General features: G+C 24.2%; 2 protein-coding genes across 2 annotated transcripts; both read left to right on the top strand.

The window, feature by feature from the left end:
- The first annotated feature begins 3,016 nt into the window (after nucleotides 1-3,016).
- On the top strand, nucleotides 3,017-13,505 carry LOC145835836 (protein Wnt-5a-like). The gene is made up of 7 exons (XM_082943569.1): nucleotides 3,017-3,139; nucleotides 5,141-5,379; nucleotides 7,891-8,030; nucleotides 9,841-9,993; nucleotides 12,191-12,322; nucleotides 12,573-12,790; nucleotides 13,022-13,505. Exons 1-7 carry the CDS (start codon nucleotides 3,060-3,062, stop codon nucleotides 13,128-13,130), a joined length of 1,071 nt encoding a protein of 356 aa, XP_082799695.1. The 5' UTR covers nucleotides 3,017-3,059; the 3' UTR covers nucleotides 13,131-13,505.
- Nucleotides 13,506-25,387: 11,882 nt separating this feature from the next.
- Nucleotides 25,388-68,064, top strand: LOC145836899 (protein Wnt-5-like). Its single transcript, XM_082944672.1, has 10 exons — nucleotides 25,388-25,405; nucleotides 27,637-27,847; nucleotides 29,080-29,090; nucleotides 29,849-30,001; nucleotides 45,113-45,292; nucleotides 47,289-47,441; nucleotides 67,131-67,266; nucleotides 67,428-67,443; nucleotides 67,538-67,729; nucleotides 67,959-68,064. The coding sequence occupies exons 1-10, from the start codon at nucleotides 25,388-25,390 to the stop codon at nucleotides 68,062-68,064; spliced, it is 1,176 nt and encodes a 391-aa protein (XP_082800798.1).
- Nucleotides 68,065-72,089: the final 4,025 nt, after the last annotated feature.

The raw sequence follows: 72,089 nt of genomic DNA, 5'->3' as shown, positions 1-72,089 counted from the left end.
TTACTTTGCGGAGTAGTTTACACAAGGTTTTGCAAAATAATTTTTATTTGGGTTTTCCAAAACTGTTTTAATAAATTTTAAAGAAGTTAAGTTAAGAGAAAGTAAAATGTTAGTCAACAGCCAAAAACATTAAAAAAAATCTAAATTACTTTTTACAAACGAAGTTAAAAAAAATCAACATACTTTTCAAGCATTTTGGCTTTAAAGCTTTTGAATTTTTTTTTAAGATTTTTGAACAGCAACTTCTTAAAATTAATTAACATCAATCCGAGTTTTAAAATCTGATTTATACAGTTAAACACATTATTAAACCATTTTGAAATATAAGTAGTGTTTTTAACGCTTGCTATAACAAACACATGTACTAATTTTTGATTGTTTTTCATTGTACTTGAAACTAGCATTACGTTATTTAATGTTCATATTAGCGTTACTGATTTTTTATTAATGTTGTTCAAATATGAAATAAAGTATCAAAAAAATAATTTCCAATGTTTTAACCACTTGGTAAAACTTATTTTGTGTTGTTTTTGCTAATACCAAGTTTGCTTTAAGGAAATGATCAAAGTGTTGTTCTTTTATGTACGAAAGAAATACTTGTAATTCTATAAATTAATTTTTAATAAAATAACAATAGATTAAATTCTTAGAAAAGTAATAATTGATAGTAGTTGATATTTTATAAACATACCGGCTTTTTTAGTCGTGACATTTCTACTTTAATTTTTAATTGTATCCGAGCTAAAAACAGTCAAAAAGCTTGTATTGGTCACAAAACACAAATGTAATAGTATTAATTTTATTTTTATTCTAGAAGTTAATAGTAACTGTAACAAGTTTAAACTAGTTTGACAAATTTTTCTAAAAAGTTCTTGCTGTTTATTTGTTTAATTGAAATCTCTAGGATGATGTTGACACTAATTGTTTAGTTTCCTTAAAGTATTTATTTATTCAAGCCTCTGAGAAAATTTACTCATAAAACTTTTGTGGTAATTCAAAACTTTGTTTGTTTATTTAGTTCTTGAATAAAGCAAAAAAAAAAAGGTTGCTTTAAAACATTTATAAAGTATACGAATTTTCATTTATTATTTTTAAGTAGATAGTATATGCGAAAGTTATGAAAGGAAATATTATATATTTTACTGTTTATTGTTTTTTACTAACATTATAAAACTAATCAAAGATTATTTTTTTTTAAGTTTCCTTATACGCTTATTTTTCTATAATGCGTTTTAGTAAACTTTTTTAAGAAAATATTTACACTTCAAAAAAAATTGAAAACAAACTTACATAACCTTCAAATTAAGTAAATGACATGTAATTAATTAAAACTTTTGGTTGACTGTAATTAAAGTTTGTTTAGAAAAGTAAATTAATATTTTATTAATCATTAGCTTGAATAAAAAATTAATATCACATTACATCACTCAAAAATAACATTAATCAAGTTATAAGGTAAAACTTAGTTTTCAGGTTTTGTTAATTAAAAAAAAACTTTAATTGTTATACAAAATTTAGTTTTCTGGTTTATACCGAACTTTATTAACCTTAAAAGAATAAGAAAACAAAATTGTAAAATCTTGTAGTGAATTTAATTTAAATAAACATTTATAAACCCTTTAATTTCACCGGAAATAATAAAATTAAAATGATAAAAACATCTTAGATTTAAATTATGTGCTATATCAAATATAAGTCAGACGAAATTAAAATTTAATAAAAGTTCATAGAGGTCAGTGTAAGTTCTGTTTGAGGTCAATTAGTCGAATAATTTGTGAATATTCTGCTTTAGAGTTATTTCAAGTAGATTAGGAGAAAGCAAAGTTTTTATTTTCAAGTTTCATTATCTTTCTCACCTTTGCCATACTTGAGTAAATTGCCACGAGTTTTTATTTAAATCGGTATGTTTCAGAGTTTTTTTTACTAATGAGTTTCATTGTAGTTTTAAATACTAATTAACTTTTTTTTTTGAATATTCTTACTTGTTTAAAGTTTTTGTAAAATATGAATAGCTAATAGTATTAAATTTTAATATTTAGAGATTTTCGGCTTTTTGTTTAGTAGGTGTTTTTGTTAAGCAAGTGAGCTTTAAAGTTATAAAACACATAGTTGTAGTTAGTGCTTAAACTATCTAGTTATTTAAATTTATAACAATGAAACATTAGACATTTTTTAGTTTCAAATATTCACTTTACAATGATTTGTGTATTTTACTTGTGTATAGATTTATTTTACACATTTTTCTAACAAACTTCACTCAATTAGTCAAAATAATAAGAAATACTTTTAAGTCGGTGGGTAGTATAGCTACAAGTAGGTTAAATAACCACAAGTATCTAAGAGGAAACTTCTCTTAAGCTTCAATAGTTTATAAAACACATCTGATTTTCCTATTCGATCAAAGGTTTTTTGACCGGAAGACAGTAAAAAGGCAAGCTCTAGCATTTTTGTTGTTTTGCACTATATATATATATATATATATATATATATATATATTTGTGTAGTAATATGCCGCAACTTCAAATAACAAAGATAATTAGAAAGTGATTTGCCTTCATTCGCACTGCAAACGATGTGTTTATACAGGTGCGAGTTTTTGTTTACCGCCAGCACAAGTCATACCAAGTTTACTCGAAGAAAAGCAGAAGAGAGATTTGCATTAAAAAGGCTTGTTGGCCACCCAACGGCGCTAGAGAGCTTAAACAAAGGTTCGACATCGGCTTTGAAAAATGAAACATTTTTAAAAGGTTCAGAAGGAAAATTGTTTTCTTACAGTCGTTAGATGAAACGCGAAAGAAGAAGTTTATTATATTTTGTACTTCCTTTGAACTAAATCGTTTTTTTTTCAAAGCTTTGAAGATTAGCGAGTTTGTTAGTAAGGAGAACAGCATTTGCTACTTTTGATATAGATTTGTGCAAAATGAGCTTTAAAGTTGTTTATCTGAACTTTGATCGATTTTATCGAGATTTAAAAGACGATAAACTTTACATTAAGTTTAAGTTCACTTTATTTTTCAGAACCATTAAATCTATTTATTGCCAGCTTAAATTGAAAAATAATGTTTCAAAGAGTTTTTACGAAGTTGTCCGTCCTTTTGCTTCTTCTGACGACAGTAACAAACGCAGAAGGATATTGGTGGTTAGTTGTAATTAATTTTATTTAGTTTGAGGAAAAATAAATTATAGATGGATTAAATAATAAAAAAATTATTAGTCATCGATCATGACTTATCAAAATATAGGCATGGCTATTTTCTTCAAATTTTATACAATAATTTTATTTTCTCATCAAAATGATCTAGTTTTATTCAATACTATTTTTCTTAGTCTTTTAATCTACGCAAAAGATAGTAAACAGATCATTCAAAGTCATTTTCGCGTGTCAACTTACTTGAATAAAAATGCGTATATATAAGAAATATGGAACAAAAGCTTTTGTCGGTTAAAAATAGTTTAGTTTGAAGATAATAGTTTAATAAAAAATTCCAATTACAAGTTTTATATTACTTCTAAGACAATTAGAAAGAGAAGTGACCCTTAAAAAGCAAGTTGTAGTTAGAATTATATAAGTAGTTATTTTTTATTCATTAAAGGACAGCTTTTTTTCAAATACTTTGTTTAAAAATCTACCACAAGTATTTCACCTAGAACTGTTCTTATTTTTAAACGTGTTAAAAAGTTTTTTTCTTCAAAACTTAAATCTTTGAAATTATTTTTTATTTAGCAGAACTTTTATAAGTTTTTTAGACACCAAAAAACAACTATAGAACAAGAATGAAATATTCTTACTGCTAATGTTAAACAGAGTATTTTCATTACATAAACTTTCTATGTTTTCTATGAGACCTGTTGTTTTTACTAGTTGATAGTAATAAAATAGTTTTCAGTTTATTTTTTAAATAACTAACAACATACAAATTTTAACAGCTTAGTTGGTTTGTTTGTATACCTTTTGTTCAAAATTTAAAATCTATAAAAGCTTAGAGATAAATTTCAAGCAAATATTTATATTCTATTGCAGAACAGATTTTTTGCTTCGTAGTATCAAAAGTAATAATTAAATTATGTTTTATTTTATTCAAGTTTACCGGTGTGAACTTAAATAAGTGTTTGAAGCTATGCTAATTAATTTTTACTGGCCAATATTTTAGATAAAAAGCTATTTAAAAGTATAGCAAAAAAAAGTTGTTAAAAACTCATTTTGATTTTACGAAAAGCTATGAAACGTTAAGAGTTGTTTTTGATAGTCATACTGTTGATGTATTTGAAATATATACAGTGGTAAAGTTTATGTGCAATAATTACTTTATAGGTTGGAAAATTTTATAGCGTTTTTTTACCAGACAAAGTGCATACGGTTATTAAAAATTTTATTAATAAATATATTGTTTCAGTAATGAAAATAAACTTTTGAAATATAACGTTATCTTTATACAAAAACTTTGTACAAAGTAACAAAGAATACTCTTGAGTTACCACAAAACACCATTGTTCGCAAGATATTACTTTTATATACAATAAATTTATCTTGTTTACATAGAAAGACAAAAGAATTTATGGTAAAAACCTCACTTTATGTTTAATATTTGTTTGTACAGGAGCTATTTTTTTAAAAAACAAAAAGCAGTCGACTGCGACAATTATAAAAAAAAACTTGTTTAGACATACATTTTATTGTCAACTTGTTTACCTAATTTTAAGTCTTCAGCAATAGTTTTTCAACTTAAGAAATATTACTCAACTTAAAAGGCATTTGAAAAAGTTTATGTAGAAATAGTATTTGCTCACTCGTTGGCGGTATCACACCATTGAAAAATTCTGACTAAAAGAGGCTCACAAGTTAATTAAAAACAAAGCTCACTTAAAAGACTCTAGCTTACTGTTTCTTATTTTTTGATACCTACTCTACGTATATTGAAAGCTATTAGAACTGTTTAAAGGACTGTTAATATTAAGTGTGCTTTTTCTACTGTTGTTAAATACTTTTATTCTACAGTTAGTAATTCTTAAATAAAAAAATAACTTGTCTTTAGTGTACTCATCGTAATTTAAACAGATTTAGTTTCATAGCTTTTCGAGGTATAAAGTACCAAGGTACTAAGCATGCACTAAAGCTACTTTAAATTAAAATTGTTTACAGGTCTCTAGCGTCGTCTTCTTTAAAAGAGGCGGCTCTCCAGCAGATCCCTGATTGCAAGCAGCTGTCTTCACTGACGAGAAACCAGCAAGCTCTTTGTATGAAGTACGGAAGCATGATGAAATTTGTGAGCGAAGGAGCCAGCATGGCCATCGAAGAGTGTCAGGACAAGTTCAAGAACAACAGGTGGAACTGTTCCACTTCGAAGGAAGGATCCATATTTGGAGGCATCGTCAAAACTGGTGAGTACTTTTTTGAATTAATTAAAGACTATTTAATTCATTTTTTTTTAACTTGAACAGCCTTTTAACTCCATGTTGCACTCATTTTAGTTAAGTTTTTTTTACGATAGGCTAATTTTTATATAATAAATTTGTTATAGTCAACAAAACAATAACGTATAAACAAGTTTTATATTTTGCTACTTTTTTATGTAAGAAACCCGCTTATATTTAATTAAATATTTAAATTCACATTATCTATGGTTTTGTTGTTCTTAAGTTAAATAGAAGTATACACTACGTTTTAATTTTATGTTTATTGTCCGAACACAGATAATATATGTAAATATTTATATTGTAAAACACTTTCTTGGTCAAAACTTTTCTTTTTATACACAAAAGCGTCACGTAGCACTAAAGAACACTGCGAACAAAAACAAACATAGTGTATAAATTGTTATACACATATATAAGTATGCTAAAAATTAACAAAACGCAGTTTGCATTTATAAAAACCAAAATGAAAACAAAAACATTGTTTAGCTGATTAGAAATGATAGAACTTTACTAAAGTGTAAATATTTACAAAAATGTGTCAGAGATTAATACCAATTTTGTCATTTATATCCTTCTCTGTAGAGAAAACTGACAAACGTTCTAGCTAGAAGTTCATTCTGGCAGACTTGTCAAAACATAACAAAACAAAATTTGATAAATCATATTTCAGAGGTTTTGGCGAAAACTTAATTTAATTTGATATCCTCTAATTTTTAAAATCTAGTAAAAAATGGTATTGATAAGATAGAAATAATTTTTTTTTGTATGTCTTGCACACTTTAAAAAGTTTTTATAAGCCCATACAGTTACGCAATTAATCGTAAAAAAACACTAAGAAAAAATAATCGCTAAAAAAACATTAAACTGTCTTTTCAGCAAATGTTTTTACAACAAGTTCAAAAAGGAATTTGGTTTTTTCGCGAACTTGAAACCAAAAATCTCTTGATTGATTTGCTATTTGAGCCACTTTCTTTTCAGTGAGAAAACAAATTTAACCGTAATTTGAACATCAAAAGCATGTAGAGGGTCTCATTTCCAAAACAGTCATGCAAAAACGTCAATTGTTGTTTTAAAATTTCTCCCTCGGGCATGCTAAAGAATTGAAAATAGTCGATGTTTAACTAAAAACAATGTAATTGCGCTCCTAAATTGTTTAATGTGATACATTCTTATGTGAAAAATATTCATGTAAAATTTAAAGTTATGGTTTACATAGAAAAACTTAAAAAAAAACTGAAAAAGAATAATGAGAAAACTTTTATAAAATGCGAATTTTTAAATGTAATGTTTATAATGAGATTACAAAATATGTTTAATGTAAACTAAAATTTAAAATGATTAAGACTACTTAGTTTGTATTTTTTTAAAGAATACGTTATTTTTTTAATGTTTTATTAAAAAAAATTATATCAATTGATTTCAAAGGTTATATGGTCTTAACTATTTTTGCTATTTTCAGACTATGTTCCTTATTTGTATTTCACTCAAATTACTGATTGAAAATCTTGTTCAAATTCGAAAACATTAGAGGTCAAGCAAATTTAATTGTATTAACATAAATAATTGCACTGAAACAAGATAATTTTTTGTTTACAAAACAACTGCAGCAAGATGTGATGTCATAATAAGATTTCAGAAAACCAGTCAAGCATGCAATATTTTGCTAATACCTTCTAGTTCAAACTCAAGTCAAAAGTATTAACATAAAGTGTCAATAAATGTAAATAAAAATATTTAGAAAAAGATTACAAGTTGTTATAAAAATTACTTTTCTTATAAAACAATTCTTATAAAAAGCTTTTATATCTAGTTTCATACAAGCTATCAATAAGTTTATAAAATTGTGTTAACTTAAGTTAAGCAACCTTTTTTACTTTTATTACAAACAAAAATGGGTTTTTTACCATACAAAATTTCAACAATTATCTAACAAAGTGTTTTTTAAATTAGATTAAAGAAATGGTCGCCTTATTTTAAATCAAATAAATTTTCGTTTTGTGACAACATTAAGTTGCATTAGTTTAAATCAAAATAATTTCTGTACTATATTTTCACCAAGGTGATATAAAAGTAGTTTTGTTGTCAAAAAAGCGGTTGATTAATGTTGTTAAGAAGCCAAATAAGTTGTTTAAGTAAAATTTCATACAAACTCGAAACAAAAAGTGACAAGTTTCTGTAAAACAAATTAAGTCAAGGTTTTTTTAAGTATTGATATATCATTGGTTAAAAAGAGTTCGTTTAACCGTTCTTAGCAAACAAGTCAAACATTATAAATACTTTTAAAGAATTTCTGAGGAGTATGTGTTTTTAAATATTTTTCCAAACTGAAAAAAAGACTTAGAAAGTTTACTATGTTTTTATTATTATCATACTATTATTTTTACTTCAAATTTTAATTTAGTTAAAAAAAAAGTTGCATGTTAGAAAAACAAAATGCAAAAAAAAAATATTTAAATTTTATAATTTTGATTTCAGGATCAAGAGAAACGGCATTTATTTCGGCAATTTCGGCAGCAGGTGTCGTTGTTGCGGTTGGGAAGGCATGTAAGCGTGATGACGTCACAATGTGTGGATGCGGTGACGACATAAGACCAAATAACCTCAACGCAAGATGGGTGAGTAAAAATTTATTTCACTCGATCTTTATAAACATCTGAGAAATAGGTTAAAGTTCTGTATATTTATATATACAAATTATATTGAAATAAGATAAAGTTTTAAGTAAATGTTTTAGGGGATGAATTAGGTAATTAAAATTAACAAAAAGTATTTCAATCAAATTAGATGTAACAAAATATCCAAACTTGTTTTTATTTTCTTAATTTTTTTTTTAATTCTAAAGTTAAAATTAGATTATATAGACTTGGTAGAACCAATATTATTCTTGAGTAATAAACGTATTCTTAATAAACTAGCAATTTCAAAAAGAAAGACAGTTTATAAGGTGTCAAAAAGGTTGAGTAAACTTTTACTAGTGTCTAAATTGAGAAAGATTTCTTGGTAACTTTAAATTTAGCCATACCATTTGCTATGACTTAAACTAGTGTGTTAAAAAAATATTTCTAATTTGAAGAAAACTAGTTAGTTTACACACCGCATAAGACAAATTAAGTAGAAACTAACAGCAAAAATGTTATTACTGCATGAGCAGAAAGTCTCTGTTGAAGTTTTGTATTGGAATGTTTGTCAGTTAGAGCTGCATACAAATAATTTATAAAACCACTAGTTTTGCCAGAATTCCGATTTCTAATTTAACCCAAGATGAATAGGAAATACAAAAAGCAAAAAAAAAATCTAAATTTAATATAATTTATGTTAGAAACTGGATTTTTAATGTAATTAAATTAAACTCACACCAATATGAAGTATAATTGATTTGAATTTTAGTGTCTTTGTTTAAAATTTTTAACAAACTTCTAGTTTAAAAAATAATGTCTAAATAAAAATAATGTCATAAAACTTCTTAAAACAATTAATAAATCCACAGTTAAAAATAATAAAAAATAGAAAAAAAATTAATCAACTTTTAATAAAAATATTTTTGATTAAAAGTGCTGCGTTTTAATTATAAAAAAACAACACTTATTAAAAAGTGCTAAAAATCATAATTATATTATTATTGTTCTTAGCAATGGAGATTACGCTATAACCAACGAAAATTTTGTGCCTTTTTAAAACTTTAAGTTATAAACTGTAAATATTTCTTTTTATTTAGTTGTCACTCCAAAACAAAATTTTGTAAGATAAAACTATATTTTATCGGAAAAAAATTTAGGAAATAGACAATAATTCTATTTATTTCAAGTATCTGGTAATCTTGCAACTTTAATAAAATTAAAAAGCTTTAAAGTTTGTTAAATATGGGTGTGAAAAAGCTCTTCTAATGTTTAACTTAACAGAGATTTATTGGTAATCTTACATTTATCCATACCACCTGCGAAGAGTAAAACCCTTAATCAAAACTAAAGTTATTATAATCATTTTGTAAATTTGCAAAAACAAATTAGTTTATAATTACAGTAAAGTAGAAACGAAGAGTAATACTGTTATTATTGCATTTGCATAAAGCCTCTGTTGAACTTTTATTTTTAATACAAAATATTTATGTTGGAATGTTTATCGCTTAATACTGCAAACGTTCAATTTATAAAACCACTAATTAACCAGATTTCCGATCTTTAACTAAATGCAATGTAAATGGAACAATTTTAGAATGAAAAGCTGTTGGCTAACTAGTTGTTTAACTAGTTAGAAAGTTTTGATTTAATTGTAAATAAGTTAAACAATGATTAAAAAGTACTAGAGATTTATATTAAACATTTTTTAAAGACAAAATTTTGAAATCTCACAAAGTTTAATGAATTTTAAACTTTACTAAAATTTTTTTTTACCTACTATTATAAACAAATAAAAACTATTCACCAGCAATGGGGAGGATGCGGAGATAACACGGAGTTCGCATACGGGTTCGCACGCGAGTTCGTTGATGCCAAGGAAAGAGATAATGTGAGGGCAAGGAGTAGAAGGGAACGAGCGAGAAAACATATGAATTTGCATAACAACGAAGCTGGAAGATTGGTTAGTTGTGACGTCATAATAAATAACTACGTCATAATATTACTTGATATCTCATAATGTTGTTTTTTACTTTACAGTGTTACTTAGTAGGTCATAAGATCATAGGTCAATAACTAAAAACTTGATTAATAGTTTATCTTTATTTGTATGGAGCATATGAATCTACTTGTACAAATCGTAGTTTCAAAAAAAAAAACGATAAATTTTTATACATAACTTGGAACATCTTATATTTATTCTCATTGTAAAATAGATTAAGTTAGTAATTTGAGTTTTTAGTTCACTTATATCTTTTAAAGTATCTCTACAAACAATGGAATGCTTATAAGTTTGAGTTTTAACACCTTTTACGGTAGCAAGACTAAAACATATGAATATTGTGTCTCAATGTTTTGCTTTTCAGTGTTTCATTAAAGAAAAACAAAGTATTTGTAGAGAAAATAAATATAGAATATGAGTTCAAATATTTAAAGATTTAGAAATGTTTATAGAAGCTAGAAAGAGTTGATCTATCCTTTAATGCACTTGTGTAAGTTTAATCCTAAAACACTCAAAAGTTGTCCGGTAGTAAATTTAATTGAACTATTTCTGACAACAAAGTGGCAATAAGACTGTTTGCATCGTAAAAAAATATTAAAAAAGTTTTTGTTTCTTACCGCTAATGATAATCTACAAGTTTAAGCACCTAAAAGTAGTATGTGTAATTTAAAAATAAAAATTTTTTAAAGTTCTTTTTAAACTTTAAAGCCTTTTTAAATGTCATTAGCTTAGATGGTTGACTTAACTTGTATAATAAAAAAATGTTTGTTTAAGCTTTATGGATTTTACATTAAACAGCCTAATACTATTTGAAAGTTTTCATAAGGCTTTATATAGAATTTCGGATGCTGAAAGCTTTGAATTGGTTTTTACATCTATTAACACTTGAAATAACTCCCAAATTTATTACATTCATAGTGTCAAGTTATTTAACTGTTGCCTTTGAAGTAGTTTTAATTTCAACAATGCAAAATTTAATCTCACAAATTAAAACTTTTCTAGGTTAAATTAAATCTCGTTTAAACTCGCAACCAGTGACTATAGAATATATTCTAATTGGTTTTATTGATCTAACGATTTGAAAACACATCGAAATATGTTTATAAGTTACTCATAAAAACTTTAGCTACTCAAAATTATTTGTGTTAAATACAATTTGTAGTTAATTTTTTTAAAGCATTATAATTGTTTAGGTATATTTCCAAAGGTTAAAAAACCTGTCAATGAAAGTGTTTTTTGTTTACTCGGCTCAATAGGTTTTTAGGTATTAAGATACAATTAAAACAAGTTTGTATCACGTTCGACAAACTTGTTTTACTTGCTTTTATAGTTTAAAAGCCAACAAAAGAAACAGAAACTTTAATATTTTATAAGTGAAAGTTTTAGCCGAACTGAAATTTACAATGAAGTTACAATAACTAAAGACAACAGTAACATAACATTAAATATACTGGAACTTTGTTTACATTTAAGATATCTAAAGCTTAATAATTTTTCTTTTGATTTTAATCTAAACAGTTTAATTTATTGAAACCCATTAAATTTTTTTTTAAAGCACATAGAAAGTTGTTTAATAAGAAATTAAAGATTAGGTTATTAAAAGTTTTTAGGTGCAATAAACATAACATAACTTAATATTTTGGTATTGATTTCTTTTAAAGTAGAATTTATTCACTTAAATGTAAATGTTATCCGATGTATATAACAAGAGTTTATTTGTTTAGGTGCCTTTCATAAATTTATATGTAATTAGGCTTGAAAATTAGGAATAATTTTATTGAACAAACTTAAGTTTTTATGTGTTAAAATTCTCATTATTTTGGAAACATATATTTACATTTTAAATAAATAATTAAGACTTATAAGTTATAACTTAATGAGTTTTTTAATTAAGAAAATAAAAATCTTATCTTATGATTGACAGCTCGAAGAGTTATTAATTAATAAAAACATCGTTTGAAACTGCAAAAAAACTACTGTTATAAAAATCAAAAAAACTATACAGCTATAAAAAAACGTTGACATAATATAAAAATTAAGAAAGTATAATGCTTTTCAATTTTTACAACACTTGTGTTACTATTGTAGTTTGACACCTAACTAAATTAAATATTTCTAAGTAAATAAAAGTATTATTCATCTTAATGTACATTCACAGTTAGCAATAACATCAACGCAATTAACTTGCAAATGTCACGGAACTTCAGGATCTTGTAATCTGAAGACTTGTTGGAATGAGATGCCAAATTTTAATAAGATCGGACAAATCATCAAAAATCAATATTCACAGGTATTTTATATTTTGTTGCTGTTTTGTAGTTTAGTTTTATGATTTTTCAAAAGTATAAATTAAACTAAACATACGTTTATTGGAAGCTTTACTAAAATGGTATCTTAAAACTATTTAAAAATATACTATTGTTTATATAGCTTTGTTTTTTATAAAAAAAATATTGATAATAGTAATCTGTTGTAATTCTAAATGTAAAGTTCATAACTTGCATTCTCTTTGTTGTGACAAAATTACTCAATTTATCTAGGCGTCCGAAGTCCAATACTTAAAAAGAGGGAACCAGCTCAGACCGAGAGACCCAGATGATAAAATGGACAGCAAGCGTCTAGTGTTTCTCGAATCGAGTCCTGACTATTGCGTGGGCAGCGAAAAGATGGAAATTCTTGGCACTAGCGGGCGCCATTGTAACAAGGATTCCAAAGGCAGCGATTCGTGTGCTGTTATGTGTTGCGGAAGAAAATACACGTTAGTGATAAATTACTTCTAAAAAAAAAGTAAATAACATAAAATTAAATAATTTATAAATCTTTTAATTAATGAGCTTATAGTTTATAATTTTGTTTTGAAAGTTCATTCAAATGTTATTAACGTCAATTCAAAAACTTAAAGCTGCACAAAACTATTTTGAACCAATTTATAAACACTTAATTAACTTGGAAAACAGAATATTTTGACTTAAGTTATTTATATTTTTAGGAGCACAACACGGATAGTAAGAAGGGAATGTAACTGCAAATTCAAGTGGTGTTGCCAGGTTGAATGTCAGACCTGCGTCGAAACCATCACCACTTCTATATGCGATTGAAGAATAAGAAATTGCGATTGTGAGGGCGAAATTGCGCGGGCGTGATTTTGCAGTGGTTTCGTTGTTGGGATTTTCCCGAAAACAGAGCTCATTAGACTGCCTATCAGTTTGTTGTCAGAACTTTTAATTTTATGATTGTTTTTCTGTGTGAAAAAGTATGAATACTTAAGAAAGCAAAATTAAAGTTTTATTATTTAAAAATAGTAAAAAAAAGATTTTGTTATAAACTTTAGTTTTTGGATAATCTAAGTTTTTGAAGCAATTATTTGTTTTTTCAAACTATTTAAGTTTTTAGAAAAGAAAGTTAAAGTTTAATAAACATTGTTAAAATGATTGTTTATAATCTAGAAAAGAAAGTATTGAGTTATTTTTCAAGAAAGCTACAGAATAAAAGTAATAAAATTAATATTATAACTTATATAACCTCTTTTGTACTTTTTGTTTGACTTGTTGTAAAAGTTGATTGTGCCTTTTACTTTTCTTTATTTTTACTTAAATCATTTGTTTTAAGTTTTACAGTTCAAGTTGAAAGTTTTAGCTATTTTCACATACATTTTACATGACCTTTTATTAGCTTGTGACCTTCTTATTTTAACGCTAATTAAAGTTAACTTTTTGCCAAAATGTAAAAAGAATAAATCAAATAAATTTTTATGCAAATATGTTTTAAATTAAAAAATTTCAATTTCTTTATCTTCAACTTATTATCTTTGACGATTACAGCCTTTAATACCTTTATTTAGTTTAAAAATTAATTTAATTAACTTTATTCTAAAAAATGCTTTCACTAACGAAAACTTATATAATAAAATGAACCAGTTTTTTAGTTTTAAAACTTTAGTATCAGTCAAGTTAATATATAAGTTAATGTTAACTAATTTCTAAAATAAAGAATAAACAGAGCTAAATTTTACGTGGCTTAAGTTAATTTTATCAAAGAATTCAAATGTCCTGTACACGTTTTTTGATTATAAGTTTTTTAGAAAGATAACTAAAGAAAAAATACAAATTCGATGATATTTAAATTGGATCTGTAGTAGGGTATACATCCAATAAACTTTGATTATGTTTATCTTCCAAATAAAAATATTGTTAAGAAAACATTTTGCAAAATTTGCAAAAAAGGTTTGCAAAAAAGTTTTCTTAAAAAATAAAAAATATACCCCTTAAAAATAAACAAATTGTTTAATTTAAAAAGTTATGTACATTAATTTTTATGAATATACAGGATATATAAAAAGGAGTTGACTTTTTTAAGTTGTAAACTATTTTAAAACTACTATAAAAAACTTCTAAGTCAGTCAGTTTTCTCTTTAACTAATCGTAAAGTTTTATTAGCAATATTTTTATTTTTAACTACGTTTTGTTTGATTTACATTAAATCTTTAAAGTTAGTTACAATTCTTTTGCTGAAAATTATTTCTATTTTTTTTAATCATAAAAAATTAATTCTTTAAAAATTTAAGACTGATCCGAAATAGTTTGGTTTTGGTTAAGGATTTTTAGTTTTAGAACTATCAAAAAAACTTTGTACGTTTCTGAGAACTTGTTAAATATTTAATGAGCTTAATAACGCAGGACAAAAAAAAAGTATTTTTGATTAAAAAATACATAGTAAGTATATTTTTTAAGAAAGTAACATTTGAGGTTATAATAACTTTGCATAATTGTTTCTAAATTATCTTTATGGATAAGTGTAACAACGTTTCATTATCAATCTTAAACTCTTCTAAAGTGTGATAAAATAATTTATTATAATTTGTCAATGGACCGTCCGTAAATGTATGTTTAATAAGTGGAACTTTACTGTATAATACGTTGGTAATTTATTTCTCGTGAAAAGTAAAGACTATTAATTTAAAAAAGATTCAATAGAAATCATCTGCTAAAATTTTTACCTTAAATATTTGTGTTAGGAGTGTTTATTTTTATATTTTAAACGTACATATAATTGTTGAAAAGATTAAAACTAAAAAAAAAACTTACTATTAGTATTTTTTACTAAGTTAAAAGTGATATAAATAATAAATTATAATTTAACTTGAAAATTAACGTTATTTTTTTAGTTTTTGTCATGTATTTGTTGTTGTATTTTATATTAGACATATCTAATCTGTTTTATTCAAAAATGAAAGTTCTAAGTTTATAAAAATGAAAATTTTAAATTAGTGAAAAATACATTAACCACGTTAAAATTTGTTACTATATATGAAAAAGCAATTACTCAAAAAACAATATTTATTAGACCATTCATCATGAGAAATTATTACTGCGGTTAAAGTAACAAAAGATTAAATTTATTTTGTATCTCAAACTAAAATCTACATTGTGTATATAGACATATTTTCAACAATAATACTTAAGTTTATTAGAATATTGTAAACAAAACATGCATAATACCCTATCACTTCTTAATATCTGGATTCAATTTATTTTTTGATTTTTATATATTTTTTAAAAGTTGTAAGAAAAAAACTAAAACAATTTTAATAAAAAGATTCATTGATGGTGTTTATGTTAATAATAAAGATATTTTTGATTCTTTTGCACAACTAAAGTTTAAAAAAATGTTGAAGTTCTTTATTATAGATTATTTAAAATTTAAACTGAAAGAAATTACGGTTTTTGTACAAATTTAATTAAGTTTAAAGCATATGTAAAAGATGATACTAATAGTGATAATTGTAATTTAAATGCTTAATATTGTTTTATTTTTTTTTCTTTTTAAAGTAAAACCAGTTTTATCTTAGTTTGTTTTAAACAACACAAAAAAAAAAATATCTTACATTTTTAATCATGATAAAAAATCACTAATAATAACTAATATAGTAAACTAACCTCATTACATGTTAAATTGTTATTTTCGTGTTTTCCAATACAACAGCTTTTAGTTTATAATAGTTTTATGTCTATCTTGTAACCATCAAGTTTAAACAAATGACTTTTTTACCTTATTTTCTAAGTTTGGTATAAATAAAACCTACTCTATCTCTTTTACAAAACTTCCAAGGTTGTTAGATAAACTATATATTTCAAACATGTCATAAAGTGTAATTTATCTTAAACTACTTTTGTAGGAATACGTATAAAAATTGATTGTCGCATTTTACCACATTTGTTTTTAAAAACATTGTGTTTTAAATATTTCTTTTCAAATACTTTATTGATAATCATAACAGTTCATTGAAAGCAGATTATATTAATAAATCAAGTTACGAAAACTTTTGCAATTTCGATATATGAATAGTATAAACATAAATTATAACTAAATTATTCACGACCTACTTGTGCTTTATAGTGTGTGGTTATTCAAAAAGTTTAAATTAAAGTTAAATCTCAAAATATTTTTTACTTTTGTTCTATAAGTTCAACTTTTGTATAAAAAATTGAATAAAATTTAAATACCATGAAGTATCATTTAAACAATTACTATAATAAAAGCAAATCAAGTCTTAAAAGTGCCTCAATTAAAATAAAAATAACAACAATATTTTTAAACTGTTTAAAATAGCTGTAATTGTATTTTTTTTTGAAAATCGCATAATCTTGTATGTGCTTTAAGAATAGATAAAAAATAATTTTCCATAGAGGTTGTTTACATAATTCTGAAGTAGGATATAATATTTCTTTGCTTACCTAAATAAGCAATGAGTAATATTTACAGTGTTAATTACTTTTAGTAGCTCACAAAAAAAAAAAAACGCAAAAATATACAACCAAAGCTTGGTAAGTAGATAAAATGACTTTAAAAATATTTTTTAATTCAAACTCCTAATAAAATATTTCTTGTAATTTTTAAGCTAACCTTCTACAAGCTTAAAAATAGTTACTTAAGTTTTGTCTACTACTACTATAATAAAAGTAAAACTTTGAAAATTTTATACTTAACGAAGTCTGTTTTACTTACAAAATTAGTTTTTTACAAAAAACTTATAAAATCTCGACTTTAAAAACATTTCAATTACCCGATAGTGTTTACCTAGCTAAGGTGAATATGACGGTTTAATGAAATTGATGCGATGTTAACGATAATTGATGAATTCATAAACAAGATTGATTACCAACCACCTACTAAATATTCAAATACGTAAACATTAATACTTCACACCCTAGCATTTTAAATATAAATGAAAGTTTTAACAAAATTATTTCCTTTTGAGTCATATACTTGACTTTACTTTTTGTCGAATGATTCCCCGTTTTTAAATAAGATATATTATATTTTAAGCAAAGGTGTAAAGCTATCTTTAAAAATATATATTTTAATTTTTTTGAAATGTAATATCTGTTACAAAGTTTTGTTATCTTTATACATTGATTGATTTTAGCACAACTTATACACATTAACCTTGAAAAACATTGAAAAAACTGTGAATAAGCTAACAAAGTACTTAAAGTAATGTAAATTAATAATAAATTTCCTCTTATCAAAAACGTCATTTAATAACACTTTTTTGCAATTTTCAAAAGGTTTTAGTTATTTTTTCAATCTTACAGCTCTTTATTTAGAAGAAATGCCTAGCATAAAAAACAAATGCTTGTATATCTTTTTATTTTAGAAAAACCAAAACAATTTAAAAAATAAGTACAAAATATTCCATAACCTGCAACAGTAAATAAAACTATTAGGTAATTCAAAAAACATTAGTTTTAGATTCACGAAAGTTTTATGTTACGCTTTTGCATAACAGTATTCTTTTATTTAAGAACTAATATATACTTTTATTGCTTTTATCGGATATTATAAAAATATATGCTCGAAATATAGTTCTTTTTAATTGCGGTAAGTCAAAAATAATAGTTGGTTTACTTTATTTTTACTATACAAAAATTGTGTTTATTAAAATCAAAAACTTTGTGTTCGCAATAAACTGACATAAAACGATTTTATCAACTCTTACTTAAGTATCTATGCTAAGTTATTTCTGATATTTAATCGTTACAGCTAAAGATAATTTTTCATATGTTTTCATATAATAATAGTATCATAAGAAGCAAAAACAATTAGCGGATGATAATTCTACCTTAAAAAAAATGATATACTTTGTTATTTCTAAAACAAGTTTAAGGATTTTCGGAACTAGTTTCTAACATAATTAAAAATACACAAAATGATAACATCCAGTTTTCATATCAGTCACTATAAGAAATCATGTAAATAGTATTTATTATGTACAATTATATTATTTTAAAAGCGTTGCAACAAAAAACTTTAAATTTTCTCTTTTTATTTACTGTAAATCAAAAAACACTTTAAAATTTTTTTTTCAATCATAAAATTAGCCACTTCAAAATTTTTGAAAAATCAGTTTTCATATACATTTGAAATATATTAATTTTAAGTTTTTTGAAACAATTTTTTTTTAATTCTTAGTATGACTAATTTAAGACTAAGCATTTTTTTTCTGATAAACCATTTTTAAAGGTACATTTACCTAGGTGAAAAAGTATCAAAAACTAATCTTTGTGAAATTTTTCGTTAAAACGATTACAAAGTCTGTCACCAAGCTTTGTTTATGTAGCTTCTTAAACAAATTAATCATTTTAAGCAATTTTTTTAATCCTGATTAAAACACTTTAAAGTTTAATCCTATTTTACGCTAGTTTCTTTTACAAAAGGGTTTTAAAACTTAGATCAAAAAAGTTTTAATTTTAATAAGGTTTTTGTCTCGTTTTTTTGTTGATTAGTGTCATTGTATTGTAAGTTAAAAGTCAATAGTAGAGTAAAGATATTGTTTTAGAAGTCCATTATGTTATAACGTTAAAATATAATTTTAGATTATTTTATTTAAGTAGCATATATTACTAAACAATTTATACTTTTAATTCACGACTACATTAAAAAAAATAAATTCAAAAGTATTTTAATAAATTTATCATGTTAAGAAATTTATTTATTTAATTTATTTAACTAATAAATGATCATACTTTTGAGTTTACAAAAAGAATTAAATAATAAAAGAAAAATAAATCAACTTTAAAACAATATAATACATACTATTAGCGTTACATAACACTTTAAAATCATTTTTATATCAAAGTACAATTGCAATAATAAATAGGAAAAGCAATACAAAAAAAATCGAATATTTATTTAGATTATAAGTTAGTTATGTAGTGTAGTTACGACTAATTAAAGTATGGAGTAGAAAATTATTAAAATGAAAACTTAAAAACTAACAGTTTTAAGATGTTTTTCAATGAAATTTGATATTTGCATTGTAACAATTTGTTAAAAATATTTTGACATTTATTTTTTATTTCGGTCTAGTAAGCAGGAAACTGGGTATACATTATAATTGTACCCAACCCGAAAATTTGAAATATTTAGAAAAAACCATCAGTAATCGATATTGTGAAAATTGATGTTAAAAAGTAATCTTTAGATGAAATTAAAGAAGTATATAAACTTATAGAATTATTTTTTTTTATATTGAGCGTATCTTTAAAAACATGTTATACCTGGAAAACAATTTATTAGTTATTTTACCATATAAACTTTTAACTAATAATGTTTTTAAGTTTACAAAAATAAAATATTCACAAAACATTCTTTTATTTTGAATTGATATTTTATACTTTCCGTACGCCACACTTTCTTCAAGGGGGTCCACCTTTTTGTAATAAGGTGCGAAAACATTAGAACTAGCGTGCTGAGAAAACGTGAAACTTTTTACTTCGGCTCTCATCAATTAGTTTTTAGTTTATATTTGGAATGCTAAACTTTGTTTGATGACAAAACGAGCTGTTACACCTAAAATTCTGTTTTTAAACATCTTTAAAACTATTTTTAGCGGAAAAACGGTTCAAGTTGCCGTAATTTAATACTTTACTTCATTGTCCTTTTTATCAACTAGTGTAGGTTTTATTAGCAAGTATTTTAGGAACTTTAACTAATTGCTTTCTGGTTTTACGCAATAATTATCAAAATTTTTAGAACGCCACTCAGATCCAAATGATTAATTTACAGAAATGATCGTAAATCAAAACTTTGTTTTAAATATAACACCCAAAAACGTTTAAATTTTTTCTCTTATTTACTACTTAAAATTTTAAAACTTAAAGTTCATTATACATACGTAGCAGATATACGTAAATCTCAAACTAAACATTAAACTCTCACCTATTTTAGGTGTATCTCTAATATCACTTATTTTAATCACTTTTTTGTAGAGTTTGAAATTCTAACAGATGAAATTTTTCAAATTCACTTTAGATTTGAGTGAAAACACTCTAAAATGTGTCAACAAGCCACAATCTTTTCGAAGTTATTATTTTTTAAGGTGTGAAAGCTTGTCAAAATATTTATAAAAAGTAACAAGAAATTACTTAAAAGGTTAAAATTTTTGACTAAAACAGTTTAATATGAAAACACGGGTTAAAAGTTTGTAATCAACACAATATTGTGACGATTTTTAATACTTTGATTTTTAAAATTTATTCTAACTGTCTAGTTCCCTTCCTAAACAAGCAAATAGGGCAGACAAAACATCGTAGCACTCTTTTTTAATACTTCGAATATTCCTTTTGATTTTTGTAAAAATGTAAAATTAATTTTCCAAATACGTATTTAGAAAGCTGTTTAGTTTTTAGTTACTTCAATTTTTTTTGAGTGAAAATTATCTTAACTGCATAGGAATAAATAAGATTAAATTTTGAACACTTAAACTGACCAAAAAAAGCAACAAAAAGCTGATGCTAGTTTTATTACATATTATAAAATTATAAAACCGATTGCTAAGTATGCTGCCTACTTTTTTTTAAGCTATAGTAATTTTTATAAAATACAAAAATAAATCTTATTATTGGTTTTCAATATAAAAATGGTCTTTTAAAAAGAAATAATTTGTGGATTCATACAGAAATTTACCAAAAATAAATTTAAATTATTAAAATTTTACCAAATACTCAATTAATCTATTCAAGTTAAACATGTTATAATTAATTAACCTGTTAAGAAAATTAAAGGTTTGTTAATTTTCAATTGTCGTAAAATATTTCAAAATCTTACTTTATGCTTTGATTTTAAAACAATCTTCTTATTAACTAGATAATTTAAATAATTTTTTTGAAAATGTTATGTTAAATTATTTTCTCAGCAACAATTTCTAATTTTTACATATGTATAATTTTCAAACTTTTCACAAAAACAATGTAAATGAGAAATAAAAAACGCTCTGTTTGATATATTTATTTATCCCTGTTAATATTAAAAGTTACTAAAAGACTTGTTAATTGTTTGTTGGTTAAAATTTTATTTAATGTACTAAATATTTGTGTTAAAATTATAAATATAAAGTTTTATAAAAAACTATCTATTTAACAGTTTTCTAAATGTATTTGCTTTTTAAAACTTTAAGTATTATAATTATATACAAACATTTTTAAGTTTTAATTTTTTCAGTACTTTACCAACCAAGCTTTTAAGTGTAAACAAAACTAATGCTTGTTCAACTAAATATACAGTTTTTATTCTAAATAGCTACTACACTGTTAATGAATTGAAACTTTTACGATTTTTATTTTAAAGTCATTAGGAAAAAGTTTATCCAAAACGCCTAACTACACCTTACTGTATTTTCTTTTTAACTATCGACTATCAACAAATAAAACTATTTTGACTCACAACATGACCTCTAATGTTTACAATAAGAAAAAATTATTCGCACCTGGCTTTTTAAGTAGGGTAGGTTTTAAGATGAATGATTTTTTATACTTAAAATTCTGGTTGTTTAAGTTTCTTATTACATCTAAAACCAAATGTAAAAAGTTTTGTTTTAGAAAACATTGCTTTTCTCACTACTTCGGGCAACATTTTTAAACTATTAAAGATGAAGCAATATATTATCACTCAGCTGTGTACAAATCTATATGTACAATTTAAATAGCTTAAAAAGTTTCATAGTATAAGAGGCTTTATAATTTTTAGTATGTTTTAACTGTTATCATGGTACGATATAAAATCACTAGCAAATTCTATTTTGTAAGACATATAACTTTTAACTTTTAATGTTTGAATAATATGTTTTGATTGTTTTAAATGGTGTGAAAATGTCAGTTAAACTTTAAAGCATTGTCTACATAATGTTTATTTTACTCCAGCGTCAAAAACTATATAAACTTTATATTCACTTTCTACTCATTTTACAAACTGATAGAAGTTTAATAAGTTTAGACAAAGCCATACCAGTCATTTTAAAACGCATTATTGCTTTTTCTTATGGATATAGAATAACCATAAGGTAAAAAGTGCAAACAATTAAAGCAAGTTTTAAGGATATTAAAGCGGTTTTAATGTCTACTTTCCTGTCAAAACGTTTTAAGTCAATAAATAAAACTTTTTAATCAAAAAATTGTTTCTATTGCAAATGTTTTGGTTTAATGAATTTAGATTGGTTGCGCTCACCATAGAATGAAAAAAATACTAATGATGTTTTTTTAAGTAGATCTGTTTCTAAAATTTAAACAACTTAAATAAAAAGTTATTCTGTACATGTCTGTAACGAATATTAATGATTTAATTTTATACTTTCAAAGGCTTTAATTAGGAAAAAAAATTAATAACATTTATATGCAAGTTCAAAAAGTTACAAAAAAACTAAACTAATTATAACTTTAAAAGGCAGTTGAAATTTTAAAAGTTTTTCAATGTATTATCATAGCGTTGTATAAAACCAACTAAATAAGCTAAAAAGTTATTAGAAAGTTTAAATTAGTTTCAAATAAACTCAACGTTTGTCTTACTGGAAATTACTTTGAGCAAATGCGGTTTATATATTTTAAACGATCAACGGTCTAACTATCTTAAGTGGAAAATAGTTATCAAAAAGTTAAACAAATTATAACTGGTACAATAAATTTTGTAGCAACCATACCTTTTATTTCTTTAACTGAATTGCTTCTTATTTTCTCTTGAAAGAACTATTTGGACCGAAATTTTATTCATTAAACCGTTAAAATTAGTTGTCGCACTTTTAATTTTTGGTAAGTGATTGATTTTCATGGTTATCAGTTTTTAAAATGCATATGTAATTATTTGTTACAAAACCGATAATTTTATTATTTGGTAAGTAGCATCTGTAAATAGTGGTATACTGTTATTTAGCTAATTTTGCAATTTGTTTGTTTTTTACATCAATCTTAATAAAAATAAAGTCAAACACATGTCTTTTGAGTTATTGCTGAAAAACCTTTATTTAAAAAACTGTCTTGTTCTCTAGAAAACTAATACTACTTAGTTGTATATATTTTGTTTTTAGTTGTATTTTGACATTTATGATTTACTATACTATACTGTATAGTGAAATTTTTTAATTTTGATTAAGTTAAAAGACATTTTTTGTTGGCGCTTATCAACATAAGTTATGATACAAATTTTTAATACTGCATTTTATTTGTTTAGTTTTGTTTTTACTTTGAACACAATGTTTTATTCATTTTTTATTGCAAACATAAACATTTTTAAATTAAAAACTTGTTTAGAAGTTTACCTATTTGGAACAACTACAAAACTATATATAAGAATAACCGTTTCTAAAATATAAAGTATTACAAAAAATGTCACTAATGTTTAACAGTGTTCAATAAAAAATAAATATCAAAAAGTTTAGTAATGTGCAAACATTTGTAAAATAATACAAATTACATTTAAGTTCACTGAGGTCATTGTAAGTTCTGTGAGAGGTCAATTAGTTGAATAATTTGTATTCTGCAGTAGAGTAATTTGAAGTAGATTAGGAGAACACAAGGTTTAATTTCCAACTTTCTTTCAGTAAATTTTGATATCTAAGCAGTTTGCCACCATTTGTTAGTACACTGTTTTTTATTTATTTTAATTTTACTGTACTTTATTAAATTTTAATAGTCATTTTTAAAATGCATTAAGAGTAAAACTTGACATAAATTTCTAAAACCTTACGGAAATACTGAGTTTTCAACTTGGTTAAAACTATTTAATTCTAAAGTTACTTAAAAAGTACAAAGCTCTTGTTATTTTGTACTCTATTTATTAGTATAAAAACGCTGTTATTAAAGATTTATAAAGTAATATAAAACATATTTACAAACAAATGACGATTGTGCGGGTGCTTTGCTTATTTATTTACCGCCGAAATAAATTGACCAAGTTTTTTTGCCGAAAATAAAAGACACTTACAAAAAAAAGACATTTTAGTCACTAGCGTTGCTAAAGAGATCAAAAAAGACTTCTATTGGCTTGAAAATAAATAAAAATATTTCAGAATTTTTTAAATACATTTTTAGTATTCTTGAAATACTAGTTGTATAGTTACTATTACATTATTGTCTTTAAAACTTATACATGGAAATAGGTCTGGGCAACGTTTTTAGTCGGCTAGCCAGATTTGAAAAGTTTAAAAATTTGACAGGATAAAGTATTTTATTTAATCAACAAAAGTTGCTCAATTAATCCATTCAATTCAACAAAATACTTACTCTGTGCGACCTTAAAAAAAAGTTTCATATATACCGTAAAATGAACCAAAGACTTTTTTTTTGCTTTCACTTCATATACCAGAATGTTTTCTGTACGTTTCATAATATGGTTTAGAGGGCCACATTTTAAATTTTACCTTACGCGGGCCGGATTCCCCTTAACCTTTGTAAACATTAGTGGGCCGGTCATTTTCACCTAATCAGCCTGATTCAGCCTGCGGGCCGTACGTTGCCCAACCGACCCCTAATTTAAAACATAAAATTCTAATGATCTTCTTAACTTACAGCACAAATTGTCAACAAAATGGTTTAAGTTTTTTCAAAACGAGACAAAAGTTTACTTAACTTTGACTTGGAAAAATTTATCGACATCAAGAAAACAAAAAAAAAGACTTTTTTTGCACAATTAAAAATTAAAAGTCATTGTAGATTATAAATGGTTTAAATTTTTTTTACAAACTCAAATACATCTCGATAATTTCAACGACAGTAACGTTAAGGACATTAGTTGTTAGTTACAATTAGTTTATTAATATTATTAATTTCATTCAGTTGGAGGAAAAATGAACTATAGATAGATTAAATAGTAGCGAAAAAACTAGTCATCGATCATGACTTATCAAAGTATAGGCATGGCTGTTTTATCTAAAATTTGATACTTACACTTCTATTTTCTCATTTGAAAATTTTTACTTTATATCTAATATCTTTCAGTATAAATTTACTAAGTTTTAAAAGCTATGCAAAAGATAGTAAACACATTTTTCAAATTCATTTTCGCGTGTTAATTTACCTAAACTAAAATGAGTGTACATGATAAAGTTAGAGTAAAAGCTTTTATCAGTAAAAACTAGTTTTGTTTTAAATTAATTTGGTAATATAAAATTTTTAGCTTAAACTAGTATACCATATAAAGAAAAAAAATTGAATACAAAAACATTTAAAAAAAATAAGTTGTAGTAAAATACAAACTAAAAGTTAATTTTAACTCACTAGAGAATTTACATTTTATATTGCTTAATAAACAACGATGTACTACTTTTGTACTTTATTTTCTACCATTGTTTAGTCAAACTAACTAAAAGCAAAAGTGTAACTAAAGGAAGAAAATTAAAACAGTTAAGAGCTTTTGAATGATAGATAAATTTCGTTCATTTTTTAGTTTTATTTAATAAATTTACATACATAATTCTATAGCTTTTTATCGTATATACTTTTTTTTGTTTGAATATAAATTTTATAATTAATATAAACTAAATAATTTCTATCACTTTATAAATTTTTATTTTTAATGTATTGTTTTATAAATTAGAAAAACTAGTTTTAGTCATAACACTTACTGTGTCAATTGTTCTATTTACACCTATATATTTTAAGTATATTATTTTTATGTACTTTAAGTTTTTAAAATATTATATTTTTCAAATATAGATTTGTTTTTCTTAAAATTTTTCTTTTATATTTATTTATTCTTGTTTGTGTTTAAAGCTTAAGGTTGTATAATGTACACCATACAAAAACTATTGTTTTTTATGCAAAACTTGTCATTGTAAGAACTTAAGCGTTTGATATTTTTATAAAGTGACAAAACTTTTGACAGACTATTTAAATCGCAGATGAAAAACAAAACCGTTTTGATTAAGAATTAGTTTTGGTTAAGGTTTAATATATTGAAAACTGTTAAAGAAACTATAAACTTCGTAAGTAAACTTACTTTTAAATCAGACTTGTTTCATAGTTAATACGATGAAATAGGAGTTATAATTAATTTTTAATAGACAAACACCATAAAAGTTTTAACAGCTTAGTTGGTTTGTTTTTCTACCTTTTATTAAAAATTTTAACCTACAAATTTTCAGAGACAACTTTCAAGCAGAATTATCGTTTTACAAAATAATAGTTTATGATTTTTATCATAAACTACAAACATTTTTACAAATTCACGGTAACAATACTGTTGTAGAGTTCGTTTATTAAATATATGTCTAAAGCTATACTTGTTATTTTTTACAGGCTAGTCATTCAGAAAAAAAGACGTATAAAAGTATAAAAAAAGAAATAATATTAAAAACCTATTATGATTTTACGAAAACCTACAAAACAAAGCGTCTTTTTAGTTAGTCATACTTTTGATATCTTTTAAATATGTATAGTTATAATGTTTATGTGCATTAATAACTTCAAAGCTTGAGAAATTTTATAACGCTTTTTTTACTAGACAATCAGTATTAGGTTAATAAATGTTTTATTTGTTGATAACAAGAATACACTTTTGAACTGTAATGTTATCTTTTTATTGAAACTTTTTGCAATAAAACAAACAATACACTCGAATTACCACATTGTACCATTGTTCGCAAAATTTTAAAGACAATAAGTTTAAAATGTTTACATAAAAAACAAAATAAATTACAGTAAAAAATTACATTTTCTGTTTATTATTTTTTGTATGAGAGGTAATAATTTTCTAAATAAAATAAAAAAGCAATCGACTGCGGAAATTTATAAAATTAATAGTAAACGGTTTTATTTTGCTTTGAATTTCAACCAGCATAATTTTTTTGAACGATTTTATGAATAATACTGCTCGATTTGAAAAGCCATTAAACATTTTCGCGTTTTTCTCACTTGTGGGCAGTATAACATCGTTCAAAAACTTCTGACTAAAATAAAAATCTCAAGTTGATGTAAAATAAAGCTGACCTAAAAGTCTCTAGCCTACAGCTGCTTATTTTGAAACCTACTCTACATATATTGAAAACTATGTAAACTTTGTAAAGGTTTAAATTTATTTCTAAATATTTTTATTCTACAGTTAGTCATTTACAAAGTATAAGTTTTTACAGGTATCTTTCTAACCGGTAAATACTTTTACCCTGTCCTAATTAAATGTTCAATTGAATTTATCTACAGGTCTCTAGCGTCCTCATAGTTATTTTGCTAGACTTAGTTCTATATATTTGAGGTATAAAGTACCAAGGTTCTTAACGTGCACTAAAGCTAATTTAAATAAAAACTGTTTATAGGTCTTTAGCGGCGTCGTCTTTGAAAGAGGCGGATTTCCAGCAGATCCCTGATTGCAAGCAGCTCTTCACTGACAAGGAACCAGCAAGCTCTTTGTATGAAGTACGGAAGCATGATGAAATTTGTGAGCGAAGGAGCCAGCATGGCCATCGGAAAGTGCCAGGACAAGTTCAAGAACAACAGGTGGAACTGCTCCACTTCGAAGGAAGGATCCATATTCGGAGGCATCATCAAAACTGGTGAGAATATTACTTAAATTAGTTTCAAGGTGTTTTAGTATTACTATCGTTTTGTGGTTTAATTTGGTTTTGAGAATAGTCTTAATTATGAGCTTGTCCTACTTTAGATGTAAGTTTTAATTTTTTAAAACCTTAAACTTTTTTAAATTACTAGCCTTAAGCCTAGAATATTGTCAAACATATGAATGTTTTATTTTACTACACGACCTTTATTGTAAATAAAATTTATTTAAACTTCTTTGTAAATAGCTTAAATTTGTATAATTTGCGGTTTCAGTTATTTATGTTATACACAAATGTACACGTTATGTTTTATTTCGATGTCATAACATAGATGATTCATGTAAACTTTTATGGTCAATACTAACATACATATACACATTATCGTCACGTAGCACAAAAAAAATATAGATAAAAATTAACATAGAATTATTTTTGCATAACACAAATACATTTATCTAAGCATGCTAGGATTTAGCAAAGTTATAGAAAAAATTAAAGAAAGTAAGATTTTTTTTTTGTAGCTGAGTGTTATAGATTAAAGTTTACCCGATTTTTAAATATTTCTAAAAATTTATCAGAGATTATTACCAATTTGCCATACTTATCCTTTATTGTAGAGAAAACTGACAAAAATTTTGACTAGCAGTTTGGTCTGACAGGTTTGTCAAAACATAACAAAACAAAAGTTGATAATTTCTCAGAGCTCTAAACATAATTTTAATTTTGATTTTTAGGTTTTTCAAAATCTGAAAAATAGTGATTATTGAAATAATAACAAGTTATCTATCTATATATGACATACTTCACAAAGATTGCATAATTTCATGTAATAACGAAAATAATCATAAAAAAGGGTTGAGAAAGATTTGATCGCTAAACAAGTTTTATGAAATTTTTTTAGTAAATGTCTTTATAATGACCTTGAACAACAAGAAATTTAAACTATTCGCGGAGTAATTTGAAACAAAAATCTCTTGATTGTTTTGCTTTAATTAAAACATTTAATTTCTAGTAAGAAAAAAAACTAAAATGTAATTTGAACATAAAAGCATGCAAAAGACTTACAAAACTGTCATACAAAAATCTTATATTTTATTTTTAAATTTCTCCTTCGGGCATGCTGAAGAATTGAAAATAGTCGAGGTTGAAAAAAAAACAGTAAAACTGTGCTTTTAAATTTTTTAATGTGGTACATTGTTATATAAAATATAATCTCGTATACTTTCAAGTTTTGGTTTTGGTCTGTAAAAAAAAAAAACGATTGGAATATCTTGTAAACTGTGAAAAACTAAACATTTTCAGATATAATTTTTCTCTAACACTTGATTTTATAAAAAAATTTCTGTAGGTAAGTCTACTTATAATAAAAATTACTAACATTAAAGACTAATTATTAACATTTTTTCAAAGTTTATACATGAATAAATGTATTTAAATCAAAGAAAATGTTAATAGTTTTATATTATTTTAGTATTAAATGGCTACTAATAACCAGTTGTTTTAAAAGCAACAAAGTTTTATACAACTAGAATTAAAATTTCTACAGTTTTAGATGTCTCTATATATTTTATTTTCAATCTACTACCTTTGTTTTAATTTAGCTATTTTTTTAACCGAGAACCTCGTTTGAAGTCGACAAAAAAAGAGGTCAAGATGATTTAATTGTATTAACATAAATAATTGCACTGAAACAAGATCATTTTTTATTTACAAAACAATTGCGGCAACAAGTGATGTAATAATAAGATTTTAGAAAACCATTCAAGCATGCAACATTTTGCTAATACCTTCTAGTTCAAACTCAAGTCAAAAGTATTAACGTAAACTGTCAAAAGTAGATGTAAATAAAATCATATAGTATAAACAAATACGTTGATAAAAGTTTATGACCATTTTTACTAGATGTTATAAAAATGTATTTAAAAAAAAAATTATTAAGCTTTACCTTAAAACAATGATAATATAAAAAAACTAATACAAACAAAAACTATTAACCAGCAATGGCGAGGATGCGGAGATAACACGGAGTTCGCATACGGGTTCGCACGTGAGTTCGTTGATGCCAAGGAAAGAGATAATGTGAGGGCAAGGAGTAAGAGGGAACGAGCGAGAAAACACATGAATTTGCATAAAAACGAAGCTGGAAGACTAGTTAGTTACGTCATAATAAGTTACTATATCATATAACTTACTTGTTACTTCACATGTTACTTGTTACGTCACAGTATAAAGTTATACAAAGTTTTTCTTAGCAATAAGAATTAGTGTTTAAATATAAATAATTACAGCTACAAAAAACTGTTATGAAAGCAAAACTAAATTTAACCTTTTTCATGCACTTAAGTTAGTCTTATCCTTAAATACTCAATTGTTATCAGGTAGTATAGAAATCTTTTTTACTACAAAGTGCCCATAATAAGATTGGATGCAATGTAAAAACTTACTAAAAAAATGCCTTTTCTTACCGGTAATAATAATCTACATGTTTAAACACCTAAAACTATTACCTGTAACATGAAAAGTATTTTAGTTTTAAATTTTTTTTAATAAATTTAAAACTCTTTTAAATGTCAGAAGCTTAGATGGTTGACTTAACTTGTATAATAAAACTTTTGTGTGTTTAAGCTTTATGGATATTACATTAAACGGCCTAATACGATTTGAAAGTTTTTATAAGGCTTTTTATAGACTTACAGATGCTTAAAGATTTGAACGGGTTTTCACATCTATTAACACTTAAGATCACTCCAAAGTTTATTAAATTAAAGTATTAAGTTACATATTAGTTTCCTTTGATGAAGTTGTATTTAACAAATGAAATTAAGTGTAATCTCACTAATTAAAATTTTTGTAAGTTTAATTAATATTCACAAGCGCACCATTTGGATATAGTTATTAAAACAGTGCACTTAGTTTTATTAATCTAATAACTTAAAACACTATATAAAATTATTTGTAAGTAGTTTCTAAAAAGTTTAGCGTTCAGTTTTACAAGTTTAATAAACTTTTGTGCTTAAAATCATATAGTTATAAACTTGTTTAATTTTTTAAAGGTTAGCAAATCTATCAATAAAAATGTTTCATGTTTACTTCAGTCAATAGTTTAAGCGTTAAAATACAATTAAAATAAGTTTGTAACACGTTCGACAAACTCGTTTTATTACTTTTTTCTTATTTAAAATACAACAAATACAACAAAAGAAAAGGCAACTTTATAGTTTTACAAGTAAAAGTAATAGTGTAAGCCGAACTTGTGATAACAATAAAGTTTACAATAAATTTAAACAGCGGTAACAAAACATTTCACAATAGAATTTTGTTGACATTAAAACATTCAAAACTTACTAAGAAGTTTAAAGTTTAATAAATATTTCCTTAAATGCATTCCTAAGCCGTTAAGTTAAATTAAGCAGTTAGCAAAGTTTTTTAAATAGAATCTAAAAATTGTTAAACAAAGAAAATTAATTCAAGATCATGTGTTTAATAGTTTTGTAGACGTATTAAATTTGCTTACACAATCTATTTTTAATGGTATTGAATCCTTTTCTATTAAAATTTCATCAATTAGATTTTAATATTACCAGATATATATAACAGTAGGTGTTTTTGATTAACTACGTTTGAAAAAAAAAGAATAAATTTTCTTCAACAAACCTAATATTTTAATATTTAAACTCGTTTAACTATATCTATTTAGGAAACGTAATGCTTGTTATCAATTAAAATAAATATTTTTTACTTGATGAGTAAGATAACAGACCGCTGAAAAAAATATCAATGCATAGTAATTTTGTTAAAACACTTTTTAAATAGTATTGACTCTTTAACAAACTATTTGATGTCAATTACGTAAACTTTGTAAAATAACTTAAAAGATTATATAAAACGTTTTTAAAAATAAATGACAAATTTTACTGTGATGTTTCTATATGTAAAAATTAAGACTTTAAAGTACGTAATAAAAACTTTAAAAAAAAAATTTACTTTAACTACTCACTTACTAACTAATTTTATGATACATTTTGATATGGTCAAAGTAAGTGCACAGAAATGTTTAAATAATAGGATTGATGAAATAAAATAACTACTTTCAATCAATAAAACTATCGTGAGAAATTATTACTGTGGTTTATGTAACAAAAGATTGAAGTTATTTTGTAACGTAAAATCTTTACGTTTAATAGTTGATCGAAAAAAGAAATGTTAGGGTTGTTTAAATTAAGAGTAAAATTGTATGCATCAAATGAGTGAAAATGCGAAAACTGGTAGTAAAAGTTAACAAAAGTGTACTTTTTTTTTTTTAGTTTTTTGAACTTTTCTGCATTAATGAACATGTTTATATCTCATTGAATTCACAAAAAAAAACTTTAAGTGTGTATTTAAACAATTGTATTTAAACGATTTTAAAATGTTTTACACAAAGTATCTGAAATAAAATAAAACTAATTAAGTATTTCATATCATTTAATTTCTGAATTATTATGGCTAAATTCAAATAGGTAATAAGCGTATATTAAACAGATTACAAAATTAAAGACGATGTGTTTTTTATTTTATAATTTTTCACAATAGACGTTTTTTAGTAACGTTTTGTGCAAGATTTTTCTAGAGACTGTTGTAAAGCGTAAAGTGAGGTAAACTACAATTTTATAAAAAATTAAGTTAATAAAAATAATAATTATAGTGTAAGTTCGCTTGTGTAGATTAATTCAATATACTAACTGTGGTTTCAGTACACGTATTTTATAATTTAGAAGTTCAAAACTATAACGACTTTTCAACCGAATTAGTTTTAAGAAAACATAGAAACTTTTATATTAACCAAATAAATTACCTTTTTAATAAACATTAAAACTTTTAGAAAACATAGTTTTGAAAACTTATTTAACTATGTTTTTCACAAATCTAATAAGAATTACTTTTAAAATTATAAAGTCCAATCAATTTAAAAACTTAAAAAAAATTAAGTTTAAACACATATTTATTCTGTCTAACCATGTAAGTTTGAAATAGATAAAACCCATTTTACTCTTTTATAAAATTTCAATTCTTATTTGATTAATTGTGTCATTCACAATTGTCATATACACTAATAAATCTTAAGCTACTTTTGTATAAATAAATATAAAATAATTGATTGTTGTATATAACCGCATCTTTTCTTAAAATACATAAAACTATAAACAAAGCTTTTGAAATATTTTGTTGATAATCGAAACAATTCATTGTAAGTAGATTCTAATGATAAATCAAATTACGAAATATTTTGTAATTTAAAAATGTGAAAAGTATAAACATAAATTACGAAATATTTTGTAATTTAAAAATGTGAAAAGTATAAACATAAATCTTACCTATCTATTCGCGACCTACTTATACTTTGTTTTGTGTTTTTCTTCAAAAAGATGTATAAAATTAAAAACACAAAATAATTTTCAAACTTTTTTTTTCATATAAAATTTTAGTAACATTTTAAAGTCCTAATTACGTATTAAAAATCTTGTAGCTTTACTTAAAGAAGTAATAAAGTGAAAACAAATAAAATTCAAAACATTTTTCATAAGCAAGAGAAAATCTTAAAAAATAAACCTTATATTTTTTAAATTTAGAAGAAAAATCAGAAATAAATTCTTTTTAAAAGTTTTAATCTATGTTATATTATAAAATAAATAAAAACAATTTTCTTAATAGCTTGTTTACATAATTTTAGGATAGGATGTTTTGTTTCTTTACTAATCTAATTAAGTACTAAGTAATGTTTACATTGCTTATAATTTTTGTAGCTTACGAAATTATCGAAAAAATGCACAATTTATAAATAAAACTGGGTTATATGTAATAAAAATCGTATATATTGTTAACAGAAAAAAAAAATAAAGCGCTCAACACATTTGTTACTACGACCTGGTGCACGAAAAAACCATTCAACTACCAAGTCGCAAACCAATTGGATAACTTTTAACGTCTTGTCAAGGTCATTATAATGTATTTTTAATCAAAAAAGAAGTTTTAGAAACTATAATTTTGTATTATTTTAAAGTAGGATATGTATTAATGAAATATAAAACTTAAGAAATTGACTAATTTGTTTTATTATTACTATATTATTTTATTGCATAAAGCTATAACTAACTTGTAGATGAAAATGTTTTATTACAGAAAACTTGGTCAGAATTAAAACATTTTGGTAAATTAGCGCAATATTTTTCTTAACGAAGTCAGTTTCACTTGCTAAACTAATATTTTTAAACTTACAAAAACCCGACTTTGGAAACATTTTAATTACCCGTTAATCTTTACCTAACTAAGGTGAATATGACAGTTAAATGAAATTGGTGCGATGTTAACGATAATTGATGAATTTATAAACAAGATTGATTACCAACCACCCACTAAATATTTAAATATGTAAAAATGAATACTTCACACCTCTATCTTGTTAAACAAAAATAAAAATAATTAACAAATCAATTTCCGCCTGAGTCATACACTTGACTTTAATTTTTGTCGAATGACCTCCTTTTTTTGTTAATTTTTGTAATTTTATAAACAAGATTTTCAATTAACGACTAATAAATAAGCTTTTGATAATTGCTTTTATTACAAGAGAAAAAAAATCTTGGACCATTCGCACTATTTTGAAATATTATATTTATTACATATTGATATTGTGTTTAAAGCAGGGTTTCCCAAAGTGGGCGATATCGCCCCCCTGGGGGCGATTTTAGTATGTCGGGGGGCGATAATTAGTAAGGGGGCGAAAAGGGGGCGATTTTGAAATTTTGGGCTGTCATAAAATTTTTAATTGTTAAATTGCTATTTTAATAATTTTAGCTTGCTATTAAATATTTGACCCTGAGGTAAAACTTAAACAAAAAAGTTTATTTTATTTATGTTAAATATAGAGAAAAAAAACAAATATTTATGACACCTACTTTCAAGTAAATTACATATTTTCATTCATATATTTTCTTATTTAACAATTACATAGATCATAGACGATCGGAATCCCTCTCATCATTTTATAACCTGAAATAAATATATGTTATTTGGGATCATAAATGGTTTATAAAAATCTATGATATATATTGTTAAGTTTCTAGGTAAATTGGCAACCCTGTATAGTTTTATTTCTTAGTCTAACTTAGTGACTTTTCAAAAAAAAATTGGAAATATCATGAGGTGATATTTATAAGTTGAAAAGTGACTAAGTGAATTTTTCCAAAGAACGAAATGAAAGCTTTTGGGCTCAACAAAAACTAAGGCAAAAGTATCCAATCATTTTAGAGGAATATAAATTGTTATTTATAGTTTTTCCTTCTAGCTATGTTGTTGAGAAAGCTTTCAGATCACTTATTAACATCTCGAGCAAAAGATCTAATCTAGATATTTGTAAAGGAGGCTTTTTTTTACTGATTAAAAATCAGATTAGAAAAACTTGCAAGAAGTCATAAACCTCATCCTTCACATTATATTAGACTTCAGTAGCAGACATTATTTTAAGAAATTATTTTGTTTTATTTAATCTTTTAAAATACTTTTTATTTAACCTGGTTTGTATTGTGTTTAAGTAGTCTTTTTATAATTAAATTTTATTAACTTATTTATTCTACAACAGGTTTGCATAATGCCTAATAAATATTAATTACGGTAGACTTCCTCTTGAGTTCGCACTTTTTACCCAAAAAAAATCCAAATTTATATTTTCTAAAATTTAACTTAAATAAAGTCTATTACTAACTAAGTAGTTATAAAACAAAAAATACATAACATTTAATATCTTATATAGATATACTTTTTAATGAATGTTTGTTTTGTGTTTTAGTTGATTTTATGTTTATGCATAACGTTATTGCATATAACATATTTAAATTTATCATTTTATAAAAAAAAGGTAATAATTTTTGAGTTCGCACTTTTTGATCTCGTTCAAAGTGCCAAGTCAAGCGGAAGTCTACTGTATTTATTAAATCATTTATGTTTTAAATCTGTTATTAGTTTTATTTTGACCTGGTTAATTTTGTAGTTTATATTTGTCGTTTTACATTACATTAAAAGTTTTTATAGCATAGTGATCAAAGTGTTTGTTTGAAAGAAATTAATTTGTATTTATTTTTGTTATTACTTGTTTAATCTGTAATATAAATAAATCTTGATAACCATTAAAGTTTTTATTTTAAGTTTGTTTTTGGTTTTGAAAACGTATAGATTTGAGGTCTCTATTTTAAATTACTTCAAATTTTTCATTTAAAATATTCTTAAACTCAATTTTATTTTTTAACTTGATTTATTATTGTTAAAAAACCTATACATTAAGGAATTTTAAACTATTAATACAAATGTTTTTTATTTTATCTTAATTTTTAATATATTAGCAATTAAAATTGTGTTGTTTATTTTAATAGTTCAACTCTAGCTTTTAGTTTTTCACTATTTTCTTCTGGTAAATTATTATAGGCTAATGACTAGAGAAAAAATAAATTTAAACAGTATTAAATAAGCCATTAAAAAGACTGCTGCAGTTGCAAAACAAAATTTTAAGCTAATTAAAAGATTTTTTTAATAGATTGCTTTCTGTTCACAGAATTAACTGCACAACTTTTGATTTTTTTTTTAATATAAATTTTAAAAAAAGAAAATGTTAAAATAAAGGTTTAGTTTCCTAACGGTTATTCCAACTCAAATACTATTTAATGGTATTCTATTACAAAACATGTAGTTTAAAAAGTTTAAAATTAAGTTTTTAACTTTACAACTAACTTGCTTATGATATATCTTAGCATTGAAATTAATAACTTTCTGCATTAACTGAAGCTGTTGATGAAACGACTTTTCATGTGAGATAATCAACCATTCGGTCAAACTTCCTTAAACTAGATCAGAAATTATGTTTTATTATTTATTTTATTATGTGTAAAATAAACTGTTAATTTTTTATAGTTTCTTAATCTCTAGTGTAGTAATTTTAGAATATGCCTATTTATAAAATAATTTTAGTACTTTGTGCGGCTTAAACAAGTAACTTAGTATTAACTTCTATATGTGCGAAATTCGTTTTATGAGATTATTACTATGCAGGTTTAAATTAAGATTTCAGATGGGTAACGTACGGTTAAGATCCAGTCAAATATCGACATGCTAAGTAACTTGGAAACTACTTGTGCAAAAGAAACAAAATTTAGTTTTTTGATACTAAATATTTTGAAATACACTTTCAATTTGGTTTTCAGTTCACAATAGTATTTCCTAGATCACAATAATATTAAATCATTTTATTACAATTTTGCTCGAGTTTTTCAATTTTCTTATATGATACTTTGTTTAATTATGCAGCCCGCAATTAAATGTTTTAAACGAGCTGAAACTAGAAATTTTTTTTTAGTAAATATGAATTGCTGACTACAAAAGTCGTCCGCCACTACCCTAAAAGTTTCATTAGTTTCAAAACAGTTTATATCTGAACAGGATTAATTACAGATTACACAAGGCTTTTTAATAATTAAATATTTTGATACACTTAACTGGGCTTATAAGAAAACAAATGTAACTTATTTTCTCAAGCCCTGTAAGCTACTTTGAACACAGCTCAAAAGTGCGTGCATAAGAAGTATCAGACTAAATTACATTTCGAACACAACTTTTTTGGCTCAAAAGTTTCTACTCAATAGAAAAACTACTTTGTAAAATCGTGGGGGGCGATTATTTTTCGAATTTCTGAAAAGGGGGCGATTTAGAAAATGAGTTTAGGAAACCCTGGTTTAAAGTATAGATTGGTTTTTGCACAAATTTAAATACATTAACCATAACAGTCTTTGCAAAAAACTGTGAAACATTTACTAATGTTTGTCAAATATAAAGCTTTTTACTAAAAAACAACATCCATTTCGATATATATATAAGTTGCTTTACCTTTCTTACAACTTCAAATAAAAAAATATTTAGTATGTAAAGCAGAATTTTTATTTTTTTATTAATTCTAAGATATGTAAACATTATGTCGATATAAGACGTGTTTATTGAACAATATTCAAATTGCAGTTACTAATTATTACAAGTGTTCAACTATTATAACTAAGTTTAATTAAATAATAAAATTTTTAAAACAACCAACTTTCAGATATAAGTTAAGAAATAAGCAATTAATGAATTAAAAAGTATGTACCTTGCTGACTTTTAAAATAATTTTAAAGTTTTCAAAAAAAGGTTTTGTTAAAAAACTTAATACACTTTTTATCCGCGAATCACTATATTAAACATTGATACTAAAAAGAATGTTTTACTTTTTATCATACTTTTTTAAAAACTTTGGTTAACTTATTTTTATTGGACTCATTAATTTTTCATTTTTCATTTAACTTAATGCTAATTATAATATAAACTTATTAAAAGTATTTAGTCAGTTTCTTTTTTCTTTTGTTTTGTAAAAGAAACAAAGTTTTAATTTTGAAAAACTATCGATCAAAACTAAATTATCGCAATTAAAACTGTAACGAAAACTAATCTTAGAGAAACTTTCTGTTAAAACGATTACAAAGTTTAAGACCAAGAATTGTTTATGGAAATTTTTTAACTAGTTAATCTTAAAAGAAATTATTTTATTCACCTGATCAACTCTTTTAAGTTTATTTTAATTTGTCATAATCTCCTTTAAAAACTCGTTTCTAAATCCTAGGTCAAATTAAGTTTTGAACTACAAAGGTCTTTATGTTTAGATTTTATTGCATTGTTAACTAAATCAATTAAAAAAGTAAAAAGTACTGTTTCAGAAGTTACCGATTTCAAATATAAATAAGTCATTTTATTTAAAATATGTATTTCAAGAAGTGTATTACTTTTAAATTTATAAATATATCTTCAATTAGAAAATTTTTATTCAAAATGCTAAAACTTGTAAATTTCAGTTCAACAATTAAATATAATGTTAAAAAACTTAAACAAATACTTACTTGTATTAAAATATTCTTTTTTATTGCTGAAATACTATTGCAAAATCAATTTATAAAAACACAACTTAAAAATGTTAAACTAACTTTTTCCAGTTATAATAAGTTTGCAGCGATGAATTAAAGTGTACTAGTTCTTGATAAGACTTAAAAAGGTATCCGATAAGTGTGCAACTTGATAATAGAAAGAAATTTTCGTGCACTGGGCGCTAGAAACAAAACATTTTTAGCCCTTCTGTTTTGTTTAATTAACAATACTACTAGAGTTTAATTCAACTCAACACTAAATATGAATAATTATATAAGTTATTACATGATTTAGATAAATTTTATTTCATGCAAACTGAAAGTAAACAAAAATCATCTAGAATTTAACTAAAACGAAGGTTTTTTTTAACTGATGAAAGCTATACGGATAAATAAATTAAATTTAAAAATGGAATGAAAAACATTATTTGCAATATGTTTATCTTTTATATACAATCGATTACTTACTTTAAAAGAAAACACAAAATTATTTGAAATTTTTACTCATGCAATTCAACAAATAAAAATTAGATCTAAAGTACTTCTTATTATTTACATGTTTCAAATTCGTATAAATATAAAAGTATTAAAAAGATTACTTAAGTTAGTCCAACATTAACTTAAAACTTAAGTGTTTGTTTTCTTTAATAAAATTATTTTTGTTTTGAAACAAACCGTGAAGTTTTTTTTGGTTCAAAATAATAAAATCAATACTCATACTACACACATAATTATATATTTATATATATTCCAACATTGCACAATAAACAATATAATAGTAATAATAATATACAGCATTTACCACTTAAACTCCTAACAATAGTTATTTAAACTTGCAGTAACTTTATTTATTAAATATAATTGTGTTGAAAAGCAAATGAAATTAAATAAGCTATTAAACAGCTGTTCAAAAAAAATGTTTTAAATAGCACCGAATGGTCAATTGCAAACTGATAAAGTTTTTAAAGATAAAAAATCTTTGTTCTTTTGTTTTTTTTTAATACGCCAAATTTTCTTCCAGGGGGTCCGCCTATTTGTAGCGTAAAAACATTGGAAACAACGGCTTGACAAAAACGTGATATTTTTTGCGTCAGACTTTATCAGTTAGCTTTTTACTTATATTTGGAATGCTGAACTTTACTTTTTTTGATGATAAAAAACTGTTGCACCTAGTTAAATTTTTTTCAGTCTTTTTAAAAATATTTTAGCGGAAAAGGGATTAAGTTACTGTAATTTAATACTTTACTTCATTTTGCATATCAGATATTTAAAGCTTGTTTGAATAAGAAAAACATACTAAATATTTTTCAAGTCTTACGAAACCATCTTCAAGGCACTTTGTTTTAAAACTCTTAATTCTAATACGGTATTCTTATATAGAAAAACGATTTCACGAATATATTTTACAAAGATCACACCCAAATTAAATATGTTTTAGAACTTTTAGGTTACTAGATTTCTGAATTTTAAATATATCTCAGTATAAAGCTTTAACTTTTACCTAAATTTTGAGAAGCATTTCAAAGCTTAAAAAATATTTTTTTTAAATTCACATTAGTTTTGAGTGAAAACACTCTAAAATGTGTCATCAAGCTACAATATGTTTGAAGTTATTACTTTTTAAGGTGTGAAAGCTTGTCAAAATATTATAAAATGTAACAAGAAACTACTTGAAAGGTGAAAACTGTTGATTAAAACAGTAAAGAATGAAAACACGGGTTCAAAAGTTTGTCGTAAACAAAATATCGTGATACTTTTTAACACCTTGGTACTTTCTTAAAAAACCACATAGTTTGCTTCCTTATAAAGTCTTATTTTATTATAAAATTACAGTTAGACTAAACTTCAAAGACTTAGATGAAAAGAGAAAATAATTTTCTAAGATTTATTGTTAAACTTTTTTATAATCTATTACTTAATAATTGTTATATTTTTACAAAAAATTTAAAAGTAGTTCTTTTAAAAGTGTTAAAATACTTTTTTACCAACAAAGCACGTAAGTTATAAATCTTTCAACGACATTTAAAGTAAAGTACAGTTGATATTTTTGTAACATAACTAATTAAACTTTAAAATGTTGTTTAGACTTTCATATCTAAAAAAAATACGTTGAATGTTCGCGGTTACTGTAAATTGAAAGAAATATTAATCATGTCGTTTTTAATATTTATCAGTTTTTAAATGTAATCTAATATAATTTAAAAAGTAAGCTCTGCATATTCCTATGAAGAATTTACATCACTGAAACTTTCAAATCAACTATGTTTAAGTTCGAAAAGCCAACTATGATAATATTTTCATTATCGTTCTACTTTACCTAAAACTTTAAAAAGAAGTGTGACTTTGTTTAATTATTTATTTAAAATATTTGGTTAAACAGTAAAGCTGATTTTTTTTTGAAAACTTAAAGTTACTTATTATATATTATTAATTATAGTAAATATATTTAGTCATTTCGAGCTGAAATGTAATTTTTTGTTTGCAACTTGTTTCTGATAAACATTTAACTTTACACTTATCATAAAATGAAAATTATACTATGAAACAAATCATCACTATACAATATATTTTGTTGCTACCCATAGTTTGTATGTAATTGAATTACTAGCCACTTTGTATATAGAAAAACAATTTTACACAGAAGTTTATTCATTAAATAGTCAAAATTAGTTGTCACGTTTTTCATTTTTGGTAAGTGATTGATTTTCATGGATATCAAGTTTTAAAACGCAGACATTACTATTTATTACAAAACAGATAATTTCATTTTCTGGTAAGTAGTAACTTATACAGTTGTACATTGCTATTCAGCTGAAATTTGTTTATTTTTGCTCATCAATCTTCATATAAAATAAGTTAAACACATGCCTTTTGAGTTATGGCTTAAATACAGCTTATTTTTTTAAAGAAAGAGTTTTTGTTTAAAACTTTATTATTAACTTTACAATATTAAAAAAAAAGTTTTTGAATCTTAATAAAAAAAAAACTGTTGTAGTGTTTTTAAAGGTAGTAACAATACATAAAGCTAATAATTTTTTTCTTATTTATGTGTATCTTTTAGTTATTTGTAGCTTATGTACAAAATAAATAAAAGCAAATAAAACATTCAAATGCAGTAATGTGCAACGAAGTGTTATATCAAACTCAAGTTATATATAAATTCTGTAAGGTCAGTGTAAGTTCTGTGAGTGATCAATTAGTTGAATATTTTGTAAATACTTTTTTTTTTAATTATTTCAATAAAAATAGGAGATTTATTTTTTTAAGTTTAACGAAATATTCTATTTTCTATTCGATCAAAAATTTTGTAATCGAAATTCTTTAAAGAAAAAACTCCTTGTTGTTTTCATTTTTGTTTATTTGTACAAAAACCGCTATGCTATAAAACAAACTTAGTTATAAAACATTTTGTTTTTAATGTTAAAAATTAAAAAAAAATTTATACAAGTGATTATTTACAGCGAGTAAAATACATAATAAATTTCAGGTACTGGCCAAAATAAGAGAGATTTACAAAATAAAAAAGATGTTTCAAACGCTTTAAGCGCTAAGAGTTAAAACAAAGAAATTTCATTGGCTTAAAAAACTAGTTGTTTTTTGCAATTGTTATATTTTCAAAAATATTAGTTTTAAAGTATAAAAATTTGCATTGAATAGAAATAGATTAGTACTTTAAACTTTTAATGTTAATCTGTTACACATAATTAAATTTAATGGTTTATGTTTATTTTAAACAAAACTAAAACCTGTTCCTATAAATTTTCATCAGTTTATCTAGGTAAAAAAACAACAAATCCATGTTAAAGTCATATTACACATAAATGAGTTAACAATTAAGTATTAATAGTCAATGTGGAGTACAAATTATTCAAACTGATTTTACAAAAATGACCGTTCTTTTAATACGAATATTGACAATAACAAATGCCGAAGGATATTGGTTCTTAGTAATAATTAATTTTATTTAATTTGAGGAAGAAAAAAATTATAGATGGATTAAATAATAAAGAAAACTATTTGTCATCTATCATGACTATCAAAATACAGGCATCGCAATTTTCTTCAAATTTTATACAATTATTTCTATGTTCTCATTTAAAAATTTTACTTATGGTCTAGTTTTATTTAATATAAGTTTTTCTCGTCTTTTAATCTCCACAAAAGATAGTAAACAGATCATTCAAAGTCATTTTCGCGTGTCAACTAACTTGAATAAAAATGTGTATATATAACAAAAATGGGACAAAAGCTTTTGTCGTATAAGATAGTTTAGTTTCAAACTAGTTTTTTTTTTGAAAAATTCCAACTAAATGTATTATATTAACTATAAGAAAATTAGCAGGTTGTGGTTAGGTATAAATTAATAGTAATTTTTATCTTATATAAGGTAGCTTTTTTTCAAGTAGTATCCACAACCAGTAGTGTACCTAAAGTTTATCCCGTAGCTTTGTCAAACTAAATAGCTGTGAACTAAGCAAAATTTAATTTAATAATTAAAAAAATGTTTTAAATTACTATTATTTTATATATATTAGTCCATTTTTTGGATTTTTTAGAGATTCTTACAAACTTAATTGGTATTTCCTAGTATATAGAATGTCTTTTTAAACCTTTTGTTTGTATATAAACTAAAGTTTGTATGCACTTATGAATGCTTTACCAGTTTATTAATAATATTTTGAGGTTGTTTGATTTGTTATTGCAAAGTTTTTGTTTGTTTTTTGATATTAACTATGTCAGGTGCTTTACTAAGGTTATATGTTTATAACTTCATTTGTTTTTAAAAACAAAATGTTTTTAATTTGGATATTCTAGATATAGAGCTGTTATTAAAAACAACTGTTTGGTACATTTTGAATAAACTTGTTTTAAAGTTAAAGCTATTACATTATAAAAAGCTTTTCTTATTTTTAACGTCTTTGTAAAAATCTTTTTGTTTTCAACAAACTAAATGTTTGAAATTTTATTTTAAACCTAGCAAAACTTTTGACAGGTATTTTAAAAAAGTAATAGAGTATAAATAAATTAATACTATCTCTAACATTAAACAGAATATTTTCATTTCACAAACTTCTTACTTTTTCTATAAAATCTTTTCTGGTTTAGTGATTGTTAGTAAACGTTTCATATAAAGTTTATTATCTAAAATACAAATAACATTAAAATTTTTTTAGCTTAGTTGGTTTGTTGGTCTACCTTTTGTACAAAACTTAAAATCTATAAAAGTTTAGTCATAAATTTTAAACAAAAATTTATATTCTGTTACCTAACAGAATTGTTTTTGCTCCGTTGTATAAACAGTTATAATTAAATTATGTTTTACATTACTTGAGTACATCTATGTAGGTTTTAACTTTAAATAGGTGTTTGAAGCTTTGCTAATTAATTTTTAATGGCCTGCAACTTAAATAAATTTTTCTAAAGGTACAGAGATATAAAAGTTATTTAAAACTCATTATGATTTTACGAAAAAATATTAAATTTTAAAGTTTTTTTTAATAGTCACACTATTGATGTTTTTCAAATATTTATATTTATAAAGTTTATGTGTAATAATAAACTTAAAGCTTGAGAAACTTTATAATATCTTTTACTAGACATATGGCATAAGGTTAATAAAAAATTTGTTAGTTGATAACTTTTTTAATAATAATATTAAATTTTCGAATTATACTATAATCTTAAACTTTGTTCAATAAAACATACAATACTCTTTAACAACCACAACGTACTATTGTTCGCAAGAATTTGTTTTTTCAGACAATACATTTTATCATGTTTACATAGAAAAACAATACTATTTAAGGTAAAAATCTCTTTATCAATTATTAATTGCATAAGACCTATTGTTTAAAAAAACAAGGCAGTCGACAACACAATAAACTTATTTAACTTATTTCTAAATTGTAAATCTTTTACCTTGTATTGAATTTTAACAATTATTTTACGAGTTTGGACAATTAGATGTTTTTTGATTGATTTCAAAAGCCAATAAAAAATATTATGTAGGTATAGTTTTTGCTCACTTGTAGGCAGTTAAAAACTGTTTACATGTCCCTTTCCAACTTATAAATAGTTTCATCTTTAAGATATTCATTTTATATTATATTTGACTACAGGTCTCTACCTAACTATGAAACACTTTTGCCCTGTTTTGTTAAAGTTTTAATTAAAATTTAGTTATATAGCTTTTTTAAGTATAATGTATCAAGGTACGAAGCGTGCACTAAATTATTTTAAATTAAAAATGTTTACAGGTCTCTAGCGTCCTTCTATTTGAAGGAATGTCCAGCAAATTCCTGATTGCAAGCAGCTGTCTTCACTGATGAGGAACCAGCAAGCTCTTTGCATGAAGTACGGAAGCATGATGAAATTTGTGAGCGAAGGAGCCAGCATGGCCATCGAAAAGTTTCAGGACAAGTTCAAGAACAATAGGTGGAACTGTTCCACTTCAAATAAGGGATCCATATTTGTAGGCATCTTCAAAACTGGTAAGAATATTACTTTAAATTAGTTTCAAGGTGTTTTAGTAGTATGTATTATCATTTTGTGGTTTAACTTGGTTTTGAGAACAGTATTAATTATGTGTTTGACTTACTCTACATGAATTTTGTTTTAACAACCTCAAACGTTTTTAAATTACTAGCCTTAAGCCTAGAAATTGTAAAACATATGAATATTTATTTTACTACACAACCTTTATTGTGAATAAAATTTTATTAAACTTCTTTGTATCCGGTTTAAATTTATAAAATTTGCAGTTTCAAGTGTTTATATTGTATACAAAGGTACACGTTATGTATTATTTCGATGTCATAACATAGATAATTCATGTAAACTTTTATGGTCAATACTAACATACATATACACATTATCGTCACGTAGCACAAAAAAAATATAGATTAAAATAAACACAGATTTATTTTTACATAACACAAATACATATATCTAAGTATGCTAGGATTTAGCAAAATTAAAAAAAAATAAAAAAAAATGAAAGAAATTAATTTATTTGTAGCTGAGTGTTATAAATTAAACTTTACCCAACTTGTAAATATTTCTAAAAATGTGTCAGATACTAAATCAATTTGCCATTCATATCCTTTATTGTAGACAAAACTGACAAAAATTTTGACTAGCAGTTCGGTCTGACAGGTTTGTCAAAACATAACAGAATAAAAGCTAATAATTTCTCAGAGCTCTTAGCAAATTTTAATTTCAAACTTAAGTTTTTATAAATCTGAAAAAATAGTGATTATTGAAAAAATAACAGATTATCTATCGAATATCTGGCATACTTACAAAGCTTGCACATTTTCATGTAAAAACGGAAAATAATCATAAAAAAGCGTTAAGAAATGTTTGATCGCTAAACAAACTTTATGAATTCTTTTTATTAAATGTCTATATAACAAGCTAAAACAACAAGACATTTGAACTATTTGCGGTGTAATTTGAAACTAAAATCTCTCGGTTGTTTTGCTTTATTCAAAGCATTTAATTTTTAGTGAGATAACAAACTGAAATGTAACTTGAACATAAAAAGCACGCAAAAGACTTCCAAAACTGTCATGCAAATATATTTTTCCCTCGGGCTTGCTGAAAAATTGAAAATAGTCGACGTTTATTTAAAAACTATAAAACTGTGATTTTAAATTTTTTAATGTGATATATTGTGATACTAGATATAATCTTGTAAACTTTCAAGTTTCGGTTTTAAACTGTAAAAAAACACAACTTGAACAGTTAGTAACCACTAACCAGTGAAAAACTAAACATTTTCAGGTATAGTTTTTCGCTATAGGTTGATTTTATAAAAAAGATATGTAGCTAAGTCTACTTATAACTGAAGTTACTACTATAAAAGAAAAACTTTTGATATTTTTTAAAGTTTATACATGAGTAAATATATTTAAATCAAAGAATATGTTGATACTTTTGTTTTATTTTAGTATTAAAGCAGTTATTTAAAAACAACACATTTTAATACAATTAGAATTAAAATTTCTACAGTTTAAAATGTCTCTATTTAGTCTATTTTTAATCTAGTACCTTTGTTTCAGTTTTGCTTAATTTTTCTACCGAGAACCTCGCTTAAAGTCGACAAAAAAAGAGGTCAAGCTGATCTAATTGTATTAACATAAATAATTGCACTTAAACAAGATCTTTTTTTTATTTACAAAACAATTGCGGCAACATGTGATGTCATAATGAGATTTCAGAAAATCAGTCGAGCATGCAACATTTTGCTAATACCTTCTATTTAAAACTCAAGTCAAAAGTATTAACGCAAAGTGTCAAAAGTAGATGTAAATAAAATCAAGTAGTACAAATATATACGTTGATAAAATTTTATTACCATTTTTACTAGATGCTATAAAGCTGTATTAAAATTTATTAACTATTAAGCTTTACCTTAAAACAATGTGTATAAAAAAAAACTAATGTAAAAAAAAATTATATACTAGCAATGGGGAGGATGCGGAGATAACACGGAGTTCGCATACGGGTTCGCACGTGAGTTCGTCGATGCCAAGGAAAGAGATAATGTGAGGGCAAGGAGTATAAGGGAACGAGCGAGGAAGTACATGAATTTGCATAACAACGAAGCTGGAAGATTGGTCACTTGTGACGTCGTAATAATATACTACACCATAATAACTTACTTTTTACTTCACATGTTACTTGTTACGTCATAGTATAAAGTTTTTCTTAACCATAAGAATTTTGGTATAAATATAAATACTTACAGCTACAAAAACTGTTATGAAAGAAAATCTAAAGTTAAGCTTTTTCATACACCTGAGTTAGTCTAATCCTTAAATACTCAAAAACTATCCGGTAGTACTGAATTTTTTTTTACTACAAAATACCCATAACAAGACAGGTTGCATATTAAAAACTTTACTGAAAAATTGCTTTTTCTTACCGGTAATGATAATCTACATGTTTAAACAACTAAAAGTAATACCTGTAACTTAAAAAATATTTTAGCTTTTAAATTTTTTTAATAATTTCAAAGTTCATTTAAATGTCAGAAGCTCAGATGGTTGACTTAACTTGTATAATAATTTTTTGTGTGTTTAAGTTTTATGGATTTTACATTAAACGGCCTAATACGATTTGAAAGTTTTCATAAGGCTTTTTATAGACTTACAGATGCAAAAAGCTTTGAATCGGTTTTCACATCTATTAATACTTAAGATAACTTCCAAATTCATTACATTTTAAGTACTAAGTTATCTGTTATTGCCTTTAAAGTTGTTGTATCTAACAAAAAAAAAAGTATAATCTCAATAATTAATTTTTTTTTAAGTTGAATAAAATTCCTACTATATTCAAAAGTGCACATTTTGGCTATAGTTATTAAAACAGTGCACTTAAATTTATTAATCTAATAACTTGAAACACTGGATAAAATAATTTTTTAAGTAAATTGTAAAATTTTTAGCATTTAAATTTACAAGTTTAATAAACTTTTGTACTTAAAATGATATAGTTATAAACTTATTAAATTTTTTAAAGGTTAGCAAATCTGTCAATGAAAATATTTCATGTTTACTTCGGTCAATAGTTTTAGCACTAAAACAAAATTAAAATAAGTTTGTAACACGTTCGACAAACTTGTTTTATTTAATCTTTTTCTGTTTAAAAACCAACAAAAGAAAAGGCAACTTAAAAGTTTTACAAGTTAAAGTATTAGTGTAAGCCGAACTTGTGATAACAATAAACTTTACAATAATTTTAAACAGCGGTAACAAAACATTTTACAATAGAATTTTGTTTACATTAAAACATTCAAATATTATTAAGAAACTAAGTTAAAAGTTTAATAAATAATTTCTTAAATGTATACTTAAGCCATTAAGTTAAATTAAGCCGTTAGCAAAGTTCTAAAAATAGAAATAAAAAATTGTAATATAAAGAAAATTAATTTAAGATCAGGTGTATGATAGTTGTGTAGACGTATTAAGTTTGCTTACACTATCTATTTTTAATGGAGTTGAACCCTTTTCTATTAAAATTTATACAATTAGATTTTAATGTTATCAGATCTATATAACAGTAAGTGTTTTTGACTAATTACCTTTGAAAAAAAAATAATAAATTTATTGAACAAACCTAAGAACTTATTATATAAATTTATTTAACGTTATCTATTTAGGAAACGTAATGCTTGTTATCAATTAAAATGATTATTTTTTACTTGATGAGTAAGATAAGAGATCGCTGAGAAAAATATAAATGCATAATACTTTTGTTGAAATAGTTTTTAAATAGTACGGACATTTTAAACAAAATATGATGATATCAATTACATAAACGTTGTAAAAGAACTTTAAAGATTATATAGAAAGTTCTTAAAAACAAATGATAAACTTTACTGTGTTATTCCTACATGTAAAAGTTAAGACTTTTAAGTACATAATGTAAAAGTTTAAAATAAATTTTTACTTAGATACTTTTCTTATAACTTACTTTATGATACATTTTATGTATGTTTAAAGTAAGTGCACAGAAATGTTTAAAATAATAGCACTAATAAACGAATAACTACTTTTAATTTTTGGTAAATTTAAGCTGACATAAATTGTAAATAATACATAAAGTATAACTTTAAAATAGTGCTCGTTTTTTTAGTTTGTGCTATAAATTTAAACAACTATCTGACTATTGTACTTAATTTTCTAAATAAAGTATAAATCATTTGTGTTTTTAAAATTAAAACTTAAAATTTGTACATTCACAGACTTTGTAAATTATTTATTAAATTGTTTAACTGTGTTAAAACTTATTACTATGAAAAAAACAATTATTCGTTAAAACATTGTTTATATTTTATTTAATAAAATCATCGTGAGAAATTATTACTGTGGTTAAAGTAACAAAAGATTGAAGTTGTTTTGTAAATTTAAGTAAAACCATCACGGTTGATAATTGATCGAAAAAAGACATTTCCAGATTGTTTAAAATATATTAAGCTAAATTGTAAGGTAGTACAATACAACAAAAATGTACTTTTATTGAGTTTTTTTTAACTTTTTATATTAACAAACATGTTTATTTCTGATAATAAAATTCACCAAAAAAAAAACTTTAAGTGTATATTTAAACAATTGTATTTTAACGATTTTAAAATGTTTTAAACAAAGTATCTGAAATGAAATAAAACTTATTAAGTATTTTATAAAGTTTAACTTCTGAATTTCAATGGCTAATATCAAAGAGTTAATAAGCGTTTATTAAACAGAATAAAGAATTAAATACGCGTATTTTTATAATTGAGGAGTACAAAACTTTAACGACTTTTTAACTAACTTGTTTTGATAAAACATAGAAACATTTAATTTAAATAAATAAATTACCTTTTTAATCATCATTGAAACTGTTAGAAAATATAATTTTAAAAACTTACCTTATTATGTCTTTTACAAATCTAATAAAAAATACTATTAAAATTATAAAGTCTAACCAGTTTTACAACTTAAGAAAAACTAGGTTTGAACAGATATTTATTCTGTCTAACCATGTAAGTTTGAAATAGATAAAACCCATTTTACACTTAACACAGCTTTTGAAATATTTTATTGATAATCGAAACAATTCATTGTAAGTAGAAAATATTAATAAATCAAGTTACGAAGATTTTTGTAATTTGAAAATGTTAAAGGTATAGAAATAAAATTAAAAGTGTTAACATAAATCTTACCTATCTATTCGCGACCTACTTATACTTTGTAGTTTGTAATTCTTCAAAAAGATATATGAAATTAAAACCCCAAAATACTTTTCAAACTCTTTGTTTTAATAAAGTTTTAGTAACATTATAAAGTCTTTCACACAATTAAAATATCTCGTAGCTTTACTTAAACAATTAAAAAAGTAAAAATAAATAAAATTCAAAGCAGTTTTCATAAGCAAGAGAAATTTTGAAAAAATAAACCCTATATTTTTCAAAATCAGAAAACAATTCTTTATGAAAGTTATAATCTTTGTTATACTATAAAATTAATAAAAATAACTTTCTTAATAGCTTGTTTACACAATTTTAAGATAGGATATATTGTTTCTTTACTAATCTAATTAAATACTGAGTAATATTTACAGTGCTAATAATTCTTTGTAGCTTACGAAATTATCGAAAAATACACAACTTATAAGTAAAACTGGGTTATATGTAATATTAACTGTATATATTGTTAACAGAAAACCAACAATAAAGCGCTCAACACATTTGTTACTAGAACCTGGTGCACGAAGAATCTTTCGGTTAACAAGTCGCACACCACTTGGATAACTTTTAACGTCTTGTCAAGGACGTTATAATGTGTTTTTAATCAAAAATATTTTTAAAATATTTAATTTTGTTTTATTTAAAAGTAGGATTTGTATTAACGAAATATAAAATCTTAAAAAAAAAGGACTAGTTTGCTTTAATATTACTTTACTATTTTATTACATACAGCTATAATTAACTTGTAGATGAAAATGCTTATTACAGAAAACTTGGTCAGAATTAAAACATTTTAATAATTAGCACAATATTTTTTTTAACGAAGTCAGTTTTCATTTGCTAAATTGATTTTTTTTTTTAAACTTACAAAAACCAAATTTTGAAAAAAATTCAATTATCTGTTAATGTCTAACTAAGGCGAATACGACGGTTAAATGAAATTGATGCGATGCTAATGATAATTGATGAGTTTATAAACAAGATTGATTAACTACCAACCACTAAATATTTAAATATGTGAACATTAATACTTTACTACCTATGTTGTTAAACATAAATAAAAAAAATAATGAAACAATTGCCGCCTGAGTCAAACTTGACTTTAATTTTTGTCGAATAACCTCCTTTTTTTGTTAATTTTTGTAATTTTATAAACAAGATTTTCAATTAACGATTAATAAATAAGCTTTTGTTAATTGCTTTATTACAAGAGAAAAAAAATCTTGGATTATTCGCACTATTTTGAAATATTATATTTATTACATATTGATGTTGTATTTAAAGTACATATCAAATTTTGCGCAGTTTAAAATACATTAACTATAACAGTCTTTGCAAAACACTGTGAAACATTTACCAATGTTTGTCAAATATAAAGCTTTTTTCTAAAAAAACAACATCCAATTTCGTATATAAGTTGCTTTACCTTTCTTACAACTTCAAATGAAAAAATATTTAGTATGTAAAGCAGAATTTTTATATTTTTTATTAATTCTAAGATATGCAAACATTAATTGATATAGGACGTGTTTATTGAACAATATTCAAATTGCAGTAATTACTTATTATGAGTATGCGACTATTATAACTAAGTTTAACAATTAAATTCTTAAAAAAGCGAGTTTGAAATATAAGTTAAAATAATCAGATAATAAATTAAAAAGTATGTACCTTGCTGACTTTTAAAAGAAGTTTAAAATTTAAAAAAAAGGTTTTGTTAAAAAATTAAAATCACTTTTTATCCGCGAGTTACTATAATTAATACTAAAAAGAATATTCTACTTTTTAACATACTATTTTAAAAACTTTGGTTAACTTATTTTTATAGGACTCATTAATTTTTCATTTTTCATTTCAGTTAATGCTTATAATATATACTTATTTAAAAGCATTAAGTCAGTTTCTTTTTTCTTTTATATTGTAAAAGAAAGAAAGCTTTAATTTCGAAAAACTATCGATCAAAATGTAATTTCTGCAATGAAAATGTAACGAAAACTAATCTTAGAGAAACTTTCTGCTAAAACGATTACAAAGTTTAAGACCAAGAGTTGTTTATGTAAATTTTTATACAAATCAATCTTAAAAGCAATTATTTTACTCACCTGATCAACATTGTTAAGTTTCTTTTAATTTGTCATAATCTCCTTTTAAAACTGGTTTCTAAATCCTAGGTTAAATTAAGTTTTGTCTTTATGGTCTTTATATTTAGGTTTTATTGCATTGTTAACTAAATCAATTAAAAAAGTGAAAAGTTCTGTTTCAGAAGTTAACGATTTCAAATATAAGTAAGTCATTTTATTTAAAATATATATTTTAAGAATTTTATTACTTTTAAATCTATAAATATATCTTCAATTAGAAAATTTTCATTCAAAATGCTAAAAATTGTAAATTTCAGTACAACAATCAAATATAATGTTAAAATACTTAAACAAATACTTACTTGTATTAAAATATTCTTTTTTATTGCTGTAATAATATTGCAAAATCAAAATTATAAAAACACAACTTGAAAATGTTAAACTAACTTTTTCTAGTCATAATAACTTTGCAGTGATGAATTAAAGTGTCCTAGTTCTTGACAAGACTTAAAAAGATATCCAACTGGTGCGCGACTTGATAATATAAAGACTTTTCCGTGCATTGGGCCCTAGAATAAAAATATTATTAGCCCTTTTTTTTTTGGTTAACAATACTACTAGAGTTTTATTTAACTCAACACTAAGTATGAAAAATTATATAAGTTGTTACATGATTGAGATAAACTTTGTTTCATGCAAACTAAAAATATAAATTACCTAGAATTTAAATTAAATGAATGTTTTTAAAAACTTTGGAAAAGTTATACTGATGAATGAATTAAAACTAAAAAATGAATGAAAATTATTATTTACAATATGTTTATCTTTTATATGAAATCGATTACTTACATTAAAATAAAAAACAAAATTAATTAAAATTTTAACTCATCTAGTTCAACAAACAAGAAGTAGATATAAAGTATTTTTTATTATTTACATGTTTTAGATTCGTATAAGTACAAAAGTCTTAAAATGATTAGTTAAGTTAGTCCAACACCAATTTAAAACTTAAGTGTTTGATTTCTTTAATAAAATTATTGTTGTTTTGGAACAAACCTTAATTTTTTTTTGGTACAAAATAATTAAATCAAACTAATACTACACACACATATATATATACACATATATATAATTTATTGAAATGGCGATTTTAAAAAATCTGGAACATATGTTTCATATAGCTTTAATTTTTCATAAAGCTTTAATCATCAGCCAGTTAAATTCAAAATAAAAAGCACTGTACTAAACAAAGATACAAAAGTTATGCAAAAAAACAAAAAACAGTATGACGTAATATTGTACATTACAAATATTCAGTACAAAAATCGATCTACCTTCTAACTAATCAAACAACTAAAATTAACGAAAACAACAGTTAATTGACTATAAAATGCTTCAAAATTTGTTGTGTTTTAAGAGAAGCTTTTTTATATGTCGACAAGACGATATAAATTCGCTCCTCTTATTTAAACAACCTTCCTTTTTTAACGCATACATAACGACTGTTGATTCTTTTAAGCACAGCCTACAAACAGGGTTGTTACCATCTGCTATTGGCTGTGCTCTTTTTATCACCTCCCAAGTTAATTTAAAATCAATGTTTTTGCGCTTAAGGCCGCAAACATACTTCGAAAGCTCAGTTTCATTTTCGTATACACCACCTTTAAAGGATTTTTTATGGTTGGCATACCGAAATCTGAATAGAGTGGAGCATAAGCCGATGTAGAACTTCTTTTCAAGGTCAGAGTTAACTGTTGCCTTGTAAATAATGTTCTCTGACCGGCAATTGCCCCCCTTCAAATTGTATTTACAGCCACCGGCGCAGTTACACTGATTTTTGATTGAATTACTTTTGTTTAAAATCCTTTGATTATGTGACTTAATTAATCTCTCCAAATTCACCATACATGAATAACTGATTCGCATATTATGTTTGTTAAATATCTTTGATAATGGGTTATTTTTGTTGAAATGTTTTTTCACTAGATTTATAAACTCTCTGCCGATGTTTGTTTTAACTGAAGTATAGAATGGGGGATTATACCAAACTATATTTTGCTTTCTTTTACTTTTATTGGTCGTTTTGTTTTTTTGCTCCGTTGTTTCAAAATTAAGTTTATCATTGTAACCGAATTTTTTCATTTTTAGTTCGTAATCTTGTTTTGTCTTTAAAAAGTTTTCTTCGTTGCTTGATCTTTTATTTAAACGTTTATTAATTATTTTTGGTATTTGGTTTATAATATTTTTTGGGTGGCTAGAATATTTATTTATATACATAATTTTTGCGTTTTGCTTTTTATAAGGCAAAATAGGCATATAGGAGAGATCATGCAAGTTGAGCTTCACATCCAGGTAGTCAGTCGTCAACATTGGTGATTCAATAGTGACTCTTAACCCCATAGACTTGAAGAAGGCGTGCGTTTGTTTTTTTAGCCTTTCAACTATAAAGCCAGAAGAATTGGGCAGTACAGCTAGACCATCGTCCCTGTACAACCCAACTCTTTTTAAACCAAAGATATTCTTCAACCCATCTTACAAAAAAAGACCTACTAATTCACATAACTCTGCACCCATGAACGATCCCTGCGCTACATCAAAAAGAGAGCTGGTATTATTTGCTCTCTTCTTTTGCCACAGGTTTCCTTGTTCATAAAGTACTGATTTAAATGCGTTTTTTATTAGACTTAAGTCTTCAGTAGGTACGCTAGTATAAATACTAGCAAATTTTAGTGATTTTATTACCAATTCTTCGCTGATAGAAGGATAAAAATCGACTACATCAAACTTAAAAAAGCTGTACGTTTGTTTTTCCAAACCAGTGAACCAATTTAAGACTTGGTCTGTATCAGTCCACTGCATCAGTTTAGTTTCGAAAAACATATACATACAGCATTTACCACTTAAAAGCTCCGAACAATATTTATTTAAACTGGCAGTTACTTTCTTTTCAAGTGTAGTTGTGTTGAAAAGCAAACAAAATTAAATGAGCTGTTAAACAGCTGTTCACAAAAATAAATTGTTTTAAACTGCACCAAATAATCCATTGCAAACTGATAAAGTTTATGAAGATAAAGCATCTTTGATCTTTTGTTTTTTGTTTATACGCCACATTTTCTTCTAGGGGGTCCGCCTATTTGTAGCGTAAAAACGTTGGAAATAGCAGCTCGAAAAAAACGTGATATTTTTGCGTCAAAGCTCATCAATTAGTTTTTTGTTTTATATTTCAAAAGCTGAACTTTACTTGTTTTTGATGATAAAAAATGTTGCACCCAGTTATTTGTTTTTGAGCACTTTTTAAAAATATTTTAGCGAAATAGCGATTAAGTTACTGTAATTTAATATTTTACTTCATACTGCGTATCAGGTAGTTATAGCTTTTTTGAACTAGAAAAACATACTAATTGTTTTTAAGTCAACTCAACCATCTTCAAGGCGCTTTGTTTTAAAGTTCTTAAATCTAATGTGGTATTCTAATTTAGAAAAACGACTACACAAATGTATTTTTTAAGGATCACACCCAAATAAAACATGTCATAAAACTTTTAGGTAATTAAATTTCTGAAACTTTAATATATCACATTGTACAGTTTTAACTTTAAACAAAATTTTTAGAGGCTCAAAAAAATTCAAACTAGTTTTGTGTGAAAACACTGTAACTTATGTCAACCAGCCACAATCTGTCTGATGTTATTATTTTTTGAGGTGATAAATCTTGTTAAAATATTTATAATATGTAACAAGAAACTACTTAAAAGGTAAAAATTTCATATTAATGAATTCTAGAATAAAAACACGGGGTCAAAAGTTTGTAATAAACAAATTATCGTGATACTTTTTAACACCTTGGTAATTCTTAAAAATACATATATTTTGCTTCCTTATAAAGTTTGTTTATTACAAAATTACAATTAGAATAAATTTCTAAGACTTAGTTATATCAAATAGTAGTAATTTTGTAAAATTAATTGTTAAAGTTTTTTGTTATCTATTCGTTAAAAATTGTTTTATTTTTACAAAAAAAGTTGAAAGTAATTCTCTACGATATAAATAAATATTTTTTACTAACAAAGCACGTAAATTCTAAAGCTTTTAACAAAATTAAAGTTAAGTATAATAGTATTTTTGTAATATAATTAATTCAATTTTAAAAACGTAATTTAGACTTTCATATCTAAAAAACACTTTTTATATATTTAAATGTATTAGAAATTAAAAAAAAACTACTTTACATGAAAAAACAAAAATAATTTTGAAGTCTTATAAGTAACTTACCCAGAAAGCTATCATATATGTTTTTTAATTTAATTTGGAAATAAACGATTTTTAGTAAAGGTCAAATTATAGTGAGACATACTTTAAAAACTTTAAAATGTTACGAATAAAAACAACCTAAATTGTTTCAATTATAATAGTCGTCTTTTCGGTAGTTATATGTTTAAGTAGTTAAATGTAGTTTAAATACTTTAATTCCTAAACATGAAATCAAACTGTATCCTGGTGTATGAATCGATAAAATGTTTTTTCGTACATCAGGTCTTTTGATTAAACTTTTAAAGCGCTTTTTGTTCGTAAAATAAACAATATATATAGTTACAATTTGTGCTAAATGCACGAGTTTACAAAAAAAAATGTTAAAATTGTTAAATTTCTACCAACTACTCACTTAATCGTTTTATTTTAAATATGTATGTAATTGATTAAATCGTTATAATTTTTAATGGCTGGTAATTGTTTACAAAACTTATCATTTGAAAGTTGAACAAACAGTTCTTTGTTTTAGCTTTGATATTTGTTTTTCAACCATTTTAAATTTTAAACAAACTACATTAATTTCTTTTAAAAATGTATTAGCATTATCGAAAACAAAACTATAGTACTTGATAATAAAACAAACTTAAAAATGATTTTAAAACAATATAAACATTTTAATAAAAACATAACATTTTTATAGTTAACGTTTTGATTTATACAGGATTTTTTTTCAGCAATTGAGAAACTAAGTTTTAAACTTTTTTACTATTTTTAAGTTGTAGATCAAAATATTAATTTAATTGATAAAAAAGTTATACTCCAAATAAGTATTTTACGTTTGTTGGGTCATCACGACACTGTTAAAAAATTTAACTATAAAATTACATCTATTTAAAAGTTTATTAATTTAGCTATCAACTACAAACAAATTATTTTGACTCATAACATGACCTCTAATGTTTATAATAAAAAACTTGCACCTGGCTTTCTAAATAGGGCTGATTTTAAAAAGAATGATGTTTAGTTTGGACAAGTCTAAATGAACATTTTTTTAATCAATTTTAAAACTTTCTTTAAAATGTTTTATTTCATAATTAATCAATTCCTTTAAACCGAGTTACATTCTTAAAGACTTTAAAATAAAGCATTTTAATTTTGTGTAGCTGATTAAAATTATACAAAATTTTTAACTGATCCGAAAGTTTCAAAGTAAAAACACCACATTACAATTGCTATCATGGTACGATACAATACATTTACAGCAAAATTCTTTTTATTAACGCTTTTAGAAACTATTTAAATTCGGAAAAATCAATTTTTGTTTGTTTTTATGGTGTGGTAAGGTCAATGAACCTTCAAGCTTTGTCTTTTAAATATTTGTTTTGCATAATTGTATTCTTTTTTATGAACTTTGCACAAAATTTATGTTCGTCAAATAAACAAATAAAATATTGATATTTTAAGACAAAAGCATTTCAGTCATTTTATAACGCCTTATCGCTTTTTGCAAATAAAATGACTGAAAAGCCAAAATGTCGAATGATTAAAGCAAACATTAAAGTGTTTTTGATATCAACTGACCTGTCAAAATATGTTAAGTGAATAAACTAAACTTGTTACTGAAAATAATGTTTTTCAAGTTGCAAGTACTTAGGTGCTAAGAACTTAAACTGGTCGCGATTACTGTAAATTGAAAGAAGTAGTAATCCTGTCGTTTTTAACACTAATCAGTTTTTAAATGTAATCTAATATAATTTAAAGAGTAAGCTCTGCACATTCCTGTGGAGAATTTACATCACTGGAACTTTCAAATCAATAATGTTCAAGTTCGAAAAGCCAACTATAAAAACATTTCTATTATCATTCTACTTTAGCTATAACCTTATAACGCAGTGTGACTTTGTTTAAATTATTTATTTAAAATATTTGGTTAAACAGTCAAACTGAATTTATTTCAAAACTTAAAGTTACTTATAATATATTTAGTCATTTCGAACTGAAATGTAGTTTTAGTTTCTGTTGCACATTTAACTTTACACTCATCATAAAATGAAAATTATACTACGAAATAAATCATCACTAAAACAATATATTTTGTTGCTACCCATAACTTGTATGTAATTGAATTACTAGCCGTTTTGTATAGAAAAAACAATTTTACACAGAAGTTTATTCATTAAACAGTCAAAATTAGTTGTCACATTTTTCATTTTTGGTAAGTGATTGATTTTCATGGATATCAAGTTTTAAAACGCAGACATAACTATTTATTACAAAACAGATAATTTTATTTTCTGGTAAGCAGTAACTTATACAGTGGTACATTACTATTCAGCTGAAATTTGTTTATTTTTGCCCATCAATCTTCATAAAAAATAAGTTAAACACATGACTTTTGAGTTATGGCTTAAAAATAGCTTTAAAAAAAAAAAAATTTTTGTTTCAAACTTTATTATTAACTTTACAATATTAAAAAAAAAGTTTTTACATCTTAATAAAAAACTGTCGTAGTGTTAAAGTTTTTTTTAAAGTAACAATACATAAAGCTAATAATTGTTTTCTTATCTATTTGTATCTTTTAGTTATTAGTAGCGATTGTACAAAATAAAAAAGAGCAAAGAAAACATTCAAATGTAGTAATTTGCAACGCTGTGTTGTATCAAATTTAAGTTATATATAAATTTAGTAAGGTTAGTGTAAGTTCTGTGAGAGGTCAATTAGTTGAATATTTTGTGAATACTTTTTTTTTAATTGTTTCAATTAAAATGGGAGAATTATTTTTTTTTAGTTTAACGAAATATTTTATTTTCTATTCGATCAAAAATGCTGTAATCGAAATTATTTAAAGAAAAAACTCCTTATTGTTTTCATTTTTATTTATTTGTACAAAAACCGCTATGCTATAAAACAAACGTAATTATAAAATATTTGGTTTTTCACGTTGAATTAAAAAAAAAGTTTGTACAGGTAATTGTTTACAGGGAGTAAAATACATAAAAATATTCAGGTACTGGCAAAAATAAGAGAGATTTACAAAACAAAAAAGATGTTTCAGATGCTTGAAGCGCTAAGAGTTAAAACAAATAATTTTCATTGGCTAAAAAAAATAGTTTTTATTTTGAAATTGTTATATTTTCTTCAATATTAGTAGTCAAATTAAAAAACTTGCATTGAATTGAAATAGGTTAGTACTCTAAAATTATAATGTTAATCTGTTACACATTTTTAAATGTAATGGTTTATATTTATTAAATACAAAATTAAAACTTGTTCTTACGAATTTTCATCAGTTTATCTAGGTAATAAAAAACAACAACTCCATGTTAAAGTCATATTACACAAAAATGAGTTAACAATTATATATTAATAATCACTGTGGACTACAAATTATTTCAAACTTATTTTACAAAATTGACCGTTTTTTTAGTACTAATATTGACAGTAACAAATGCCGAAGGATATTGGTTCTTAGTAATAATTTATGTTATTTTATTTGAGGAAAAAATAAATTATAGATGGATTATATAATAAAAACAATTATTCATCGATCATGACTTATCAAAATCCAGGCATGGCTATTTTCTACAAATTTTTTACAATTATTTCTATGTTCTCATTAAAAATTTTATTTATGATCTAGTTTTACTCATTACTTAATTTATTAGTCTTTAAATCTAGGCAAAAAATAGTAAACAGATCATTTAAAGTCATTTTTGCGTGTCAACTTACTAAAAAAAATGCGTATATATAATAAAAATGGAACAAAAGCCTTTGTCGGTTAAAATAGTTTAGTTTCAAACTAGTATATTTTTGAAAAATTCCAACTAAAAGTAATATATTACTTATAAGAAAATTAGCAGGTTGTGGTTAGGTAAAAATTAAAAGTCATTTTAACTCATAAAAGGTAGCTAATTTTCAAGTAGTATCCACTATCAGTACCTAAAGTTTATCCCGTAGCTTTGTCAAACTAAATAGCTGTGAACTAAGCAAAGTTTTATTTAGTAGTTAAAAATATTTTAAACTAATATTATTTTATATATATTCGTCCATTTTTAGGATTTTTTAAAGATTCTTACAAACTTAATCGGTATTTTTTGGTTTATAGATTGTCTTTTTAAACATTTCGTTTGTATATAAACTAAAGTTTGTATGCACTTATGAATGCTTTACCAGTTTGTTAATAATATTTTGAGCTTTTTTTATTTGTTATTGCAAAGTTTTTGTTTGTTATTTGATATTAACTATGTCAGGTGCTTTACTTAGGTTATGTGTTTATAACTTCATTTGTTTTAAACTTTAATATTATATAGAGCTGTTTTTAAAAACAGTTGTTTGGTACATTTTGACTAGACTTTTTAAAAAGTTAAAGATATTACATCATAAAAAACTCTTCTTATTTTTAACGTCTTTGTGAAAATGTTTTTGCTTTCAAAAAACTAAATGTTTGAAATTTTATTTTTAACTTAGCAAAACTTTTGACAGATATTTTAAAAAAGTAATAGAGTAAAAATAAATTAGTACTCTCTCTAACGTTAAACAGAATATTTTCATTTCACAAACTTCTTACTTTTTTTATTAAATTTTTTCTGGTTTAATGATTGTTAGTAAACATTTAATTTTAAGTTTATTATTTAAAAAACAAACAACATACAAAATTTAGCAGCTTAGTTGGTTTGTTTGTATACCTTTTGTTCAAAATTTAAAATCTTTAAAAGTTTTGTGATAGATTTTAAACAAAGATTTATATTCTGTTACCTAACAGAATTGTTTTTGCTCCGTAGTATAAACAGTTATAAATGCATTATGTTTTATACTACTTGAGTACATCTGTGTAGGTTTTAACTTTAAATAGGTGTTTTAAGGATTTCTAGTTAATTTTTAACGGTCTGCAATTTGAGTATACATTTTTTAAAGGTACAGAGATATAAAAGTTATTAAAAACTCATTGTGATTTTATGAAAAAATATTAAACTTTATAGTCTTTTTTAATAGTCACACTATTGATGTATTTCAAATATTTAAATTATAAAGTTTATATGCAATAATAAACTTAAAGCTGAGAACCTTTATAACGCTTTTTACTAGACATAGTGCCTAAGGTTAATAAAATTTTTATTAGTTGATAACTTTTTTAGGAATAATAATAAATTTTCGAATTATACTATGATATTAAAACTTTGTACAATAAAACATACAATACTCTTTAAGTGCCACAGCGTACCATAGTTCACAAGAATTTGTTTTTTTAGACAATACAGTTTATCATGTTTACATAGCAAAACTATACTATTTAAGGTAAAAATCTCTCTTTCATTTATTAATTGCATATAATCTATTGTTTAAAAAAACAAAGCAATCGACAGACACAATGAACTTATTTAACTTATTTGTAAATTGTTATTATTTTACATTGTTTTGAATTTCAACCATAATTTACGAGTTTATGCAATTAGATAATATTTTCGATTGATTGCAAACGCCAACAAAAAAAATTATGTAGATATAGTTTTTGCTCACTTATGGGCAGTTAAAAACTGTCTACATGTCCCATTCTAACTTAATAATAGTTTCACCTTTAAGATATTCACTTTGTATTATATTTTACTACAGGTAATTTAAATTTAACTTTTAAACACTTTTGCCCTGTTTTATTTAAGTTTTAATTAAAACTACCTTCAGATCTCTAAAGTCCTCATCGTTATTTAATGAGAATATAGTTCTATAGCTTTTTGAAGTATAATGTATCAAGGTACAAAGCGTTTACTTAATTGGTTTAAATTAAAATTGTTTACAGGTCTTTAGCGTCCTCCTCTTTAAAAGAGGCGGCTCTCCAGCAGATTCCTGATTGCAAGCAGCTCTATTAACTGACGAGGAACCAGCAAGCTTTTTGCATGAAGTACGGAAGCAAGATGAAATTTGTTGGCGAAGGAGCCAGCATGGCCATCGAAGAGTGTCAGAACAAGTTCAAGAACAACAGGTGGAACTGTTCCACTTCGAAGGAAGGATCCATATTTGGAGGCATCGTCAACACTGGTAAGTTATTTTTTAAGTGTTTAACTTATTTATAAAGTGTTTTTAATGATATAACTATATAAAGTAGCAGAGTTTAAGGTGTTCATTTGATTTTAGTTTTTACTAACTCTGATTGAGGAAGTTAACTTAAAAAAAGTTTATATTTTTATAACTGTTGTCTAAACGTAAAGGAAACAATAAAACATAAATAATTTATATATTTTAAAAATTCTTTTGAGGTAAAGCTTCTTTATTATAACTTGCGGTCTTGATAATTTATATTTAATATAAAAGTACACGTTATGTTTTATTTAAACGTCATAACATAGAAATGTACAATTTACATATTTATATTAGAAAAAAACTTCCTGGTCAATTATATCCAACATTTTTATAAAATATCGTCACGTAGCACATAAAACATTTAAAATAAAAATAAACTCAATATTCCCTTACATAAGAAACTATACATATAACCGAATATGCTAAGAATTAACTAAAACAATTTGAACTCATAAAAGTCAAATCAAAAACCAACAAAAATAGTTTTAGCTTAGTGTTAAAGATCAAAAATGTACCTAAAAGGTAAATATTTACAAAAGTTTGTCAGAGATTAATATTAATTTGATCTTATATCCCTCCAGTTAAAGAGAAAATAGTAAAAATTCTGACAAGCAGCTCGCTATGGCATACTTGTCAAAACATAACATAACAAAAACTAATAAATAAGTTTTCAAGTGTCATGATAAAACTTTGTTTTTGTTTTTTATCTCTCAAGATTTTCATGATCCGACAAAAATGAAATCCATGAAAAATAAATTTTCTTTAAAGATTTTTTGCATACTTTTCAGAGCTTGCGCCGCGTAAATACACTAAAAAACCACAAAAAAAAAACTTTAAGAAAAATTACCTTCCAAACAAACTTTGAAAAGTTTTAATCAAATGTTTTCATAAAGAGGTCAAGCTTTGAGAGAAATTAGGTTTGTTCGCGAACTTGAAACCTAAAATCTCTTGATTAATTTGGTATTTGAGGTATTTTCTTTTCAGTGAAAAAAACAAAAAAAAAAAAATTAAAAAAAATTACCTTCTAAACAAACTTTGAAAATTTTTAAACAAATGTTTTTATAAAGAGGTCAAACTTTGATAGAAATTAGGTTTTTTCGCGAACTTGAAACCTAAAATGTCTTGATTAATTTGGTATTTGAGGTATTTTCTTTTAAGTGAGAAAAAAAACTTAAATATAATTTGAAGATCAAAAGCATGTGGAGGGTTTCACTTCCAAAAATTTTAGGCAAAAGTCTCAATTGTTGTTTTTAAATTACACTCTCGGGTGTGCCAAAGAATTCAAATAGTCGAGGTTGAACTAAAACCATTGTAATTGCTTTTTTAAGCTGTTTAATGTGATTTAAATTTTAGACTTTGTATTACGAGATATTCATTTATAATTTAAAGTTTAGGTTTCGGTTAACATATAGAGATTTAAAATAGTGAAAAGGAATAATAGGAAAAGTTTTATAAAGTACAAATTAAAAATGTAAAGTAGTGCTGGTAATAAGGTTACAAAATATGTATTATATTGACTAAACTTTAAAATAGATAAAGCCACTTAGCTGGCATCGTTTAAATGAGTGCTTTTTTTGGTTTTACTTTTGCAAATGTATACCAATTAACTTCAAATGTATATTGGCCTATTTTTTGTTTTTTCTAATATATCTTCCTTCTTTAAACTTTACAGAAATAACTAGCTGAGAATCTCGTTTAAAGTTGACATAAGTAGAGGTCAAGCTGACCTATTTGTATTAACATAAATAATTGTACTGAAACAAGATCATTTTTTATTTACAAAACAACTGCGGCAACATGTGATGTCATAATAAGATTTCAGAAAATCAGTCGAGCATGCAATATTTCGCTAATACCTTCCAGTTTATGTCAAAACTGTTAAAGCGTAGAGTCAACAGATGTAGACAAAAATCAATTACACGTTGGTATCAATATAAGCTGTTTTAAAAAATGTTAGAAACTTTTTGTTTCAAGTTTTAATAAGCATACCATAAAGCTATAAAATAGTGTTTATATTAAAACAAAATTTTAATTTTTTTGTCAACAAGTATGAGATTTTTACATTACAACATTTCGAGAATTGTTTAACAAAATATTCTTTTAAATTACATAAAAAAGTGGTCTCATTATTTAAACTAAAATAATTTTATTTTTTGAGACAACTGTATCCTTGTGTACGACTCGATAACCCAAAGGTTTGTTCGTACACCAGGTTCTAGGACCAAATTTTTGAGCGCTTTTTTTTGTTGTTCAATAAACAATATAAATTATATAAAAGTTTATAGACTTATGTTTGTAAACGTAAAAAGTAGTTGAGCTTTTTTATAATCTTGTGTAAGTTTAATCCTAAAACACTCAAACATTTTCCGATAGTAAAACTTATTGAACTTTTTACAATAAGCTCATAATATTGTTTGCATCGTAAAAATTAAACTAAAAAAGTTATTTGCTTCTGACCGCTGATAATAGTTTACATAATTAAACACTTAAAGTAATACTTGTAAAACAGTCGATTTTTCAAATTTATTTAATAACTTTAAAGCCTTTTTAAATTTCAATTGCTTGGATGGTTGACTTAACTTGTATAATGTAAATTTTGTTTGTTTAAGCTCTATATATTTTATATCTAAAGGCCTATACGATTTGAAAGTTTTCATAAGTCTTTTTATAGAATTACGGATGCAAAAAGCTTTGAATTGGTTTTTACATCTGTTAACTTTTGAGATAACTCCCAAATTTGTTACATTTAAAGTATTAAGTTATCTATCTGTTGTCTATTAAGTTGTTGTATTTTTAACAATTTTGAATATAATCTCAGTAATTAAAATTTTTGTACTTTAATCTTAATTTCTTTTAAATTTACAACCATTTACATAAGAATATAACTTCGTTACTTTTACAATTTTGATGATATAAAACACAATAAAATTTTTTCGTATAGCATATACTTAGCTACTTTTATTTATAAACGTTTAATAAATATTGTATTTATTTTTAAAAGTAATCAAGCCATCAAACTACTTTTTAAAAGGTTAGTAAACCTGTAAATGAAAAGTTTTTATGTTTACTCGGCTCAGTAGTTATTGAAAGTATTAAAATAAAATTAAAACAAGTCTGTATCACGTTCGACAAACTTATTTTATTTGCTTTTTTCTTGCTTAATATACAACAAATACAACAAAAGAAAAGGCAACTTTTATACATTACAACTGAAAGTTTGAGTAACAGCCAAGCTTAGAACTACAGTAAACTTTACAAAAACTTTTAAAAGCAGTAACAAAACATATCACAACAGAATTTTGTAGACATCAGTATATTTAAAACGTAATTAAACTTTTCTTATATATATTTAAGGCATTAAACAAAGTTTTTGAAAATAAAAGCTTTCAAAATAAATCATTTTATGATCAGGTATTTAATAGTTGTGAGGGCCTAGTAAGTTTTAACTTGTTTTCAATTGTATTGAACTGTTTTATCTCAGAATTTGTTCGATTAAGTGTTAATGTTATCAGATTTCTATCACAAGAGTTTATTTATTTAGGTGTTTTTTATAAATCACGTATGAAAAATACAAAAAAAAAAAATAAGAAATCGAAGTTTTTATGGTTTAAAATTTTGTTATTATATTGACTTTTAAAAAGTGTATGCTTATTTTCAATTGGAATGATTTTATTGTTTTACTCAATGAATAAGACATCAAATCGCTGAAAAAAAGCATAATAATTTTGTTGAAATACTTTAAAAAATTCTAAATAGTACTTAAATTTCCAACTCTTTATAACAATTTTGGTTACATAATTTTAATTAAATAATTTATAAGATGGTATATATTTTATGTTGTGTGTCGTCCTAAATATATGAGAAAATATATCAAGATAACTATTTCTTTTCAATCTTTAGTTTTTAATAAAGAATTTAATTAATAGTCATTATGACTTTTGAAAATAGTTTTTAATTGACTGAAAATAAAGAAAAAAACTGTAAAAAAAAATTTTAGCTATAAAAGACAAGCTTTATAGCTAGAAAAAACGTTAACACAGTATAAAACGTCAGGGAATATTAACCTTTTAAACATTTTACAACTTGCGTTTTTCTTCCGTCATTTTATCGAATAAATTATTTTAAATAGTCAAAGAAAAGCGCTACTTAACTAATATATATATTCACAGTTCGCAATATCATCAACGCAATTAACTTGCAAATTTCACGGAACTTCAGGATTTTATAATCTGAAGACTTGTTGGAATGAAATACCAAATTTTGTTAAGATCGGACAAACCACCAAAAATCAATATTCAAAGGCATGTTTAAATATATGTTGTTTTGTAGTTTGGTTTTATACTTTTTAAAAACTGTAAACTAAAGCAAACATTTTTTACTGGAAGCTTTACTTAATGATATCTTAAGATTATTTACAAAAATGCTTTTGATTATATAGCTTTTTTTTTTATAAACAAAAACCTTAGATTACAGTTATCTATTGTAATTCTAAATGTAAACGTTATAAAACGTAATGTCTTTGTTGTGACAAAGTTGCTTAATTTTTCTAGGCGTCCGAAGTATAATACTTAAAAAGAGGGAACCAGCTCAGACCGAGAGACCCAGATGATAAAATGGACAGCAAGCGTCTGGTGTTTCTCGAATCGAGTCCTGACTATTGCGTGGGCAGCGAAAAGATGGAAATTCTGGGCACTAGCGGACGCCATTGTAACAAGGGTTCCAAAGGCAGCGATTCGTGTGCTGTTTTGTGTTGCGGAAGAAAATACACGTTAGTGATAAATTACTTCTTTAAAAAACTAAATAAAATAAAATTAAATATTATATAAATATTTTAATTAATGAACTTATAGTTTATAGTTTTAAAAGTTCATTCAAATGTTATAAACGTCAATTTAAAAATTTAAAGCTGCACAAAAACTATTTTAAACCAATTTATAAACACTTAACAAACTTAGAAAACAGAATATTTTGACTAAAGTTATTTATATTTGTAGGAGCACAACACGGATAGTAAGAAGGAAATGTAACTGCAAATTCAAGTGGTGTTGCCAGGTTGAATGTCAGACCTGCGTCGAAACCATCACCACTTCAATATGCGATTGAAGCTTAAGAAATTGCGATTATGAGGGCGAAATTGCGCGGGCGTGATTTTGCAGTGGTTTCGTTGTTGGGATTTTCCCGAAAACAGAGCTCATTAGACTGCCTATCAGTTTGTTGTTAGAACTTTTAATTTTATGATTGTTTTTATGTGTGAAAAAGTATGAATACTTAAGAAAGCCAAATTAAAGTTTTATTATTTAAAAATAGTAAAAAAAAATAGATTTTGTTTATAAACTTTAGTTTTTGGATAATCTGAGTTTTTGAAGCAATTATTTGTTTTTTTCAAACTATTTAAGTTTTTAAAAAGGAAAGTTAAAGTTTAATAAACTTTGTTAAAATGATTGTTTATAATCTAGAAAAGAAAGTATTGAGTTATTTTTCAAGAAAGCTACAGAATAAAAGTAATAAAGTTAATATTATAACTTATATAACCTCTTTTGTACTTTTTGTTTGACTTGTTGTAAAAGTTGATTGTGCCTTTTACTTTTCTTTATTTTTACTTTAATCATTTGTTTTAAGTTTTACAGTTCAAGTTGAAAGTTTTAGCTATTTTCACATACATTTTACATGACCTTTTATTAGCTTGTGATCTTCTTATTTTAACGCTAATTGAAGTTAACTTTTTGCCAAAATGTAAAAAGAATAAATCAAATAAATTTTTATGCAAATATGTTTTAAATTAAAAAATTTTCTTTTTTATTCATTTCTTTCAATGTTTCAATTTCTTTATCTTCAACTTATTATCTTTGACGATTACAGCCTTTAATACCTTTATTTAGTTTAAAAATTAATTTAATTAACTTTATTCTAAAAAATGCTTTCACTAACGAAAATTTATATAATAAAATGAACCAGTTTTTTAGTTGTAAAGTTTTAGTATCAGTCAAGTTAATATATAAGTTAATGTTAACTAATTTCTAAAATAAAGAATAAACAGAGCTAAATGTTACGTGGCTTAAGTTAATTTTATCAAAGAATTCAAATGTCCTGTACAAGTTTTTTGATTATAAGTTATTTAGAAAGATAACTAAAGAAAAAATACAAATTCGATGATATTTAAATTGGATCTGTAGTAGGGTATACATCCAATAAACTTTGATTATGTTTATCTTCCAAATAAAAATATTGTTAAGAAAACATTTTGCAAAATTTGCAAAAAAGGTTTGCAAAAAAGTTTTCTTAAAAAATAAAAAATATACCCCTTAAAAATAAACAAATTGTTTAATTTAAAAAGTTATGTAGATTAATTTTTATGAATATACAGGATATATAAAAAGGAGTTGACTTTTTTAAGTTGTAAACTATTTTAAAACTACTATAAAAAACTTCTAAGTCAGTCAGTTTTCTCTTTAACTAATCGTAAAGTTTTATTAGCAATATTTTTATTTTTAACTACGTTTTGTTTGATTTACATTAAATCTTTAAAGTCAGTTACAATTCTTTTGCTGAAAATTATTTCTATTTTTTTTAAACATAAAAAATTTATTCTTTAACAATTTAAGACTGATCCGAAACAGTTTGGTTTTGGTTAAGGATTTTTAGTTTTAGAACTATTAAAAAAACTTTGTACGTTTCTGAGAACCTGTTAAATATTTAAGGAGCTTAATAACGTAAGACAAAAAAAAAAGTATTTTTGATTAAAAAATACATAGTAAGTATATTTTTTAAGAAAGTAACATTTGAGGTTATAATAACTTTGCATAATTGTTTCTAAATTATCTTTATGGATAAGTGTAACAACGTTTCATTATCAATCTTAAACTCTTCTAAAGTGTGATAAAACAATTTATTATAATTTGTCAATGGACCGTCCGTAAATGTATGTTTAATAAGTGGAACTTTACTGTATAATACGTTGGTAATTTATTTCTCGTGAAAATAAAGACTATTAATTTAAAAAAGATTCAATAGAAATCATCTGCTAAAATTTTTACCTTAAATATTTGTGTTAGGAGTGTTTATTTTTATGTTTTAAACGTACATATAATTGTTGAAAAGATTAAAACTAACAAAAAAACTTACTATTAGTATTTTTTACTAAGTTAAAAGTGATATAAACAACAAATTATAATTTAACTTGAAAATTAACGTTATTTTTTTAGTTTTTGTCATGCATTTGTTGTTGTATTTTATATTAGACATATCTAATCTGTTTTATTCAAAAATGAAAGTTCTAAGTTTATAAAAATTAAAATTTTAAATTAGTGAAAAATTCATTAACCACGTTAAACTTTGTTACTATATATGAAAAAGCAATTACTCAAAAAACAATATTTATTAGACCATTCATCATGAGAAATTATTACTGCGGTTAAAGTAACAAAAGATTAAATTTATTTTGTATCTCAAACTAAAATCTACATTGTGTATATAGACATATTTTCAACAATAATACTTAAGTTTATTACAATATTGTAAACAAAACATGCATAATACCCTATCACTTCTTAATATCTGGATTGAATTTATTTTTTGATTTTTATATATTTTTTAATAGTTGTAAGAAAAAAACTAAAACAATTTTAATAAAAAGATTCATTGATGGTGTTTATGTTAATAATAAAGATTTTTTTGATTCTTTTGCACAACTAAAGTTTAAAAAAATGTTGAAGTTCTTTATTATAGATTATTTAAAATTTAAACTGAAAGAAACTACGGTTTTTGTACAAATTTAATTAAGTTTAAAGCATATGTAAAACATGATACTAATAGTGATAATTGTAATTTAAATGCTTAATATTGTTTTAGTTTTTTTTCTTTTTAAAGTAAAACCAGTCAGTTTTATCTTAGTTTGTTTTAAACAACACAAAAGAAAAAAAAAATCTTACACTTTTAATCATGATAAAAAATCACTAATAATAACTAATATAGTAAACTAACCTCATTACATGTTAAATTGTTATTTTCGTGTTTTCCAATACAACAGCTTTTAGTTTATAATAGTTTTATGTCTATTTTGTAAACATCAAGTTTAAACAAATGACTTTTTTACCTTATTTTCTAAGTTTGGTAAAAATAAAACTTACTCTATCTCTTTTAAAAAAACTTCCAAGGTTGTTTGATAAATTATACATTTCAAACATGTCATAAAGTGTAATTTATCTTAAACTACTTTTGTAGGAATACGTATAAAAAATTTATTGTCGCATTTTACCGCATTTGTTCTTAAAAACATTGTGTTTTAAATATTTGTTTTCAAATACTTTATTGATAATCATAACAGTTCATTGAAAGCAGATTATATTAATAAATCAAGTTACGAAAACTTTTGCAATTTCGATATATGAAAAGTATAAACATAAATTATAACTAAATTATTCACGACCTACTTGTGCTTTATAGTGTGTGGTTATTCAAAAAGTTTAAATTAAAGTTAAATCTCAAAATATTTTTTATTTTTGTTCTATAAGTTCAACTTTTGTATAAAAAATTGAATAAAATTTAAATACCATGAAGTTTCATTTAAACAATTACTATAATAAAAGCAAATCAAGTCTTAAAAGTGCCTCAATTAAAATAAAAATAACAACAATATTTTTAAACTGTTTAAAATAGCTGTAATTGTATTTTTTTTTTGAAAATCGCATAATCTTGTATGTGCTTTAAGAATAGATAAAAAATATTTTTCCATAGAGGTTGTTTACATAATTCTGAAGTAGGATATAATATTTCTTTGCTTACCTAAATAAGCAATGAGTAATATTTACAGTGTTAATTACTTTTAGTAGCTCACAAAAAAAAATCGCAAAAATATACAACCAAAGCTTGGTAAGCAGATAAAATGACTTGTAAAAATATTTTTTAATTCAAACTCCTAGTAAAATATTTCTTGTAATTTTTAAGCTAACCTTCTACAAGCTTAAAAATAATTACTTAAGTTTTGTCTACTACTACTATAACAAAAGTAAAACTTTGAAAATCTTATACTTAACGAAGTCTGTTTTACTTGTAAAATTGGTTTTTACAAAAAACTTATAAAATCTCGACTTTGAAAACATTTCAATTACCCGATAGTGTTTACCTAGCTA

Source organism: Thalia democratica, chromosome 5, assembly GCF_965202585.1.
Source record: "Thalia democratica chromosome 5, ktThaDemo2.hap1.1, whole genome shotgun sequence".
NCBI classification, from domain to species: Eukaryota; Metazoa; Chordata; class Thaliacea; order Salpida; family Salpidae; genus Thalia; species Thalia democratica.
The sequence above is the reverse complement of the archived record's forward strand: the minus strand, read 5'-3'. Positions and strand labels throughout refer to the sequence as shown.

Excerpts from the sequence above, each read along its gene's own strand:
- LOC145836899 (XM_082944672.1), top strand. Across the intron at positions 30,002-45,112 it reads AAAACGAAGCTGGAAGACTA|CAAATTCCTGATTGCAAGCA; the intron begins GTTAGTTACGTC and ends AGGAATGTCCAG. Across the intron at positions 67,730-67,958 it reads TGTTGCGGAAGAAAATACAC|CACAACACGGATAGTAAGAA; the intron begins GTTAGTGATAAA and ends TATTTGTAGGAG.
- LOC145835836 (XM_082943569.1), top strand. The coding sequence starts at position 3,060 with ATGTTTCAAAGAGTTTTTACGAAGTTGTCCGTCCTTTTGCTTCTTCTG. Across the intron at positions 5,380-7,890 it reads TGGAGGCATCGTCAAAACTG|GATCAAGAGAAACGGCATTT; the intron begins GTGAGTACTTTT and ends TTTTGATTTCAG. Across the intron at positions 9,994-12,190 it reads ACAACGAAGCTGGAAGATTG|TTAGCAATAACATCAACGCA; the intron begins GTTAGTTGTGAC and ends GTACATTCACAG.